We start from the raw sequence: 72,089 nt of genomic DNA, 5'->3' as shown, positions 1-72,089 counted from the left end.
ATCACATTTTATTGGGTAATGTTTTTGGTCCACGTTACATTATACTTGCCTTTTAATATGCACACATCGATTTGAAAAGTCTAGAGGAGAGTCTAGACGCTGGAGAAAAGATTGATTCATGGATTTAAAACGTCTGAATTATTAACCATGCAATGATGTTTAGTCAACATTGACTGAATTATTCTGGTGTGTTCGTAAAAAAAAAAATCCAAGCCTCTGGAAAATGGGCTTGAAAAAGAAAAAGAAATTCTCATACATACATTATCAAAGTGAAGTGTCTCAACAAGCATCTACAAAACTCTGAGTGAAAATAAACATTCATGATAATAAACCAGCTAATTTAGCAATTTAGATAATTTCTCAAGACTGTCTGGTATAGGTCACATTTTAATTGACATCTCCCTATCTCTGCCTATGTCAAACAATCTCTCGCAACAGTCACACACAGCAACGGCTACTTCTTCTGTCACATTCTCATTGTAAGAGTAAGATTTAAACTCGATTTTGTGCCTATAGACCAGATCAGATCAAACGTACAGGATGGTATTTCCGGATCCACATTATAAAACAAAGTTTCCAGAACATTATCTACAGTATGTCTAGTTTGTCAACCTGTGGATATTTAGCAATAACAATATCCTAAGTGTACCGTTGTTCCAGAAATAGGCTTAATGAATAATACTGCTCCAATGTGATGCTGCCAGCGTTATCTAGCCGGGCATACATTTTTGGTTGTGGGTGATGTAATGATGATTCGGTCTATATTCTACAGCCAGGCTCCTACCTGCCTGGCGTCTCTTTTAAGAGCCAATTCTAATGTACATGTACAGGCCTTCAGCCCTGCCCTGCTTCCAGCCAGCGGAAAGAGCGATAGAACTCCGTGTTTTAATGGATCTCAGGACCAAAACATTATTCCATCACTGGACTTTTTGGGCCCTTTCGCACATCTGGGAACTAATCTCAACTTCACTAGTACAAACTGTACTGTTACAATACACCACCACAGAAAGTAATGGTGGAAAGTAACTAAGTACACGTACTCAAGTAGGCTACTGTATTAAATTTGACTTGAGTATTTCCAATTTTCTATACTTTTACATCTACTGCACTATATCTCAGAGGCAAATATTGAACATTTTACTCTACTATTTGAAAGCTTTAGTTACAAAATAGTAGGTCAGGTAGGTTATTGTGGGCCAGCAATGTTCGGAATTAGCCAATCAGGATGGAATATGAAAAATCGGACGGAACCATCTTGATCACTTGACTAGAGATAATGCATGATGTTTGGACACAATTTGTATGAGTAATATAAAAAAAAAAAAGTGTTGCAAAAATGGACCTCCTGGTGGCGCTATAATAGGGCAATGTTAAAAGGGTGGCATTTGTTCCTCAACGTAGTGAGAATGTGCGTGCACATTTCACCGCAATCGGACGCTGCGTTCATGATTTGCGGCATTTTGTTCAAAACTTGCAAACTTTAGATGTCAATCTTAGCCAATCAGGATGGAATATGAAAAATCTAACAGATCCGTCTTGATCACATGACTATAGAGATCATGTGTACCGATTTGCATGAAATTTGGTTAAAATCTGAAGGCTTAATATAAAAAAAGTCGGCCTCCTGGTGGCGCTATAAAAGGCCTTGGCCTCTGGAGAGTGTGCAACTGTGCATACAAAGTGTTACACAGATCGGTGCAGTTACAGGTTAAAAAAAAGAATTGGCCTGCTATAGCGCCACCATGAGGCTGATTTGAACGTTTTCAAGTGGCATTTCTTCCTCTGCCTAATAGGAATGTGTGTGCAAAATTTCACAGAAATTGCATGCTGTGTTCATGATTTGAGGCATTTTGTTGAAAACAGAGTACTCCTGCAAACTTTGGAAGCCAATTTCAGCCAATCAGGATGGAATATGAAAAATCTGAAAGTTTTATTTTTGTTTTGTTTAATGACTATAGAGATACTGTGTACCGATTTGCGGGATTTTTGGACAAAATCTGTAGGAGTACTGTAAATTATTTTTTTTTGCACAAATCGGCCTCCTAGTGACGCTATAAAAGGCCCATGTGAAAAATGTGGGGCAGAGGTTCTCTTGTGGCATCCAGGGAGTGTGTGTGCACAGTTTCACTGCGATCAAGCCAACGGTGCCAGAGATTAGCTGTACACAGACAGAATGACGGAGGGACGGACGGACACACGACCGGACGGACAGGGGGTAAAACATACTCTCGCCATGCCTTTCGGCCTGGCGGAGACACGGAGACAATTATATTGCACATTTAGATTATTATTAAAAAATTAAGCTCTTAAGCCCTAGATGTTATACTTATTTTCTAAAAGGTTTGACACTGGTACTGTAAGTATATTTTGGTGCCAATACATTTTATTAACTTTAACTTTTATTGGCAAATTTTGATCACAGGCCTTTTTCTTATACTGTAGAACAGTCAGCCACTACAGTAGAACAGTCAACCTACAAGCTAACTATGCGTTGCGTTGCGACACATGGTGAGCTTGTAGATCGGCTATGTTTGGCAAATGTGCCCCCCAGAATATGGATGCTGGGGTTCAAGTGATTAAAGGACAGCATCTGCACACAGCTATTCCTCTGTGGTGCTGAAAGAACAGCGCCTCACCTCTACACAGAGCTGTAGTGCTGAAACGACAGCGCCTCGCCTGCACTGTGTCCAGTTGTTTTCTAACTTGCTCCTTGCCAAAAGAGCCGATCTACAGTACAAGCTCACAATGCGTGGCAACCATAGACTGTATAAATGAGATGGACAAACCCACTCCGCTGCTTTCTACAGACCGAAAATGAAGCCGATTGTTCCAAGACTAGGTCCGCCATCTTTCAATACGCGTCAGAATGAGACCAGAGCATTATTGGTTGGGTAGCTTGTCAATCAAGAGCGGGGGGGCGGGGAATGAATGCTATTGGTTGTGTAGCTTGTCAATCAAATCATCTCGCCCCTCCTAGAGAATAGCCTACTTTATCGTCAATTTTATAATAAATAGGACCATAATTTAGCAAAACGCATATCCTGATGATTGAAAGGAGACTTTAAACTAGCGACTGGAAGCATATAGAATTTATGACAATTTTTATTACAGTAAGAAAATCTAGTCTAAAGTTTGTCAAAAAACCCATTCACTTGCGTTAAAATAAATTCTTTCTGACACCGCAGGTCGGTGCAGGGTAAAACAGCGCCACTCTGGCCATTTACAAGCTTCCGTGTCGGCCTCATCGTAAATATCTAAGACTGGCCCCTTGGTGGCAACGCAACATATTGTTGTAGATTAGCTATTTTTGGCAAATGTTCTCATCAGAATATGGATGGTGGGGTTCAAGTGGTCAATATAATGTACACAAACTTGCATACAGTGAGCTTTTATCATTTTTCTGGGCGTCCTTTATTTTTCCTGGACATAAGGGACGCCCGGTGGGGTGTCCTTTATTTGAATTTTATGTAGTTGGCAACCCTATTTGTGTCCCATTCATGTCCTGACATCACCCAAATAGACACTCCTCCCCTCTCTCATGCTGCAATCATAAACCCTTCAAGCTCAATGACAGATTGCTGTTAGAATACTTCCTCCCTGTTCCCTGCCTGCCTAGAGATATGACTTTTCATTCCCAGAACCTCCACTGAGAGCATTGCTTTCACAAAACAGGTGGAAATTATACTGTCAACACCGCTTAAGGGCTACCTGGCAACAGGAAGCTTGTGCGCTTCTGGAGAACTCCGACACATTTTGACAAGTCCTTCCAGTAGAGAGATGCCTTGCACGTATACTCATACTAGTAGCCAGTCAGACATTTAATGGCATATCTGGGAGTATCCGCGGGCCCCCCTACTCCACTGATGAAAGGCCTCCCGGAGGGAGAGAGCTTCCACGTGTGACGAAAGAAAATACATGTGCTGTAATTACAACGGTGTCACCCTTCACTAGAGTAGACCTAGTCGTTTTCCAGGGCTTGTGCCCTGTGGCTTCAGGAGATATGGGGGGGGGGGGCTCGATTCCAATAGCTAGGATGGGCGAAGGTGTTGGTTTTGGTTGTAATTCCTTCAAGGTTAGCCGATGCCAAATGCTAACATCAATGAAATGAGGATGGGACCAAATCCAATTTTCCCTTTTCTCTCTCTCTCTCTCTCTCTCTCTCTCTCTCTCTCTCTCTGTAAGGAGAGGAGTAGAAAACAGCACAGCAGCTGACTGTTAAAATAAAGAGAATGGCTTCATGCTGACTTTATGAAAAATATTCTGTTTTTTTAGGAGGGTAAAGATAAAAATGTGCCCTGGTCGAATTCAATAAGCAAATCTTACAAACAAACAACGTGTGTGTTAGTGTGTGTTATGCAAACTACTCTGCTGACATACCATCACCGCCCTCCTGTATGTTGTGGAATTAAATTCTTTATTACCTGAGACAGTCACACTGTCAGAAGCCAGTGTGAGTTCTTTGTCTACTAGAGAAACAAGCAGTCTTTGTACAGAGATAACAGGGTTTGAGCTTCGAGGTTCCTGTGCTGTGACAATAAAGACACAGTTCATAATCTGCTCGTGGCCTCTAACAGACATGAATGTTAACATCATAAGCGTATGCAAATACCCCCAGAAAAGGTTAGCGGTGAAAATCAAACAATAACAATCAGCCAACAGTATTGTTACATTTAAAGACACTAAAAGAGTGCCATGGCTCCTCATGTAACTGCAGGCTTACAGTAGCTTCTAAATTTAGCCGTCTGCCTTGCAGCGATCTAACATGGTAGCTGACACTGGAAGGTATTGGAATTTCAGGGCTCGGCATAATGAGCTACGATTGTGCATAATCAAGACAAGATCCTTGTGTAGAAAATAAGGATGAGGAGGTAGACTTAGCATACAAGAGCTTAAAATGGCCCTGTGTCCCAACCTGGGCTCTTCTGTTAAATTACATTTTTGGTATATATATATTATCAGTAACAATTGTAATGTGTTTTGCCAAGTATTTGGGGGCCCACTTGCAATATCCCCACGGCCCACAGTGGGCCCCAGCCCACAGGTTGGGAATCACTGGAGTAGGCTAAACTACTATGAGATGGTAAAGAGCAAGACGGTTGGCAGTTGGCACAGGGCAGGGAGGCAGGAACTAAGTGTGCAGTACTGATATTTGTCAAGACAGAGGCCGTGTTCCAAATCGTAAATATTGCGCTTTCAGTTTGTATCTTTCATAGTGTTATTTGTAATTATCGAAGACTAAGTTTGTTGCTAATCGCTCCCATGCTAATGTTAGCTGTCACTGAACATAAACTAAACACTAAAACAACCACAATTCATGATATTACCCTCAGCTGTGTTTATCCATCACAAAAACGTCTGTCGTGAAAAGGGGCCACTGCAGCATAGCAGACACATGGGATAATGGGATCCTCTGCTATCTATCTGTGTTCCAAACACATTTGCCGACTCATTCATTTGGAATAGTTAACTGCATAGATTTGTGTTACTGCCTCTGTGAGTAGTGAATGAGAAAACAATTTGGAACCCAGCCTCAGATGGAAGATCATAGGTATAGTATGAGACTGCACCCATTCAGCATGAAGCAACAATTTACAAACCATTTTTGAGATAATGAACTTGTGGACACGGGTCCAAATTGGAGCAAACAATCCTGAAAACATGAGACAATGTGCCATTGTTTCAGAAAGAAAAACACCCACTTGACTGATGTGGTAGAAGGACTTGCTTCCAAATAATTCAAGGTGACACTGCAGCACTTCTAGCTACTGTACTCTATGTACTGTTGCTGCTTGTTGTCTGGCTGTGCTTGACTAGAGGTGGCTGGTGGAATTCAATTGAAAGTAGGCTCGGGTCGACGTCAAGCACCATCATCAGAAACAGCAGGGTAGGCCAGGTATGCTGGGCCCCCTGAAAACATAATGAGGCATGATGCTGTTGGTTGCTTAACTCTCATTTCTTATTCTTCCATCGGCAAAGGGACAACAATTTGCCTAAACAATACTGATGCCCCAGTCTTGCGACTTCCAGGACTACACGCATCGCATGGATGCAACTGGTCTGGAGGGGGAAAGGGTCAAGGCTGGCTGTTAATGCTTAATCACTAGACATATTGACAAATAGGATAAGACTAGGACAAAAAAAATTGAGAGAATTGGGAAATATAAAACACCATTGCATTATTAACCACTTATGCCCTCTATACTACTCCTACCATAGGTAACTTTGCAACTGCATTGTAGAGTGATACCACAGAATGTTGATACTTTTGTATGTGTATTGTTTGTTTACATTGATTGGTGTGCATATGATTGCATCAATTTTGCAACTTGCCGTGGTGAGTGCAGAACAGTAATGCGGCCTATTGTATTGCATTAATAGCCTATGTTGTTCACACATAGACTTAAGCCTTGGCTATGCATTTGCCATGCGCTATTCTGCTGTTAAAGAGCATTGCTTTGGTTATGTGTGATACTGTAGACTGTAAATCTATAGAGCTACAGTATAATTTGATTTGGAATTAGCCCAGACTGGGCCCAGTAGCCCTAGAACAAAGGCCTGCCCTTAAATGCTGTATTTTTATTATTTGACAACAGTAAATTGATATCCACAGAAAAGATTTATGGCCAAAAAGTTGTCGGCGCATTAATAAAGAAACACCAGTAAATATAAACACACCGACAAAATACGCCATCACCATCTTTCTCTCAGACACACAGATATATTATGTGCGTGCTGTACATTATATAGTACACATACTCCTTGAGCGCTGCTTTCTTGTTGCCATTGCATTAATGCAGAGCTGTCAATCACCAGGCACAAGCCGTCAACAAAAAGGCCCCTCCGGAGCTGTCCGACTGTGACCACACGCACACAACCATCAGTACCTCACACAGGCAAGCCCCCCGCCCCCTCACGAGTTTAAATCCTTGCCCTTTCATTTCAATCACCGTGCAGGCCTTACAGAAATGACGCGGATGACAAAACACAGGAGGTTCGTTGGAATGACAGAAACAGAAGCATAATAGATTCGCCAGACTCGACTCGAGCGGGGGGGGGGGGGGGGGGGGGGGGGGGGTTGAGAGAGAGAGAGAGAGAGAGAGGACGAGGTATGCGAGCCATGAGCTGGCGAGAGGGGCCCCAATGACAAAATGTTGCAGAATACATCTCTTTCCAATAACCCAAATTGTGTACCTGGGAGTGACACGTACTGTATATCTCAACAAATAGCCTACCCTGCATAATAAAACAGTGGTGTAGTGCAGCCATGGCCAAGGGGGGGGCGAATAAACCCTCATCTTCCATCTCAGACCGAGGGCTAAACGGCACCGAGGCGCTATCTGGTGCTGAAAATGATATATATGATCATGAATAACATGAAAAATTCAGAGGCTGGACAATGATGGTCTATGGGGCTCTGAATGGAGTAATAATATGGTACAGTAGCACCTTACATTATGAGCATCGCAGCTCTCCTCCAATCTCCTCGTCACAACTGTCTCGTGGTTATAAAAGTAAAGTGTCACGTTGTAAAGATGGCGACTAAACAGTGCGACATGATTTGTCCACAGATTTGTTAGGAAAGTCGATCCATTTTGTTGTCAACAGTTCTGCCTGGAGACAATGAGGCTACATTACGAGGGCTATCCTTTTTTAAAGATTAGGCATCAAGGAATGTGTTTTAAAATAATACAAAAATGTTGTTTTTAATTAAATAGTTACAATTAATTAAAATCTCACTTTTTCACGGTCACTTACGCCCTTTACGCCCCAAGACCTTGATTATGAAACGGGGATCTGCATGGTTCTCAAAGTGGCGTCCGGGGACCCGCAAGGATCCTTGAGGGGGTTTCAGGGTGTCCCCAGCTAAATGGACCTTCACGGGTCTGTAACTCAGACAGTGTACAAATAGAACCAAATGGACCCTTAACGGGTTCATTTGGTTCCATTTGTATACTCTCTGAGTTATAGAGATCAGCCTAATCCATACCAAACTAGGGTCCTTGAAATAAAAAAAAGTTTGAGAAATAACTTTAAGTTGATTTTGGAAATACATTATTGAATATTGATTACTACTAGATGCCTGTTGGGAACACACGTCCCTCGGTTATGCAATAGCCGCTGTGTCCGCTGTCAGAGTACTTAATGCAGTGCCTATTATCTTAGTCATGGAGGCCAGTCTATCATGTCAATAGTGATGACATCAGGGAAATAACGGGCTTAAAAGGGACACAGACAGGCAGATACAGAGATTTGTGGATTTACATTGGACAAACACCGATCCAACCGACTCAGGTTGTCTACGATACTAAGTTAGAAGTAAATTGTTTGCACGATTCTCGAGATATGCGGGGGGGGGGGGGGACAGACAAGCATGCACCTATAGATTCTGTGCATTTATAGATAGAAGAGATGAATATTCTTGGTTTACACAGGAAGTCTACGGCCTAACTCTGTCCTAACTCTCTCTCAGTGGTTTTGGCTGGTCCTAAACGGGTTGTCAGACCAAATGTGGGTCGTGGAAGCATGTACAGTAACTTCACAGTCATACTATACATGTTGTGAGCAGTGGTGGAAAACAAATGTTTTACTTTAGTAAAAGTATCAATACTGCAATGCAGAAATACTCTGTTACAAGTAAAAGTCCGGAATTCAAAATCTACTTGAGTAAAAGTACAAAACTATTGGTATCAAAATGTATTTAAAGTACCAAAAGTAAAAAGTTCTCATAATGCTTAATGTCCCATTTCACAACTTTTCAAATGTATAAAAATCTTTTGAAAATAGCAGATCTACAAGCTCACAATGCGTCGCATCGCGATGCATTGTGAGCTGGTAGATTTTTCGAAGAGCCAACGTTTAAATAGGGCTGAAGTGGTTAATGTATGTTTTGTGATAATAATCTAAATCTATAAAGTAACTAAAGTTTTAAAATAAAAGTAGAGGAGTAACAACTACAATATTTGTCTCTGAGATGTAGTGGAGTAGTAAAAGTATAGAAAATTGGAAATACTCCAGTAAAGTAAAAGTACCTCACAATTGTACTGAAGTAGCCTACAGTACTTGAGTATTTGTACTTACAGTAGTTACTTTCCACCACTGATCGTGAGTCTACAACTACAGATGAAAAGGCAACTAACTGTCAACTATTAGAAACAGACAACAATGACCGGAAGATCCAGGACAGCTTGAAGTGCGTCAATATATCAGCCAATGATGGGGGTAGGGTGACTCACCCTCCACAGCAGAGGTCCAGGTTAGATTCCCAGCAGATACAGTGCCTCAGGCTCGGCTGGCCAGTCCAAACAACACAATTCGCAGTTGGGCAGGGTTTTGTGTCCTTGTTGGAGAGAATGAAAGAACTGAATAAACAAAACCGTCCTGTCCTTCTGACTATCCTTTCTATTTTTGTAGGCAATTAAATTAAAGGGAGGAGGGGGGGGGGGGTGTTATGGTATTGTACTGTATGCTTAGAATGCATATCAATAATGCCCTGGGTACTTTAAAGCCACAGTTTGAACTAAATAAATGAAAATATTTATTGATTTCTGAAATAGGACATAATAATAATACTAATAATAATACTAATAGTAATAGAAAAGACAGAGTGGGACAGACAATATAGACAAATGGAATCAGAAAAGAGAGACAGAAGACTGACAGCAAAACAAGGACAAAGAGCCAGAAATAAACAGAAACAAGGACAGAGACAGAGGCAGAAGGGCAGACACGGAAACACACACACACAGCGCATGGCGGGTGACAGTACAAACGATCAGCAGTCCCACACAGAGATTTATTCAGTTGTTTCAAAGGACATCTGCTTGACTCACAACAAGCTCTGCAGTGTGGTTCACATTCACAAATAAGGAACGACTAAATAACGAATTCACAACATTCTAACTAGGCGGGTTTACTCAAAGTTTCAAAGTTTGTAAACATATTTTTTCTGTCTTTCTCACACGTACCATCCAATCCTGTTCTGTATACAAGTATAATTCATTACCTACACAAATTGAAAATAAATCAAAGCACTTCCCAACACTTTGTTCAAGATTCAAGAACATTGAAGACATTAAAAGACTTCTATACATACAAACATCTATAGTGAGAGCACACCAATCGATTGGTGAGGAGTGCTACTTTACGAATGCAGGTATCAAGGACATAAGACCAGAGAGAGAGAGAGAGAGAGAGAGAGAGAGAGAGGGGGGGGGGGGGGGGGGGGGGGAGGTTAGACATGGAGCGAGACCTAAAGGAGCTTAGCGCCTACGCAACTTAGTCTCCTTCAGGGCATATAAAAACAAGTGACAGGTCACAGATATAAGAAGGCTGGTATCCGCTGCCAGGCAATCAAGAGTAGCACTATATAATTGACAGATGCAGTTGGGAAAAGTGGGTGTGTACATAATAAGGTAAATGCTAGTCTCGATTGGCCAGCCGTCCAATCTCACTCCATTACGAATGGAGGTCTGGATAGAATAAGTGAGCAGCTCACTCACTGGGGTGTGGCTAAACTGTGATCGAGTGGTGACATGACCAGGGTCTGAACACTTTATATCTATCAGCAAAATTGAGAGAACGGTATTAAAACATTGCCTGAGGTACGTGTGCGCACTGCACAAAGACGACACGACACATATCAACAGCTTCTGTGGGTGTTAACAAACATGTCAGTCACCATGTTTGTTTCATTGACTAGTAGTTTAATGTGGACACTAGTGATGAGCGCACCTGGGCGATCTCGATTGATATCTCTGTCTTCATTGCCTTCATAACCAACTACAGCTAAATGTTGGAACTTGAATATAGTGATGAAATACTTATACTGTACCGTATGTGTGTGTGTGTGTGTGTGTGTGTGTGTGTGTGTGTGTGTGTGTGTGTGTGTGTGTGTGTGTGTGTGTGTGTGTGTGTGTGTGTGTGAGCGCGCGTGTGTGTGTTGATGGATTTGCTAACCTTAACAATATTGCCTTGTTAGACTCTACCTAATCATGTAGACATTACAAAATATTGATTGAATCTAGCCTCTATCTTCATTTGGTATAATTGCCATTGCCAAAGTGTTGCCATCAATTCTGTAATTCCCAGTTACTTTCCCACAGGTTTACATAGAGGTCTGTTTTGCGATACATTTGTAACTGATTTTATTTTTCTGTATGTCTGCCAACACGCTAGCCCCCCCCCCCCCCCCGCCCAACCACACCACCCCCCTAACACATGGCACTCAGTTTACACACACATTTGCACGCAAAGGACCACAATGAAGATAATAAGCTCACAAGTTTTTTGGGGGGGTGTATCCTTTAGACAGACAAGCCCTACTTTGTTGTGTGACAAAATAATAGCAATAATAGGCGAGCTTAGATAGGACTGCCAGTGCTAATGTGGTTAATGTGGTTACCATCTACAGTCATCTGTCGTTTTCATTGGCAGTTGTGTGCTAGCCTATGTGCTCCACTTCCATGGCAACGGATAAGAATGAGAAGCTTTCTTCCCAGCTTGCTCCTGACAACCAGGAAGCGTCCAATCCACATGCTCCCTGACACACACACACACACACATCCCCCCCTCCCCCATCTCCGTCTCCCTCTTGGTCTCCAGGAAAACCTGGCATCAAGGAGTCTTATTCGAATGGACTGGGAGAATCCTCTGAAGCAGGCCGGTATCTCTCTAACGTATAGGTGTGTTATCCTAATCCGGGTGTCACAGGACATATTTGAGAAGACGTCAGTTCTGAAGTGGAACATAAGAATTGTGACATTTGGGGAACTTGAGCTGAAGTGATATACAACGGAACCCATGATTAGTATGGTGATAGCTCTTGAGTTGACTGACAACCACCGACGCAGTCTTTCTCAAGCAGGGGAAGTCGCAAGATGTTGTGACAGCACCGTAGACAAAACACTAAAGCTCTGAAGAAGGAATAATATGTTATTAGAGTGTTAGGGTCCCGGCTTGCTGCAACGATCAATGTCAATCTGACACGCTCACACCTAGATCGGCTGTTTTTGAACATTTTTGAATAGGTCATAAGTGGTTGGATAAAATAAAGTTGTTTGTGCTTTGCTTTTTTTCTTGTTTTGTTTTTCAAAGATATTTGTGTTTATTTGTTTTTATTGTAAATCAACTCAAACTAGAAAATGTGCTCCTCGGAGCACAGGTCTCCGCCAGGCGAGGTGGTAAAAGAAAATACTGTTCCTGATTAATTCTGTCTTACCTATTTATATTACATATTGTGATGTCACGAGAAGCTTGACCAATGGTAGGTGTTCACAGACGGACGGACGGAGGGTAAAACATACTCTCCACCATGCCTTCGGCCTGGCGGAGACAATAAAAACTCAAACCAAATGTAAGTTTTGTTTTTAATGATTAGGCAATTTTGCACTGTGACAAAATATCAGTCAAAACATCGGTCTAGGACTCTCCGCATCGGACCTAAAAGTCTGGCATCGGTGGGACTCTACAAACCACAGCTCTGAAATAGGCATACTATGCTATTCGACATATAGGGTCCCAGCTTCAGTGGTCAGCCTGGTCGTCCCCGAGTGAAATGACACCGAGAAGCAACGTTCCAAAGCAGAGCTGTTCCAGCTGAGTGTTGTGTTTGCACTCAGAGGAGGACGGAGAGGCAGATAGCCTCCTTGTAGGAAAGTTCCATCCATCAAGCAGATCAGGTTATCAATCTGCGTCTGACACCGTTCCCTTTAGTATGGAGTGGCTGGTTCCACTTGCTTTGACACTTGTGGAGATGCCTGTTCAGGGCTGTGATGAATTGGCTCTGTTAGTTTACATCGCCTCCTCGTCTTTCCCTTGTTCAAACTAATCAGCAGACTTCTTCTTCTTTTTTTAAAAAGCCATTCCGCTTCGACGTGCTGACTTGCATTCGACACCGGGTATAGGCCACAGATTATATTTTAAAATATATATATATTTCCCGGTCAGCCGTCACTGAAAATGTTGTACACTGTGTACACGTCCATAGCTGCTTATAACCACTTTAAAATGTCAAAACACAACAAAAAAAAACAGCTAACATAGCAGATCTACAGGCTCACAACCTTGTATATTCGCCACATGACACCGTCGTATGACAAATTATGAAATAGGGCTGATTAATATTTGTTCGTTTAAATAGGAACACCATCCAACTCTAAAAGCATGAATAACAGAAAATAATCATGTTTTATGCATCTTCATTTCAAGGTTTATTTTTGATGGACTGCATGACTTATTTTATTTTGATTCCGTTTTAGCACCATTTAACTTTAATTTTCGCTTTACTTGTAGGCCTATTCTAGTCAGCAGTGCACTCACTCTGATCCACATTTTAAATTAGTAGGGGTCAAAAACATTTAAGAAAGAAATAAACAGTGTTTGAGAAAGCAGAATGAAAATGTCTTCATTTCATATTCCGCCTTATTCTCTGCTCTTCAGTGATAGAAGATGACTGTTGCGAGGTACACTACTAGCAACGGTGGTGGAAGAAGTACTCAGATTTTTTACTCAAGTAAAAGTACTGTAGTAGCCATAGACTGTAAAAAAAAATGGACGAACCGTCGCGTCACCCATTGGTTTCTACAAACCCGTTTTGAAGCCACTTTTTCAGCAAATTCAAATCCACCAATTTGGAATTTCCGGTCCCGAAATGTAACCGGAAAAAACACATTGCATTGCATCGCGACACATTGTGAGCTTAGATCAGCTATTTTCGAATAGATGATGTATATAAAAATAGGGCTTAATTAGTAAATACTGTATACTGTATGTTTTGTAATAATAATATGAATCTACAAAGTAACTTGTAACTAAAGTTTCCAAATAATAGTGGAGTACAATATGTGCCTCTGAGATGTAGTAGAAGTATCAAGTATTGAAAAATGGACGTACTCAAGTGAAGTAATTAAGTGCCTCAAACTTACGGTACTTGAATAAATGTACTTAGTTACTTTCCACCACTGACTAGCATACTCTGTCAGCAGTGAGAATTTGACAATTTCTCCTTCTCTCCCCATCTCCTTTTTGCCAAGCAATGGAAAGCAATAATTGGAGACCCCCTGGTACTGGTAATGGAGGTCTGCGACCCCAAGAAATCACTGAACCAACCGTCCTTCGCCATGGCAATCTGACCAGACACATTTAATTAATACCCGCAGCTCCGGGCTCTCATAGACTAGATTCAGGACTAAAAAGGCGAAAGGAGAGGAGCGATTGTAAATCAATGTAGACAATTGGGAGATGAGAAAGGGAGATGGACATATTTGCACACGGGGCGCGCCATACGAGATGAAAGCTTCAAGAGCAGATTGGTCTCACTTTCAGCTTCAACGCAAGTTTATCCAACTTTCCTCCAGATTTGTTTGAGGGGCTGATAAAGGTACGCCCCCCCTGAACAAACAGAAAGTAGGATTCCATTACCTGTTTCACGTCTAAAGCGCTCTTTGATTCTAAGAGAGCCTTTGCTTTGCTTTCAATCGCTCAACGTTTCTCTCATCGCTCTCTGGCTCTCTCCTTTAATTCAATCAATCACCAGCTGTGTGATCTATAGAACAGCACCTGGGGGGGAGACCCCTTCTACCTGCCTAATGAATCTATTCAGACTTGGCTGTAAACTCACCACTAATTTGTGAAGTGTCAATTACCCGGGCAGCACAGTGAGTGAAGTCAGACAGAGAGCAATTAAACAGGGGTCTGAGTGTCCAACGGCAACCCATGGCTCCAGTGGTCGGCTCGGGTTAGCCTTGGCCAGTGGCTATACGGGGCCTGTCAGATGGTGAAAATGTTTGAGACAGAGCGAGATGGAAGCCGAGAGGCAGCAGTGAGTGCAGTCATCAGGGGGGGCCCTATGTGTGTGTGTGTGGGTCTGAGGGAATGCCCGGGGAGCGGCAGACCCGTCCAGGCTGAAAACTCCCAGTGACAGCACCAGTTGAGAGCTGTCCCCATGCCGCCCTGAAGCACAGCACAGCACATGGCCGGACTGTTGCATGGGAATGCCACCCCTCTGCTGTCTAATGCAAAGTCCAGTGGTGTAATGTGACATACATGAAGTACATTCAAAGTACTGTACTTAAGTACAATGTTGAGGTATTTTTACTTTACTGTTTATTTACAGTTTTCAGTACTTTTACTTCTACTCCACTACATCTCAAAGGCAAATATTGTACTTTTACTCCGCTACAATTATTCAAAAACTTGACGTAGGCTACTAGTTACTTTGTAGATTTAGATTATTATTACAAAACATGCACTGACCACTTCAGCCCTATATACTTTGGCTATTTGAAAATAGACGATCCACAAGCTCACAACGCGTCGCAATGAGTACTTTTACTTTTGGTACTTTAAGTATATTTTGACCAATACTTTTGCACATTTACTGAAGTAAATTTTCAATACGACTTTTACTTGTAACAGAAATTCTACATTGTGGAATTGATACTTTTACCGTAGTAAACATTTGAGTACTTTCTCCACCACTGGCAAAGTCTACCTCAGATACTCCACTGTAAGTCAGGTGTTCTCAAAGCATCCAGGGACTCCCAGGGGTCCTTGAGGGGGTTCCAGGGGGTCCCCAGCTAAATCAGTCAATCAAAAATGGTATCTTTCAAACAACACAAATCTTGTATGCGGGTCCCTGACACAACCTATTTTCAGATGGGGGGTAAGTATGTCCGTGCTTCGTTCGTTTGTCTTATTGTTGGGGTGTCACAGCACTACTGGCTTGCTGTATTGTGTAACCAGATTGTATTTCCCTGTATACTTCCTAATACAGTACTTGGCATATTAAACCTAGCTGGCGTCCCTATTTTGGGTACATTTGCTATGCTCATTTTCACTCAGATTCTTCTGATTTCTGTATTTCTGTAAGGAGCAATTATATGCATTATGCAATTAGGAGTAATGACTAATTAGATTGTTTAAAAATGATTCAATATACCTTAGATACGCTTTACCAAGCCTTCTGCGGGGTGATATAATAACCTACACTGCATGACAAGAACAGGAATCCAGAGGCTAAATTGGAAAGATGTGCGTATAAACACAATGCTGATTACATCACACTCTAGACTGCTTATTCATTTGACTGAAAGAATAATTCATGACAAATCATCATCACGTTATGACATGTCACCATACATGAATGTGACAAAATCTGAGGCATTGCATGCACAAAAACATCTCGTAAACCATTATCAACAACATCTGTCAACATACTGCGTCAGGTGCATTATTACAAAGTAAGTAAGTGGGTCAAGAGTGGCTTTTTGTCGTATCGGCTGAGAATGAGGGTGTCTCTCCCCGTTTCAATGTGCTAGACCCCTGGGAGATGAATAGCTGAGGAGGAGCGCAACACCTACTGTACCATCAGCTCTCAGTACCTTAATACAGTGACTTAGTTACAGTACCCAAGCCATGCTACTCATATGCTAAGTTGGCAATGCCCGCGATCGAAGTGTTTCTGCGGCACTAATTACTACAGTACACCACATAAAACGTTCATCTTGACAAATTATTAGTCAAGTGTTGAGTCTAATCAAGAGATGCCATCTGCCAGAGAGAAGAGATGATAATTAAGCAGTAATTCTTAAGATAGTGACAATATTGCGACTTAAGGCAGATCTTCTCTGTCAGAACAGGGGACAACATGTGGAAATAAGTCGATGACTTCACTGTGATCCTCGATAGTCTTTTGTATGATGACTGAAAGCAATTAACATTACATCACATAACATAATACGACGTCTTGAAACCACTGGATTTGCATTTCAAATCAAATGAAATTATTATCCTAGAGGCAGATTTATTCCACATTAAGGAACAAATTAACAATTAACATTATTCAATGATTTGAAGCATGTGATTTAAATTAGATTTCTAGTGAATATGTTGCATGGGTGGTTCCAGGTGTTAAAATATAAACAAACTGTAATTGTTGAACCTCTGCACCAAGATGGACATTTTGCCTCTGAATCTTTTTTATAAAACCAATTTACATGAGCCATCTTTTTTTTTGTTTTTTTTTAAACTATACATTTTATTATCTCTTTAGCATCCTGTTCTCTAATAGGTCAGACATGAAGAAGAAAGAAAGAAAGAGACAGACAGACAGACAGACAGACAGACAGACAGACAGACAGACAGACAGGGCTACCTAGAGGGAGTACAGTAGATGGGGAACACTTGTGGTTGTGAAGCGATAGAGGACCCAGGGCACACTGACCCAGCAGTACCTGTCACATCCCATAACGTCTAAACAATTATCCCTGCCGCCCCTTCTCTGACGGGAGAGAGGGGGATACGCACAGGCCACATCTGGCAGCCAGCGTGCCTCCCCCTCGGGGGGGTGCAGGCCTGTTGTCGCACACCAGGCTGCCCACCAGAATAGAAACCCCCGCCACCGCCACCAACCCCCCCGCCCCACCTTGTTTACTCTGCCTTGACTGTCAGACAGGCCGCTCCCCAAACCCAATCAGAAAGTGTGTTATTGAAGGGGAGCAGTCCCTGCGGGAGCAATTACACGGCCAGTCCCATTTCATTTCATACAGTCGGGGCTGCCTCGGCTTGTACTGTGAGAGGGTGCCTGGTTGGGATTAGAGAGCAGAGAGAGAGCGAGCGAGGCCTGGCCAGGGTCAGAGAGTATGGGTAAGGAACCCGAAGAGGGCTTTTGTGTTAACCACTTAAAACCTCTATACTTACTGTAGCAACCTGGACATGAGATGCCTTTGTACTTAGTGCGCAATTTCCCCCCTCTACACCAAATGTTTTCGCCCAAAATTGGAAATAGCCAAGCTCACAATGCCAGAGCTTGTAGATCGGCTATGTTTTTAGCAAATGTTTTCCCGGAATAGTTAAATGGGTTAGGGTTAAATGGTTAAATTATGAGAATGATTCTAATATAGATAAACTGTATTGTTCAATGTGGTCTGTGTCAAGCTCTGAAGAGGACAATTTCAACACTTTGCGTTGGGGGGGGGGGGCTTGTACTTCGGCGTCGACTACTTGGCTCTGTCATTCCAGTGAACACAACTGGCCGTGTTCGCAGGCGGCAGGGGAGGCTGTGATCTCTGTGTCTGCACTAGCGACTCTTACAGGTTGTTCTTGGGTACCTGTTCAGCAGGGAGTGGAAATGACGCAAAGCCTGCAGAGCTAGTTCAGGCATGCAGACAACTCAAGGCAGCGCGCCAAACCCTGATCAGGTGACCAGTCACATGCACTCTTCAACTTATCAGGGCAGGCTATTTAAACTTCCTCGCCTACCTGATCATTTCTCGCTGCTCGCTGTGCTGCTGTCCTATGAAGTTTTGAGATCCCACAACCTCCCCAGCATCCACCTCTGGGCGCCGTTTCTATATTCCCCTTTGGGGTCTTAATTCATTCCCTGTAATTCTATTTGGCATATCACTTAATTATAAATCTTTCATGCTTACAGGGAATGAATAGAGGCAGAGCCCTGACGCCAAACTATGCTTCAGATAACTAAGCTCAAATCTTATGCTCAATAAAAATATTTAATTTAGTTGTCTGACTGAAATGGGAGAAATAACGTGTTCCGCCACACACTTTATGTCCTTCTGGTGAAACTCCTAACTGTCAGGTTAAAAGAAGCAATGAATGATGACTTGCGGTTACACCAGTGTTTCTCAAAGTGGGTGGCATGTCCAGGAGTGCCGCAGAATACTTTGATAATATTGTAATTGATTAATATCACTTACCAAGACCCTTTATACTTGTAAAACAGACCTGGGTTGCACTGTACTTGGTGCGTTCTTTTTCGATCAGCACCAAATCTAATGTTCCCCACAGAATAGGGATGTTGAGCTTCAAGCCATAATGTCTGACTCCTCCCACCCTTCCCACCATCTCTTTTAAACTCCTGCCATCTGGTAGGAGGTTCAAGAGCATCGGGGCAAGCACCAGCAGACTGTCCAACAGTTTCTTCCCCAAACCATCAGAACCCTGAACGCTCGCCATATACGTCCCCCAAAACCAACATCTTTAGATTAGAACTTTTGAATTGTACAAATCTGCACTTTGAATGGATCAGCACTTTGTATCCTCCAATGTTGTCTGCTCTCTCTCTCCTTTTTAATGCCGAGATACTCGTTCATGCCTTCATCACATCCAGACTCGACTGCAACAGCCTCCTATACGGTGTCACCACCGAAGGTTCTCAAGAAACTACAGTAGGCCCCTATGTACAAAACTCTGACCGCCTGCCTACTTACCAGAACCTGATCCAGGGACCACATCACACCAGTCCTCTGTGACCTCCACTGGCTCTCAGTCAAGCACAGAATAGATTTCAAACACAGTAAGCATTTGAAAATGTATGTTTCTTTGTCTGTGAGTGTTTTTCATCCCGGAAATCTCAAACATGGACTTCAGATAAGGCCATGGGTGTTCTTGGAGGTTTGTCAGGCTGATGCAGCTGCTGATCAGACTCAGCGCGTTCTTCTCCTGCTGCCGCCATTATCGTCTTTTGTTTTGAGTCAACACATGGTGGAAGAGGGATATCCTTCAGCCTTCCTAGAAATGTACTTCAGTAAAAGTAAACTATTTGTCTTGGAAATGTACTTGAGGAAAAGCAATATAAACTAGAAAAAGTGCTCCTCGGAGCACAACTCTCCGCCAGAAGACTTGTGTTGGTTCGAAGGTCGCGAAGGTCGCTATCCCTCTTGTATATGTAAGTGTCCTATCCATCCTGTCTGGGTAAGTGTCCTCTTCCGTTCATTCTGTGTAAGTGTCCTATCCCTCCTGTCCTATCCGTCCTGTCTATGTAAGTGTCATATCCCTCCTGTCTATATAAGTGTCCTATCTGTCCTATCTGTCCAATAAGACAGATAGGAACAATTGGACCGCGACTACTTGACTACTTCCGGTTCGAAGGTCTGGGAGTGAGCTAGTGGCCGGATTTTCGGTATTGGAATCTGGCTTATCACAGTGACACATGTATTTATAGGTCGCTATCCCTCTTGTATATGTAAGTGTCCTATCCAACCTGTCTGGGTAAGTGTCCTCTTCCGTTCTGTCTGTGTGAGTGTCCTATCCCTCCTGTCTGTATAAGTGTCCTATGTCATATCCCTCCTGTCTATATAAATGTCCTATCTGTCCTATCTGCCAATTATGTATCAGCCATGCAGCCATTTCATGGTTCCCGTCTTACCTCACTCTGACAGTGGCAGAGACACTGTCAGAGTGATGCCATGTATATATAGGCCCGGTGGCGTCACTAGCCAATCAGATCACAGTATTTCACGTGTCACGTGAGGCTTGACCAATCGGTGTGTCATGTTTAGAAAGTGAAAACGCAGTGATAACAATACTCTCCTGGCGGAGAGTAATTAAGTATATATACTCAAGTAAAGTACAGATACTCAAAATATGTACATAAGTACAGTACTCAAGTAAATTTACTCTGTTACTGGATACGGATATTCTCATGTTTTCCTTGTAACGTACTCTTACTGGGAAAGATGTACATATTTACGTACCGTAATATGACAAATGTAAGGTGCTATAAAGAATCACTGGTCAAAAATGAAATAACATTTGACCGCCAGCATTTCTTATACAATGAACTCCAAACCACCACATTTTGAAAGAGGCCTGTCAGCCCGTCAGACCTTGAAATGTTCCTAACTTTTTTGCCCCTAGCTGGTGCCAGCCCCCATTAAATATAAACAAAAAGCGTGAATGCACATTGGACCACTGGAGCACCTGCAATCCCAGAACTGTTGAAAGGGGATTTCAACATGAACAGGGTCGAAGGAGGACACTAAACTAATAAAACTAATAAAAAAGAGAAGCCGGAATTCAATTTGCCTGGCTCCTGTCCCCTAAGGGATTTGGGCTGGGGTCATTAGCAGTAAGATTGTGCAACGGATCTGATGTGGAAGTGACACAGAATACAAACTGTGGCTTTTGTTCTGTCTTCGATGCCAAGTGGGACAGGTCTACAAGCTCACTGTAAGCTTATAGATGTGCTATTTTTTGCATTTTGATGTTATCATTTTCTAGTTTTTTTTATCATCGATTACATCGATTAACCGTTGAACCACTTATATGACAGTTCAATGCAAACCTGCAGAACTATCACAGAAGTCATACAACATACTTTCACATGAAAATATGCAGCAGCCATTTGTCATAGGCCCATATCCCACTTGAAGCTAATGATATACTGCACATTTATCTACGCGCAAACAAACTGTGGCTAATCTTCTAGGATGCCAGAACATGAGTGATGTGTGCCTTAAGGCTTAGATAAGCCATGTACAAGTGCAAGGACCACAAAGGTAGCGAATCTGAATGCAATTTCACTTGTGGACAAAACATTTACATAATAAAATGAGATAAGACAGCACAAAGATTATATCAGTGAATAAAATGTACACTGAAAGCAAGGTGAAAATTCATAAAACTGTGATTTCTCTGTTTACCAGAGATTTTAGTACTTTTTAACCACTTAAAACCTACATCGTTGCTGGGGGTCCCCCAGGAGTCTACACATCTTATTTTCCTTCTACACCACATATCACAGAAAATAACCAATTCGATAAGCTGTTATATTTTTTTATATAATCGATTACCATACTAGGTGAAAATGGCAGGTCCACAAGCTTACAATGCATCGCGATGTGCGAGCTTGTAGATCTGCTTGCACTTTTTTGCGAAATTTGGTAACACCCAGCACCTCTTTCGGGGGAGCCTAGTGGAGCTCAAGTCCACTTCTGACGCCTTGTTTTAAATCAGGTTTTTTTTTTTCTCACAAAAAGTCATCCTAGGAGGCGCTGCCTCAACATGCCAAGTGACGCAACAGGGGAGTGCCGTCGGGTGACACAACAGGTGATTTGCCCCTGCTCATCACAATAGTACGACCTAAGAGTAAGAATATGTTGACAGACAAAATTTTATGTTAGCATGAGGTTAGGGCTAGGTTTAGTTCAAATGCGCGCCGTCAGACCAATGGTACTTCAGAGCAGAGGGCCGTCGAACTAATGGCAGTGGTATTGGGTAGTGAGCGGAAGCAAAGCAAAATGGAGGGTGCCCCCCTCCATTTTGTGTCGGACTGGAGTATGGGGATATACAGTAGTCGTCCTGTTTCTGTGGTTGTACTGTATACTGCACAGGTTGAGATAGTTTAACCACATGAACACTAGTAGGGTCCCTATTCTGGGCATGTAGGCAAACATAGCAGATCTACAATCTCACAACGCTATGCAACGATGCGTTGTGAGATTGGTGTAGAGGGAAAAAGGAGGGGGCTTAATGTAGTAGACCCCTGGCGGTCCCTGGTCAACAGAGTATATAGGATTTAAGAGTTTATGTTAAAAACCCAAATCCTAACATTAAGGCTGTTTGGTGGCTCTGTCTGGGAGTTGTGCTCATCGGTGTAGGCAGAAATGCATACCGACCCTCCCATAGACAGACGGACAGACCTCCATTCTCTGTCATCCATCAAATGCGTCAGGCCCATAGAGAATACAGTGACTCAGTGACCATTTTTGACGGATACAAAACCTCGGTGCCCCCCCTCACACTTCACTGAATGACAGCACAGTGTGAAATGATGTCTAGGTGAACAGACCGACAGACTGTTAGAGGACAGTGTGGTCCAGCTCTCACCGGTCAGTCGGTCACTGACAGCGTTCATCCCAAACTTCAGCCCCCTGCTGCAGAAACCAGCTCAATTTTGACAGTCCACGGGCTCTGCTCTTCAACTTACTGTATTTCATAGCAGTAAGTTGTATAAACTTGCAAAAAGTATATATACCAGTAGTTACGCTCCTCTGGACCAAGGGCCAAGGCTTGGATATTTACGATGAGCCCAACACGGAAGCTTATGAATGGCCAGAGTGTGGCACTGTTTTACCCTGCGCCGACCTGCGGTGTCAGAAAGAATTAATTTTAAAAGTGAATGGGTTTTTTGACAAACTTTAGACTAGATTTTCTTACCGTAATAAAAATTGTCATAAATTCTATATGCTTCCAGTCGCTAGTTTAAAGTCTCCTTTCAATCATCAGGATATGCGTTTTGCTAAATTATGGTCCCATTTATTCTAAAATTGACGATAAAGTAGGCTATGCTCCAGGAGGGGCGGGATGATTTGATTGACAACCTACACAACCAATAGCATTCATTCCCGCCCCTCTCTTGATTGACAAGCTACCCAACCAATAGCATTCTTTGGGGGTTGTTTTCCGGTTCCCTGGTCACATGTCTGTCTCAACCAATAGCGTTTGAGTTCCGGCGTGGCCAACTGTATATATTAAAGATGGGAGGATACACGTTCCTGAACTATCGGCTTCATTTTCTGTCTGTAGAAAGCAGGGGAGTGGCTTTGTCCATTCATTTTTTACAGTCTATGCTCTGGACCCCTGTTGCTGCTCATTTTCTATCCTGTCACATCTAACAAGTCCCTGATTAGACAGCTAGAAGAATAACAAACATTTTATTAATTCTAAACAGTTGGCAGGCCAAGTGCAGACAATCTTATGCGATGAGCACAAGAACTTACAGACAGAAGCCACCAAGACTAACGTTTTGAGTGCAACAGTCAATCAAACTAATCGATTTAATAGGGAGGATGATATTCAATAATTTAATAAAATAATTGATTACTAATCAATCCCTATTTTGGCCATGTAATAGGTGAAAAGTTTCAAGAAATATAAAATAGGAAAATAGCAAAAATAGACGATCTGCAAGCTCTCAAGTCACAACGCATCACATTGCAACACGTCGTGAGCTTGTAAATCTGCTATTTTCACAGTTTTGGCATGACATTGTTGTCCGGCAAAGTATAAAATAATACATAATTAGTTATATACAATTATATAGTTATATACAATTATTAGTTGATACAGTGTATACAAAAATACACCAGCTGACCGGTGAGTATGCACAGTACACAAAAAAACATGATTATTTGATCAATCAAAAACGTCATTCCATAGTTTCATTCATAGATTTGAGTCTATCTACAGTAGCCATCTATACAATTTAGCCATTTAGCAGACGCTCTTTATACTGAGCGACTTACAGTAAGCAAGGTAAACACATAATAGAGACAGTGTAGTGCCTCAGTAATCTAGGATCATATAAACCAAGAACCTAGCATCAGTCTAATAACAATCTGTACATCGAAACTAGAAAACTATAGGATGCCAGGTCAACAAATCAAGTCACTATACAGTATTAAAAAAACACATACTTCTGCTATTCAAAAATAGCTGCTTACAAGTTTGCAATGCAATGCGTTGTAAAATTGTAGATTTATCTTTTTTGAAAATGTTTTGAACATTTTGGAATCATTTTTTAATCTTTTAACACAAATCTTCTCTTCTGGGAGTGCCCAGCAGAAAACATTTTCAGATGGGGGTCTGCGACCGAATGCATATTAATGTGGGGGTCGTTGACATTAAAAAGTATGAGAACCACTGCAGTAGATGACATATTTGTATATTCTAAAGTAACAAATAACTAGGGGTGTATACATTTTAATAGCGATATGATACGCATCACGATACATGGTTGACGATACGATACGATACATGGTCATTATTGGTTCATTCATGGCGATACGATTCAACCATTTAAAAAAATAATCTGTGTGAAACGTGTGGAGAGCGCAGGTATTTTAAGGGAAACATTTATTATTATGGATATAAATAAGTAAACACAGTGATTCTCTGGCATATACAGTACATGGACATTGTATTTGAACACATATGGACAAACCCACACCTTGTCATGAGCACAGAGAATACACACATTTATCGATAAACCATGTGTAGCTACAGTATATGGAATGGAAAAGTAATTAAACCCCTCTTTTTCTTTTTTCTTCTTAAAATGGCTAAATACAACACACAAGTGCTTAGTAACGATACAATCGATTATTTGCATTGCAAAACGATTTGAAACCGATTATTTGCATTAAAAAAACGGTACGATACGATACAAAGTCAATCGATACGATATGTTGCCGTTTACATTTCGATAAAGTTTGATTGTTGAAATTAAAATCGATGCATCAATGCAGTTACTGTATCGTTACACCCCTATAAATAACAATCATGTGAAGTGTTCCCAGGGAACATCCAGTTATCATCATGTTGTCTGCAGTCCTGTTTAAATGTTAATTTACCGGCAATATATTCACAATTTTGAATTAGGACCTCCGGGCACACAATTTGGCTCCTGTAACCTGCAGGACCAAACCCAGACACTGAAAATCCCCCCTACTCCCTGCTGCACAGCTAAGCTTTGAATCAAAACAAGTCCTGTTCCTTCATTGAAAATCACAACATGCGCTTAATAGACCAAGGCAAACAGAAGCACAGAGCCACCAAAATAATTGGAAAATAGTTTTTCTTTTTTCTGTTTTCTTTTTTTCTCTTCTTGTTCTTTTCAGAAGACGAGGATAATCGATTCAAGGTGAGATGACTGGGGGAAAGGGGGCTGGGGGCGGTCGCTGTTTTATAAGCTGCACTGATCGCATTCTTGTTGATATTTTTGTGCAGAGCATAGCAGTGATCAGGGTTGATTAGGGGATAGATGTGCAATAACTGGAATGCTAGAGTCTGTGAAAAATGATTACAGATTTATGGTGACATAGCTTCTGTTTTTTACCTAGCTGATGCTTTCATCCAGGATTTAAATGAGAAAGCAAGAAGAGTTACTTTTCTTTCTCAAGGACACTTTGACAGGTCACATGGCTATTGATGGACACACTTTGATCACATTAGGATCTCCCTTAACCACTTTGCCCTATAGACCGAATCTTCATGACGTCACCACAACCAAAAATGTATTAATCGATAACACCGGCAGCGTCACACTGGAGCAGTATTATTCATTAACGTTATTTCTGGAAGAACAGGGCACAGTACAGTATGTCTACTCTACTGACAAGAATGTTTTATGATGACTGTACTAACACATTTAGGCTCAATCTTCCACACAAACAAATCCTTGTTTGTACTCGACAGAACTTCATTCTGAATGAGATTCTGCCTTATCTCATCAGTGTCTAAAAACTAAATGCAGTCATATCACATAGCTGCTGGTCTCTGATGGTCTCTGCTGGTCTTCTCAAAGTGGGGGTCCGGGGGGGGGGGGGGTCTAGGTGGTCCTCAGCAAAATGAGTTAATATGCAGTAGCATCAAAAGCAGTAGTATTTTATTTTATATCATGTCATACTTCAGCTATTTGAAAAGAGCCAATCTACATGCTCACAGTTTAAAGGTATAGTTCACCGGGGGAAAACATTTTTTTTTCTACTGTTAATCACCCACCAAACTTGGCACAAACACGGTTCAGGGGTCTGCCATGACAAAAGTCACACCAGGAGCCACGTGTGGCCCCCAGGGGCCATGTTGGAGGCCCCCGGGGACAACAGGCACAGTGTTGCTCCAATCTGCAACAAACTTGACACATACACTGTTTAGGCGTCTGCCATGACAATAGTCATACCAGGGGCCACTCAGGGTCCTCTTGGGGCCACAGGTAAACTGTGGCTCCAATCCACACCAAAATAAATGAATCCAAGCCAAAAAAAAGCTGATCTACAAACTCAAAGCACATAGCAATCGATATTTGTTTTTAATCGATTCAGTCAACTGTTGCAACCCCTAATTCCCTTATCTCTACTTTGAACGCGGGCCTCAACAACAACAACAACACGATTTACATAATTATGACTATTAATTTACCCCGGCCGTGCTGTGAAAGGGGATCAATAACGCAACGCAACGTGATTATACGAGCGTGAACTTCCCTCAGCCTTTGCCAGGGGCCTTTCGCATCACTCACATTCACATTATGCACAGACACTGACAGCCTGCCTCGCTTGGTGGCGGTGATTCATTCAGAGTATGGGGATGTCATATTTGGAGGACAAGCAGCTGGTCGAGCCTTTTAGCCTAATTTATACTTCGTCGGACCACGGCGCCGCAGGCCGGAAATAGCCCGATCTATAAGCTCACGACGCGGGACGTGTCGTGAGCTTTTAGATCGGGCTATTTCCGGCCCACGACACAGTCCCGTGACACCATCCCGCGACACCGTCCCACGACAAGTCCTTTTTCTCCCTGCTTGACAAAGAACGCAAAGAAGGACGCATCACTATGTCCCTCCCCAACCAACCCCCACCAGACACAGCTCTGTGCAAATTGCACGCTCTCCCCACGTCTGGATAAGCCACCCGCCGAGGCGTCAGAAAGGGAACGCCACCCCCCTGCTGTGACTCTGCTGTGTGACTGTGTGTCTCTCCTCACGCGTGTGTGTGTGCGCACTCATGCATGTGACAGACCGGATTTTCTTTTTTTGCTTTTTAATAATCACTTCCCTTCCAGCCATTGACACTAACGGTTGCATGGTTGGCTGGGGAAAGTAATGAAATATACTGTATATCTTATAAATAAAATCTGAATGGTCTAAAAAAATATTCGGTAGGCTATATTCTGGCATATGGAGTTTCATTTCTGGCTGCCCAAACTTTTTTGCTCCCTTTGTACCATTTGTTCACTATTCACATAATGTGACAGGACATGACACACAACGACCTCCCTCCCTCTCTCTCTCTCTCTATGGATCTTCACATTATTCTCTATCATTCATCTAACAAACTGAACTGAAATCTGTGTGTAAATATGAACATAATGCATATCCAAATCAAGTCATGTTCTTTCCTCCTGTCCATTATTTCACAGGCTCACCACTAATGTCAGCTGTTTGTGTGAAGTCTATCTTTCATTATGATAATCATTCAGTAATGCGACAAGATCAATCAATTGAACCTATGATCCCATAGTGTCAAGTCAAAATAATGATAAAATAAAATGTATGACAGCCAAATCAAGTTAGAACAATCCTAGTTTTAAAACTCTTAGAGTTCTGAAAAAAAATGAGTGGAAGTGAGATTTTCTAACTACAGTATGTCTAAAAGTTTTGCTGTGTAGCTGTGTACATTTTACGCATTTGTATTTGTTATAACCCAAAATAAATGTCTGACTTCTGTAGGGAGAAATGTATGGGGTCAAAGCAATGTTTTCCTCCCCCATACTTGTGGCCAGCTGTTGAGACCATGACCTGCCTGCTGCCTTTTCTCACCTTGTGCTCCAAGGTATTCAAAAGCAATGAATTCAGAGATAGGCGGCTGGCAAGAACAAAACATCTTTTGTTACATTTGATTGCTATTCTTGCTGTAAAGCAATAGGGAGTAGCAGCTGTTCACATTTCAAGGTTTCAGACTGATGAAGGATTGTCAAACATCCTCAGCATGCAAGTAATATATAATAATTATTATTTTTGGGGGGATAAAACGAACATGACGTTTTGGGCAGTGAACATGACTGATGGGCAAGTGCATTGGAGACCTACTGTATAGTGTCAACCTGTGACCTCCACCCCCAGAATCAATGGTGGAAAGTAACTACTGTAAGTACCTTTACTCAAGTACTGTACTTAAGTACAATTGTCAGCTACCTTTACTTTAATTGAGTAGGTCCATTTCTCAATACTTTATATTTCTACTCAACTACATCTCAGATGCAGATATTGTACTTTTTACTCGACTTACAAGTTTATTTACATAGATTATTACTGACATACATTAATCACTTAAGCCCTATATAACAATTTTTTAATAGACAACATATTATGTTGTCTATTAAAAAATAGTCGATCTGCAAGACACATTTCATAAGTATACTTTTTTTTGTGATAGGCCATTCTAAGTACGTTTACTATTCTTATCCCCTCTCCTTATCCCCAATCTCCTCCTGCTCTCTACTTTCATAACCCTCTGAGTCCACTCAACAGCGTTAAGTGAAAAGGCACATTGTGTGAAGAGGAGATGGAGCCAGACTTAGTCAGTGTAGCACCTCTAAGTGTCCGTGCAAGTCGGGCTCCAGCTTTAACTCTGCAAGATAAGAACACCGATTTATTCATTCCTAAGCCCAATAATGTTTTAACACTGTCCCCCACATTCAAAGGATATTGCTTGGAGATTGTGGGCAAGTTCATATAAACAATGCCACAGAGGCAATCAGCTAAGATCATAGATACTGTTGCATACTGCAGATCAACGATTCCCAACCGCTGGGCCAGGGTCCACTGGTGGGCCGTGCAAAACACTAAGCTTGGTATTGATAATAACATTAATGTAAAAAATATATAATTGTAGCGTAGCAGAATCTTGTATGAAAGTGGCTTGCTAGCTTAGAGGTAGCTACATCATTTGTAGAGGAGATAAAAATCAAAGATAAGAATTGGCTTGTTGTTACTCATTCCTAGTTTGCTTATCATACGAATTAGAACCTGTTAAAACATTTGATTTACATCTGAGAGATGTCAAGCCCAACAGAGGGAATAACAACAACAAAAAAAGCCCAACCCATGCCAGAGTTTTGGGTCTGATGCCGATTGCATTTGGAGAGTCCTAGACCACCGAGCGATTACCCATGTTTTGACCTAAATATATTCAAAGAGGTTGAACATCTGGACATTGCCTGCATAGCTGCCGCTATCGATGTTGTCAAAAATGGCAAACAATGGCCGAGATATCGGCCAGACCGATACACCGGTCGGGCCCTACAAAGAACCCACACACACTTCTGCAACAAAAGAGTGTGGCTCTTCATGTTTATTCATGCCGTTCCTCAACCCAGCACCTGTGCATATTTTCTCCTCAAGAGCTATCTGTGGGGCCAGGTGTCCTTTCAGTGGTAATGAACACTATGCAGCCTGCTGCAGTGTCTACACATTACAATCCTCAGTGTTAAATCATGCATTTGTCACTGTGTACAAATGTTACCAACAGGGCACTCTCAGAATTCAAGCTGCAATCCAGAACTTTTTGGGAGGAATACAACTTTATTTTGACCAATCTGTATAGAGTATGTTAACTCATTCACTGATTCACAGTAAATACATGGATAAATCACCTACTGCCAGCAATGTTTCATTTTCCTTACCTTTTAAACTAGTCGTAGTCACAGAATATTTATATCCAGTATGATCGATCTCCCGATAGTTGCTAAACATGGAGGGTTTCACTGTGCTTCCGTGGAAAAAGATAATGTCATCTGCTTCTTAGCTCACTGGTAGGAATTGAATCTCCCGTAGAGTTCAAATTCCAGGAAAGAGATAAGAGATAAATCGTATGGATTTACACTGTGCATTGCCAGGTAAATGATAACGAGGAGAGCGGACCACAGATTAAAGATGTTTTGACCCATATTATGTCAAAAACTTCTAAATGTATTCTATATCATATTTGATTAAAGTAAAAAAGAAATCATAGAAAGGTCAAAATAGCCAATCTATAATGCTTTGCAATGCGACACTTTGCCAGCTATCGACTATTTTTGAAACTCTTTTAGTTTTTCACACTTTTAGAGCATATCCGTGGTAATCATTTGGGCATGCCTAACAATAGATGCCAAAAAAAAACAATCTTAATTACTTCCTGTAAATGAAAACGTAGCCTACTGCCTGATGACATAGATCAACTCTTGTGAATATAAATTAATCTTGATTTTGTTCACCTGTGTGATGAATCGTGATTTTGTTCACCTGTGTGATTCCCATTGCTGCACGTTCCTTAAAACACACCTGAATTTAATTACAGAGCTACTCCATTTTGAATCTCATTCAAGATGACATTCAGACGGTGTATTACTCATTTTAAACTTAATCAGCACACTAAAATATGTATCTGAAAACATTATAGGTTAGAAATAAGCAAACATGCTTAGCTGGCCGTCTCTCTCTCTCCCTTTTAAACAAACACTAGCTCTGCTGCACACGGCTGTAGTGAATCAGATTCCAGCATCCCATAGCCTGAAGTGATGTGACCTTCTGTTTGGTTGAGAGCAGGTTGAGACAACGTTTCAGACTGAAACTTTAAAATAAAATGACCGAAAAAGCCATTGCACCGACCTTTAAGAATTTATTTTTTTTAAGAAAAATTCACTTCATGACCAAAATAGGGACACCGGGTGGAAAGTGGTAAAAAATAAATCTGGACAAATTGACTGCATAATTGCAGATAATGTTGAAAAGGAATTCAAATAATGATCAATATATCGGCTAAACCAATAATCGTTCTGGCTCTAGAAGGAAGAGCAACCAAATTATGCAAGCAGTTTAATCTCAACTGGTGTTGCCATTTCAGATCTGTTCTACTTGTTTACAATATTCCACTAACTTATTTGTTGTGATTCAGTTACAAAATAAATACAAATCCCATGACCCCATGTGTCGGTGGTGACCCGTAGACCTCCAGATGTAAAGAATAGATAATGCAGAGTTTAACAAACACAAGCAGGTGTCAAAAAAATGTTGCACTGACTCTGCAGCTCCAATGACACAGAAAGTTTCAAAACTCCAACTTTACAATAGCCGTTTTTCATTCTTTCCAGTTGCTGCATTTTCTCTCCTTATGGGAGAAGGGGGAGGGGGAGGGTACCGTATGAAAAATTTAACCAAATTCAATTGTGTGCTCTCTGAGCCAGACACAAAAACAAATAATAACGGTACAATACCATCACGGATCGCAACGGGAGGCGAAAACGCTCAGTATGTAGAACGATGTATCTGATTTCACGTCAAGGAAATGGGAAGTCCCGGGCGAGACAATGTTTAGGAGGTGAAATTGAATGAAAGGCTGAGATGTTGTAGAGGCATGTGAATAAGAGACAGATTAAGAGGTGTGTGTGTGTGTGTGTGTGTGTGTGTGTGTGTGTGTCAGTGATGTGCGTGTCACCTCATTACTCTGATGGCTTTCACATTATTGGTGTCACAACCATGCTGGGGGGGGGGGGGGGTTGCAAATCATTTTTGTCACCTTGGACTCTAGAGATTACGTCCCTCTATCAACACTGGTGTGAGAGTGGGTGGTCATCACACACACACACACACACACACACACACACACACACACACACACACACACACACACACACACACACACACACACACACACACACACACACACACACACACACACACACACACACACACACACACACACACACACACACACACACACACACACACACACACACACACGCACACACGTCAAATGGAAGCAGGGCTGTCTCTAGAAACAATTTCTGCTTGTACAATCAATAATATCTTTCAACTTGGCTTTTGCCCTTATTCAGGGATCGTGTTGCATAGCATACATTATTCCAATAGGCTAATTGCTACAAACTATAAAATGTCCAAAACGTAGTGGCCTATTTGGAAGGTCCTACAATACAGTAACTAGACAATATATTTAGAGTGGCCAGAATACATTTTCAAATAATGTTTTGTCCACTTGTAGTTAAACATAATGTGAAGTATTTCTTTGCAGGCTGCAAGATCCAGTGTCTGTCCGTCACAAGTAATGTTATAAAGACATGCATTGAACAATGACCGTCTCCCACTTGGCTGGCAGGAAACTACTCCTGCCTTGCCAGGTTTCTGCTGCCTTGGCAGTGAGGAATTTGTTCCCTGCGATGAAGAATCACACACCCAGGAGAGAATTATACTGTGTGAATGTTGTCAGTCAGTTTAGTGTACTGTGAAGCGGTACAACTCGCCTCTTTGTGAAAAGGGATATAATGAGCAGGTTAGGAGTATGCTTCAATTAAAACTGACTATGGAGTGCTGCTAAGAAAGGTCATTCCAACATCTTCACTTGTTTTTTTTAACGTACTGTAGACCAGTGTCTAAGAACATAAAATCCATCATAAGCACAAAACAGTTGCGCTTCTTGGGGAAGATATCATTACGCATGGCACTACCCGCTATAATATTTCATAGCGCATGACATGGAAGACAGGGCCAGTGGTGCATTGGTCATGGGATGCGGTAACACGCCGTCCCACCAGTTTTTTGAGCAGGAGCACACGCACACGCATTGATTAAACAACCCTTAAGTTCACACCTCAACAAAGTCACACCAGGTGAATTAACATAGGAATGAGCCTAGATGCATATTATCAATTGTCTATTGTGTGACCTGTAGTGTAGGTTCCATTTTAGAGGCAAATCTTTCCAGTGATAAAATGAGAAAAACAAACACGAGTAATCAAAAAAGTCAACCAAAGAACACGTTTTTTTGTATAGGATCTCCTCTCTGGTCAGTAAGAATACTTTGAGGGCTCTAACAGGAGCACTCGTCCAAGGTTACTTTGACTATGCATGCACCTCATGGTACCACAACACCACTAAGGCCTTGAAAATATGGCTCCAGACGTCCCAGAACAAACTGGTAAGGCTACTTCTTGGCCTTAAACGACTCATCTAACCCCAGCTCACTTTGCTAGGGTCGGATGGCTCAGGGTTGAGGACAGAGTACAACAACTTGCAATGGGCCTGGTCTACAAGATACACTATACCACAAAGACACCATGTACCTGTCAACGTACTTCAAAAATGTAAATGAAGTCCACAATCATAACAGAGGTAGCTCCACTGATCACGTTCAACCCAGATTTGGCACCAACATGCATTTGAATTTGTTCTCCTGCTATGCCACAAAAATGTAGCCTAGTAAACCCCCCTCAGAAAGTAAACCACCACAGAAAAGAGACAAAAGAAATGAGGTCCCTTCTGTGACTTCAAGCCTCTCATCCCAGACACAGCACTCCCTCTATTTGTTTTGTGTTGTTATTGAACCTGGAAGTGATTTCAATAGCGGCTTCAACAGAACACAGCCGCCGGATTGATTCAATCCATGCCCCAGTGCATTCTGGTACTGTATATCATTTATAGACCTTTGGGGTGAGCCACTGCCTTGTTGTCATGCCATAATGCTAAAAAAAAAAATAAGGGGAAAAAGTAAATTGACTATGATTCAACGACTTATTGATTCCTCGTTCCCGTCTCTTGATGAATGTGCAAGTTGCCTTTGCTCTCTCTGAGCACATTCTAATCAGCAAGCCATCAATAGCATTTGTTATTATAATTGAGTTATTGATGGTATTATCAGCAGAGCGCTCCCGACAACATGATCCTGATTAGATAGCAGGGGTGAAAAGTAACTAAGTAAATTTACTGAAGTATTCTACTTAAAGGGTTAGTTCAGATTTTTTGAGTATTTTCTGTAGGAAATACTTACCATTAATGTAGTGGTTGCAAAGGTATGAATTGATTGCCCGAGTCCCGTGGTCAGAGTTATGGTCCGGTTCTGATAAATATGAAGTAATTCCGGTAGATTAGTAGATTTGGTGGGGGCCGCTCATTAAAAATAAATAAATTAAAAAAACTATCATCATTTGTATTGTTGACCTATTTCTACCACATAGAGCAAGTTTCGTTCAATTTCGACCCCTCTGTCACATGGTACTATTTTTTGTGTCATATATTTTGTGTGTGAGTAGGCTGCCGCGGCGCAGTGATTCTGGACACAAACATTAGTACCATGTGACAGAGGGGTTGAAATTGAACGAAACTTGCTCTATATGGTAGAAATAGGTCAACAATACAAATGATGCTAGTTTTTTAAATTAATTTATTTTTAATGAGCGGCCCCCACCAAATCTACTAATCTACCGGAACTACTTCATATTTATCAGAACCGGACCATAATCTGAACTAACCCTTTAAGTACAATTGCGAGGTACATTTACCGTACTTAAGTATTACATTTTTTTAATACTTTAAACTTCCACATCCTATAGGCTACATATCAGAGGCAAATATTGTACTTTTTACTCCACTACAATGATTTGACAGCTTTAGTAACTAGTTGCAGTAACTTTGCAGATGTAGATTATTATGACATTACATACGTTAACCAATTAAGCCCCATTTTATAGACCAAATCATCACCACAACCAAAAATGTTTTTGCGGGTGGATAACGCCGGGAGCGTCACATTGGAGCAGTATTTGTGGAAGAACAGGACACCTAAGAAATATATAATTTTGTTCTAAATATCCACAGGTACAAAAATAACTAGACTGGTGGTGGAGGCATGTTTCGTCATGATAGCGGTAGATCTTGGAAAAGGCACCCCTACCCAGGGGGCAAAGGGGGGTATGCTGCATTTGCTCTGCTATAAAAGGTTGGCCACCAGAAATAATATCTATGACCCCGTAGGATCACAACCTATATGGACAACCCTGTCAATTTTTTGCTGGAAATCCAATATGGCCGCCTCAATATTGGCCCCTATCAGTACCCAGGGGCAAAGGGGGGTATGCTGCATTTGCCCTGCCATAAAAGGTTGGCCACCAGAAATAATATCTATGACCCAGTAGGATCACTACCTATATGGACAACCCGGTCAACTTGCTGCTGGAAATCCAATATGGCCGCCTCGATATTGGCCCCTATCAGAAAATAGCTTTGGCAATAACTTTTGAACCAGATGGGCTAGAAATAAAAACTTGGTGTCTATTTCATGGTTTCAGAGCATGAGAAACTCAATGGAATACTTATCTTTATGATTGGGTGTGTCTGGACCTTTAATTTGCATATTTCCAAGATGGACGCCACGCGAAAATTAGTTTTACTATGACTTTTAGAGTGACAGCTTACTGTTATGGCAAAAAGTCTGCTTTTTAAGCAATATGAATACATTTGGTCAGTTTGAGCTTTCATTTCTATTTTGTCAATATGGCTGCAGTCATAAATAATGTATGGTATTACATTTTCCGCCAGATTTATTGATTTATAGATCTATAGTTGTGGGGATGATTGCAGAGAAAAATCTGAGAAAAACCCCACAATGTATCTTATGTATCATTTTAATAAACTAAATACAATATAAACATACACATGCACACTCCAAGACTTGCCAAAAACTTCAACTTTAGGGCTATACAAATTAACATAGTGGTATGCATTCAAGTAACATAACAGAATATAGACTACTTAGTGACAAATAGAGTAAAGGCGGAGTTGAGGTTGCCTACAAAAGGTTCATTTTGACCTCTATGGTGCTGTCTTGCCTGCTTCTAGCCAATGATACTATGGTACAATGCTATTCACTGTCACTGTTGTCATGTGTTGCACTGATCCTGCTGCATCGTGTCTCCAGTACCTGGCAACGGCATCCTAAGTAGCATGGAATTGCCTTCTTTGCACAGGAACAGAGGCATGATATTGCCTTGTTCATTGACAAAGGCAAGGCTGGCTCGGTAAATGCAAGGGGGACTGCATTGCTAGCACTGAGAGACCATCCATACTCTGTGAAAGAAGGAATATCCGGCTTGGCGATATGTGCACATTTATCTATTATGGTTGCTAGAGCAGCTCTTCTCAGGTGCAGGTCAAATGCATTCTCTGTCGGGGGCAGCAGCTTTAAGAGGGTTGATCTATTATTGAGGAACTTGTACACTCTAAGCTTACTCAGGTCAAAATCCTCCGGGTGGTCCGCTTTGGATGTATATACAGCAATTGTGAGGTCTCGTGCCTGATTGATGACGTCATATGAGAGGGAATCAGAAGAGTTTTCACCAAACTCCTCAAGTGCAGGGAGATCCAGACGCATGCTGGCCTTGAACCATGCCTTCTTCCCAGTGTAGAAGGGATAGCTGGTGGTATCTCTGCCACTTAAACTATGGATAAAGGGCAGGGCACGACACTGTGCAAGCCCCAGCGCTGATACCATTTGATGGATAGGAAGGTATGAATTTTGCTCTGTTCTCACCCACAGCTCTGGAAGGCATCTGAGATGGGTTGCTGCATAGTAAAGGCACATGATGATGATGTCTGTGTCATTGGCATGGATGACAACTCTGTCAACTTTGTCATTCTGGACACTATACAGGGTGTGGAGTATTATTCTCGTATCAGCTTCCTGTTGTGTGGATTCTAGTGCAGGGACATCTTCAATAGACCCCTCCTTGATCACCACACTCCTTGTCTCTTCTTTAAACCACCCACCCAGGTAAAGATGTGCTGGACCAAGGGCCGACTTAAGTTTCTCATTTTCACACCATTCGTCACAGAGGAAACTCAATAGGTTTACCTTGTTAGCTGACACAGCAAAAAACTCCTGAGGATCTGGAGCTGTGTAACGCATACTGACTTCATATTCTTTGGTAGGTTTTGGTCGAGCTTATCTGTGTTCTTGCTCAGCTGTCTTAAGACTAGGTCCACTGTACCGTTCACAACAGAAGTGAATGATCTCTGTGCCAGCAGGCACATCATTCAACAGCAGACGTTGGTATCGTTCAGCGATTGTTCCTAATGCTTCACCTTTCAGGAACGACCAATGGCGTATGGCATACATGGCATCAATAACTACTGCTGTCTTCTGTAGGCAGGTCAGGGATGCATGCAACTTTGGTCTCCTCTTTCAGAACCTTCACAAGGCTTGCCTTGGTACCTGTTCTCATCCTGCCATCTTCCTGGAAGAGGGAAGGGGGGAAGCCACTGCACTCGTGGTTGCCTATAAAGTCAACAAGGTTGAGTTCTCCACCACTGGCTATGATTTGGGTCATGCGCAGGAGGGCAGTAATTTCATTGCTCTTGCCAGGTGCTGAGGTTTTCCCTTTAGATTTTTTAGATTTTGTGTTTTGAGTGTGGGAAGTGTTAAGCTTCATTATACTTGTCTTCTTCTGTTCACTGGACAGTGACTCACACAGTGCCTTCAGACCCAGTTCTTTCACACTCATCAAGTGGTCCTTGACTGTGGAATCAGCACACTGTCCTGTAGATATGTTGATCGTGGATGATGTGCTCACTGTAAATGGGTTAGTCTCCACTGATGCCATGACCTTGACTACCATTTCTGCATCCCGGATTACACGACTCTGACCAGACTCATGGTGTGGGTTGGAGGAGTGAAGGTGGAGCATAGACTTGAGCTCTGCAGAGACAGCTGCAGTGAGTGGTTTTGTGTAGACCCATTTTGTCCTGGCAGCAGGGCTGAGTGTAATGCCATCCAGACTGCTTGCTTCCTTGGCATCGGCATTATAGGTCTGCTCCAGTAGCATGTCAAGAGAAACACTGTTGTGGCTGCCATCTGCTCGTCTGCCAACAAATACACCTGCCATCAGTGCTTCATGTACCTCTGAAGCTGTTTCTGGTAGTTTCTTCATCTCAGCCAAATACAGAGGTAAAGATTGCTGCCCGTACTTGTAGTGGCCTGCTGCAGTGAGGTAGGGTAGCATTCTTGCTGATTCACAGAGATGTCCTGTCCAGTCACCTTCCCGATCGTAGTAGATAAACCTTTGGAGAATATCTGACATCTCCAGGAAGGTTGCCCAGAGGACTGCAGTTGGTTGCTCAATGATTCCTGAAAAAGCAGCAGCTGCTCTCTTAGGACTGCCATCTCTGGACTGCCATCTCTGTTGCCATAACAGTCAGCTGTCACTGTAAAAGTCATAGTAAAACTCAGTTTCGCGTGGCGTCCATCTTGGAAATATGCAAATTAAAGGTCCAGACACACCCAATCATAAAGATAAGTATTCCATTGAGTTTCTCATGCTCTGAAACCATAAAATAGACACCAAGTTTTTATTTCTAGCCCATCTGGTTCAAAAGTTATTGCCAAAGCTATTTTCTGATAGGGGCCAATATTGAGGCGGCCATATTGGATTTCCAGCAGCAAGTTGACCGGGTTGTCCATATAGGTAGTGATCCTACTGGGTCATAGATATTATTTCTGTTGGCCAACCTTTTATGGCAGGGCAAATGCAGCATACCCCCCTTTGCCCCTGGGTACTGATAGGGGCCAATATTGAGGCGGCCATATTGGATTTCCAGCAAAAAAAATGACCGGGTTGTCCATATAGGTTGTGATCCTACGGGGTCATAGATATTATTTCTGGTGGCCAACCTTTTATAGCAGGGCAAATGCAGCATTCCAAAAAAAAGGGGGTTTTGCCCCCTGGGTACCCCATTAAACAGTTAACAACAGCAAGGTGACATTGTGGGAGCTGAAACTGGATCAGGAGTGCATATATACGCACACACACACGCACACAAGAGAGAACCCTTGCCCCTGTCCTCCACAACCCCACAATCTTGTCAGTCCAACTGCAATTTCCACAGTACAAAATAAATAGAGGGAGCAAGACAGAGAGAGACAGTCAGAGAGAGAGAGAGTGCGAGACAGACAGACCAAGAGAGAGAGTCGATCCCCTCCCCTCCCCGGTGGGGGGCACAGTAAATCATTGTGAGTGAAATGAAGTGAAAACTCTAAATGATTTATTCTGAGAATCAATAACTTTCCACCGGCATGTTGTGCAAAATTCCTCTTCATCTTTTCATGCTTTTTTTCATTACATGCAGCTTTTTATCAGTGTACATTATGTTGACACTCTTGACATGCTATTGTCATCTCGCTACCACTCTCATCCCCAAGTCTACGCCCGCTGTCAAGTTTAACCACTTTCAGCTTGGTGTCGCTATTTTGGGCATGTCATTAATTAATAGCAGTAGATCTACAAGCTCACAACGTGTTGCATTCAAAAACACAATAGTTACTCTCAATTATTTGTATGATAATTAATACTAATTTATCATCTCTTTTTATCTTTAATCTAACAATGTGTTGGTTAGCTTAAAGACCAGTGTTTTTCCCTCAAGCAACACCGAAAAGAGAAAAGGATTGTTAATGCCTGACAGAGAGTCCACGGTTTGATTACCGGCCGGTCTGATCATCTGATTCCTGTCTCTCAGTCCACACTGTATACACATCAAAAAAAGGCTTTGAAAAAGCACCCAAAAATTGCAGAACAAAAAACTAAAAAATAAGAGCGTGCATAATACTGAATGGCCATGTTCAATCCTATGCCACCACAAGCAACATAGAGGTGTGCTCTCTTAGCTGAGCTGTGAAATGCCAATTTACATCATGGTCTTACATCATCCAGGAGATGTACTGCAGGGAAGTGAAATTGCTTGTGGCAAGCTTTCAAATGCAATCAGTCTCATCCTTCTTACCATGAATAGTTCTTCAGCTACGCACCATCAATACTTGACCGGCTTGACATTGACATTTGACCAATAAAATATCTAATGTAGAGTATGAAATGTCCACGGCCTTGTATTGTGGTTTGATGTCGATACATCAAACCACAACACATTGAGGCCTTATTGACACACATGCATTGGGGGTGCATGAGCTTTTGAACGCTGCAGCTGGCTGTATCACTGTATCACTAATGGACATGTCCAATGCTTCCTTAAAATAATAATGATTCTCAACAAGGTGGGCCGCAAGGGTATTTATTGCCAGTGGGCCCCCAAATAATTGGCAAAACACTAAGATTTAATGATAATATAACATTAATTTAGATAGATGCCTACTTAGGTTTGTCGTCTACTTATTCTAGTTTACTTTGTTGCACATCATCGCTGTCGGGCAGAAACATGTCCAAAACTGCTACTTTTAAGGAAATGGAAAAATAGAAGAACCTGTGTTCCAATCGATTCAGTAGTTATTATGTAGTCACAAGCTTTTGTTTTGGGCATGTCATTATACATGAAAGATTTCAAACAATACAAAACTGTAATATGACAAAGTATTTTAAAACAAATACAAAGGTGAAGGATGGAGACACAAGGTTTCTGCCCAACAGCAACAGTAGGCTACTTGTTTTGCTAGCCCTCTAACCATGACCACTTAGTGTACCATGTTTGTAAACAAAGGTTCATGGCACACGAAGGGCATCAGGACATCAGATTTTGGATGGGTAAAAAACGTCCTTCTGTTAAGAGAAAGACGGAGGTTGTCATAATATTTGGTCCCTGTGATTCCATCAGAGAGTTAGCTAACAATCTAGGAATGTCCTCAAATGTAAAGTAAATACAAAAGTATTGTACACATGCAAAAACACCTTGAAGTACTCTTTGATTTGGACCTAAAACTCAACTGCACCATTGTGGGAGGTAGCTTCTTCCAACTTAGTGCTAAATTAAAAAAATAGTTTTTAGCTTAGAATCGTTTAAGGTTGTGAAGATTGAAAACATGTAGAACATGCCTTAATTTCCTCCCATATCGATTACTACAATTCCCTTTACATTGGGAAACCAGTGAGTGATCCTTGTTTTGGCTGCAGTTCCATAATTCCAGCTCCAGCTGCTAGGCTCCTAACTGACACCGTTTCTCCTCTACTGCCCTCTCTCCACTGGATACCTGTTATAAGCCTATTGTTCAGACAAAAGATTCACGATGACACAACATTTTAAAGCCAGATTAATACTTTGTTGTATGATGTGTTGCGTGCCCAAAACACAGATCTACAGTATAAGCTTTTCACAGGCTATTCTCACGCTATTTTCAGCATTAGAACGTTGTGGGGGGAAATCACAGCAGTCTGGAAGACAAAATAAAACCTTGAAGACAGTTCTCTAACTCAAACACATGTGTTTTGGCAACATGCACAGTCGGCCTATTCTGTATTTCCGACCTCTGCCCCTATTTTACCTCCAAGCCTGATTGTGTGACCATTAGCCCTTGTGCATACAGCTGCAGTGCCTGGTTTCCAGAAGTTGGCATACCCGTTTCCTGTTTAGTTTCCCATTGTTTGATTGGCTCATAGAGCACCGAAGTCTGAGGTAATTTACACATCCTACCTGGTTTGCGGTTAACCACCCCCGTTCTGAATCCCCATAGACGTCTTTAATATCGAGTCAAATAAGAACTGTGTTGCAAAAATATACAAATGATCCCGGCGGTTTGACTCTTATGGATATGAAGCATCAACTTACGGTGAGAAAACGATAATGTTACTTCCACCGAATTAGTTACATTTTCGCCAGAAACAGACTGTATCAAATATAAGTGACTGACAATTATAAACGATACAGAACCTCCTCCCTGACAATATCGCTGAGACAGTTTGTTTATTTTTGGACCACAATTCTTATGAGACGATTCTAAGATGACCTAATGTTATTCTCCATAGAGAAATTACTTTAAGAACCAGGGGATGAACGAGTGATGTCAGGACTTCTGTACTCTATAGGAGCATATTTTAACCGGAAACACGTGAAGGTTAATATTTGTTTCAGAGTAAAATCTGCTTCTGAGCTAATCAAACAAAGTTATGGGAAACTGACCCGCAACAGGAAACGGGTATGCCACCTTCTAGAAACCCAGGACTACAGTTATGCACAGAGCCTATTACTCTTGTCTACTCTTCAGTCCTGGTTAACCCATTAAGACCTGAGGCCGATTAAAAAAATCGGCCTTTTCTAAATCGTGCGTTTTTTTGTTTTGTTTTTTATATATATAAAAAAATAAAAAGTTTTGTTCCAGGGACCCCCAGAAGCAAATATTTGAGTCTCAAATGTTCACTTTAAAAAATAAATATTCAAAGATTTGCACAAATGTTTTTAAAAAAATAGCAGATCTACAAGCTCATAGCGCGGCACTCGGTGCCACGCTATGAGCTTGTATATCTGCTATTATATCTGCTATTACACAGATGCGTTCCTGGTCTTAATGGGTTAAAGTCTAAGGGTGATTGTGCCTCTCTCTACCGCTGCCCCGAGGCTGTGGAATAGTTTACCATTTTCAATTACGTCCTTCCTTTCCATTGACTCTTTTAAACTTTTTTTGAAGTATGCATGAGATTTGTAGGTGAGCATGAGTTGTTTTTAAATGTGCTTTATGAATAAACTGTCTCAACTTACTCTGACCTTGCACTTGCAGTTTGTAAGTCACTCTGGATAAGAGTGTCTACTAAATGCCTAGATTTGTATTATGTGTATCCGTTTGACCGCTACATTTCATTTAACAATTGCAGGGACCAGTGACGGGTATGTAGAGTAGTATAGTATCTATACCAGCTCAGTGGCCTTGTGGTTAGTGTCCACCCAGAGATCGGGTTCAATTCACCGGCTGGGTCATACCAAAGACTAAATGGGACCCAATGCCTCCCTGCTTGGCACTCAGCATCAAGGGTTGGACTGGAGGTAAGTATTTGTAACATACTAGCGTCACGTCCAGGGGGTGTACTTGTACATAATGACTGGGGGGCGTACTTGTACATCTCTCAACTTTTGTTTTATTCCCTGGCCTTCTGTAGCCTTTTTAACTTTTTATTCTCTGTATTTTCTTATTAAAGTTGTTTTGTTTTGATTGTGTTCTACTTAGTTTAGCCTTGTAAAGCGACTTTGAGTACTCAGAAAAGCGCTATATAAATTCCAGGTATTATTATTATTATTACTACATCGAGCCGCTTCACGCTACAGATACAGGAGACTGCCCAATGAGCCACATGGCTCGACAATGCTTCTACTTACTATAGTATCACTATCTACTATCTATACTGAAAGAAGTGGTGACATTTTTATCTGAATACATTTCCAAAATGTCAGCAACTAGGAAAACAGTAGCAACCATATCCTTTACTTATCCTTTCAGATTACAGATGGGGTTTACAGTCATGGTTATTATTTTGGACCAAGGCCAGAGCTAACTGCTGATGTATGTGATCGTTATGAGTGTCTTCTAAAAAGGTCAGCCTTTTGGTTTATCCCCAAGTTAAACTACTGCTTACTTTATATGGCAGTTCATCATTGATAAAGTGCCATAAAAGTAAGCATTAGTTTAACTCAGTAAGCTGTAGTTTAACTCGGAAGCCTGTTTACTTTTTACTCCACTAGGCATCTACAGTATGTACTGGCAAGTATTTATGGAATTAACACTCCAATGTACCACACTCATCAAGCGGTAAATTACTTCACAGGAAAAGTGAAATTGTGTGTGTAATGCAATCAATTAAGCGATGCAGTTTTTTTTTTAACCGGAGTGAAAATGACTCATGTTCCACAAGGACTCTGGGCTGTCAAGCTTTTCTTTCTGCCTTCGACGTTTCCTTTATTTTCTGCCTCTGCCAAGAAAAAACGTCTGTTATCTTCCGCCAGTGAAAAGAGGTTTGCTATCATTTGGTTGAAAAGAGAACACGCTTCACAGTGGGAGCCATGTGAATAGAATACGACAACCTATTTGAAAAAAGGAATTAATCAAGAGGCCATTCTTTCTGTGTGCGGTCCTACGTGACACCTGGCTGACAGGATTAGTGAATTATTACTGGATTCTGTGGTCCAAGTAGTGCCCCTGTATAATCTCAATGGACAGAAGTCCCGCAGCCTGCTTGGCTCTGGGTTCTGAGAATGTGTACTGGTCAGTGGTTGCCAGTGGTGGAAAAAGTACTAACATTTTTTAGCAAAAGTTGAAGTATCAATACTGCAATGTAGAAATACTCTGTTACAAGTAAGAGTCCGGAATTCAAAATCTACTTGAGTAAAAGTACAAAGGTATTGGTTTCAAAATGTACTTAAAGTACCAAAAGTAGAAAGTACTCATTATGCAGAATATCCCATTTCACAAGTTTTCAAATGTATAAAAATCATTTGAAAATAGCAGATCTACATGCTCACAATGCGTTGTGATGCGATGCATTGTGAGCTTGTAGATCAGCTATTTTCAAATGGCTGAAATATATAGAGCTTAAGTGTTTAATGTACATGTTTTGTAATAATAATCAAAATCTACAAAGTAACTAGTAAGTTTTCAAATAATTGTAGTGGAGTAAAAGTACAATATTTGCCTCTGAGATGTTCTGGAGTAGAAGTAAATGTACTGAAAATTGGAAGTACTCTTGTAAAGTAAAAATACCTCAAAAATGTACTTAAGTACAGTACTTGAGTAAATGTACTTAGTTACTCTACACAACTGGTGGTACAGTAGCTATAGGGATGCCAACCGTCCCTTGAAATAAGGAATCGTTCCTCATTTGGAAAATAAAAGACGTGTCCCTTGTTGAACTGATAAGGGACATACTTTGGGAAATCTATCAATGACACATCTTACAAGTTCAAACAGCTCATATTCGTACATAATACTATAATACGGGTTGTTAAATAACCACTTAAACCATCTAGACTTAGTAAACTGGACGCGAGTTGTCCGCTTTTTTCTGTCTACACCAAATCTCTTTGGTAAAAATAGCCAATGTACAAGCTTGTAGATTGGCTATTTTTGGCTAATGTTCCCCCCAGAATATGGATTCTGGGGTTCAAGTGGATAATAATACACAAAAAACTGTACATATAATGTATACTGTAAACCGTTATGTTTTTCTGGGTTTCCCTTATTTTTCCTGGAAATAAGGGCTGTGTGTCCCTTATTTGAATTTCAGGTACACTGCAGATGCCAACCCTATGCCCCTGTATAATCCCAATAGACAGAAGTCCTGCAGCCACTTGGCTCTGGCTTCAGAGAATGTGTCCCGGTCAGTGCTAGCAGTGGATTCATCCAAGGCTGTCCAGGCAGCATGCAGACTACAGTACTTCTGGTCCACGGAGCTTGGCAGCCATTGCAGTGCAGTGGCACATATGCAAATCGAGGTCACAGGCGGTGGAGTCCGTGGTGGATTTAACCCATTAAGACCGGGAACGCATCTCTGTGTAATTTTTAGATGTCTTTGGCTATTCAAAAATAGCAGATATACAAGCTCATAATAGTAGATCTGCTATTTTTGGAAAACAATCGTGAAAATGTGTGCAAATCTTTGAATATATACATTTTTAACTAAAATCTTTGCTTCTGGGGGTCCCTGGAACAAAATATTTTGAGATGGGGGTCCGCGGCCAAATACATATCATTTCGGGGGTCCTTGACATGAAAAAGTTTGAGCACCAATAATATTATATATCCATATACGTTTTTTTCAAAAAACTGTTAGGATTTAGAAGACATTTTGTAGAATCCCCCAGAAGCAAAGATTTGAGTTAAAAATTTTGAAAAAAAACAATAATTTTCACAAATTTTCAAAAATAAGTTGCAGATCTACAAGCTCATAGTGCGGCACTCGGTGCCACCCTATGAGCATGTATATCTGCTATTTTTGAATAGCCAAAGAAATCTTAAAATGACGGACAGATGCGTTCCCGTTCTTAATGGGTTAAGCCTCGGTCAAACGGCGTGACTCATCTGTAATCACACACAAGGCTGGAGCTGTGCTTTTATCATACAGGGATACACGCCACTACACATCCCACTGTATAGAGGCTATAGCCTACTGTACGCGCACTGTCACAATCATGATCTTTTAGTTGACGATTAACTGTCATAAAGATAATTGTGATTAAAGGTGCGGTAAGTACTGTACCTCCCTGTCTCTCAAGCTCTTTAGTAAACAGAAAATACATTTTCAGGTCGGGATACCAATTTATTCCAATCAGGGGAGAGAGCACATACAGAAGGATAGACTGCAAACAGGTGACATTGGAAGTGAAAACACAAAGAAATGAGCAGACAAAATTGGAATTGGAAGACTGAAATTTTGACTGATGAATGGGCACTCTCTCCTGATCAAATATATAGTATGTGTTTATTGTTTTATCTATCAAGAAGTTCTTTGTTTATTTTTTATCGATTTTTGTATACAGTACTTTTAATAGAACTTAATAAGCACTCTCCAAAATTGGGATCGGCCGCAAAATTGGGATCCGGCATCGCCCTAGTTAACATAAGGCTCATAGTACAATCAGAAGGGAAAAAACACCTGGGGGAATGTTCCGTAAAGCTTTTGCTACAGTATGCCTATGCTTTTCCACATGAAGCCAAATGAAATCAGATTTAGTTGAGTCGTGCGGGAGGTGTAGGCAGACTTTTCATACAGCTCTGCACTGAATAAATGACCGACATGACGAATGTCGTGTTTACATCCCGGAGTGCCGTTGCGCGGCCAAATAAATGCCTGCCCGAGTTCTTCTACAGTGTTTCCCCTCATTCCTCAGTGCATATTTATGCTCCCACATGCATTATTTGTCCAGCAGCATGGAATGCCATACATTAGATAAGTGCGCATTAGTATTCCATTTCCGGCGTGCATGGGAGATCATTCTCGAGCAGAATGTCAGCGTGGCTTGTTGTATAATCCTCCTAATGACCTAATTAGTCCAATTTCACTCCAGTCAGTCCAGACCACCCGACAAGGAGCATCCTCCTCCAACTACTACTGATGTTTTGGGTCCAATAAGGAGGTAAATTGGTCTTATGTTCGCATTAGTTATGGTGACTTATAGGAATATTGCGGAGTAATGGCTGTAGAAGCATGTCATGCTTGTCTACAGTAAATGAAGTTAGATTGATGTGCTTTGTGCGTGCATGCATGTGTGTGCGTGCACACGTGCGTAAGTGCATGTGTGTGATTTGGTTCAACTCATTTTCAATTCATTAAAGTATAAAAAAAATAAACTATCTTGTAATAAATTATTATTGCCGTCACTCTGCGTTTTTCCACTCCAGGTAACATTATAGGATAAAAGGGCTGAATTCCATACAGGCTTTATGGTGGAAATATACCGTCTCTCGCTCCGCTCCAACATCTCCCACGGGAGCGATGGTTTCCATCGTTTTCTTACATCCCAGAGCCCTGCCATTAACACACACACACACACACACACACACACACACACACAGTGGTGGAAAAAGTACTCAAATGTTTTACTTAAGTACAAGTATCAATACTGCAATGTAGAAGTACTCCGTTACAAGTAAAAGTCCGGAATTCAACATTTACTTGAGTAAAAGTACAAAAGTATCGGTATCAAAATGTAGGCTACTTAAAAGTACCAAAAGTAAAAGGACTAAAATGTTTGAAAATAGCAGATCTACAAGCTCACAACGCTCACGTCGCGATGAGTAAATGTACTTAGTTACTTTACACGACTGCACACACAGCAAGTGTTTAACTCTGACAGTGTCAAATTGTTGCACTCAGTGTATTGTTGCTGTCGGGCAGAAACCTTGTAATCTCCATATTTAATTGTGTGTGTGTGTGTGTGTGCCCTGTTTTATACTTTGTTGTATGCCAGTGTCGCGCAAAAGCAGTGAAAATAGCAGATGTATAAGCTATTTTTTCAACATTTTGAAAAATAAGTAACCGTTTCGGACATACAAGGGACGATGTGATGCTGTTCAACAGCGTTTAACATTTCAACTCGGGGAGCTAATGTTCACAGGGAGAAGATGCCCCTCGGCCCTCATCACAGAGCTGCCATGAAAATTTGCCTGATTTTCATTATTTACACAGTAACTAACGACTATTATAGCCTACTTGGGTAAAAGCACCTGTCTTCAATATACCTCATTGTACCCCTAATTTACCAATATGTGTTTTTATTTCTCCTAGCGTGATAGTTAACTCTGATAGTTAAATTCTCTTTTTGAATTGGTTGAAATGACAGAAAACATAAGCGATCGTGTGGATGTGAGATCCACATGGAAACGGCATCAATAATCTATGACGTCGGTCCAGGCGCCACTCTATGATGACTCCAAATTTGGGCCAGTTTTTTTCTTTATAATTGACCAAATCAATTAGTCTGATTAACCACTTGAACCTGATGTTATACTGTACTCGTTGTACAACAGTGTCATATAGAAATAGAGAAAACTGCCGATGTACAAGCTCTGAGCTTGTAGATCGGCTATTTTCTATAGGCCGATGCCTACAGGTAACAATGCCCGATGGGAACGTATGCCCCTGTTGTCAGAGTACCTGCTGTAACCACCTGTCTGCGTCCCTTTTATGCCCATATATAGAGATCTCTATCCGTCTGCCTGGCTGTGTCCCTCAGTCCAGGCCAGTCTATGACGTCAGCACTATTGATGACATCAGGGAACTCCATATAAAGAGATTTAAGGATGTATCGATGCTTCCCACTTGGCCCATAAGTCCCTCAGTTCCTCTGCGATTCCAAGTTTAAAGTCGATCGGTCAGGCGGTTCCTGAAATACGTGGGCGACACATGGACAGACTCACTCACTCACAATCACGCAGAGATTTGCATAATTAATGGAAAGACTTTTGAAAATCAATTATTTGAACTGTTAACTGTTAGTGCTATTAACGGTTGCATCCCTTTTGGTTATGCATGCCTACATTTCTGTGTGCCTATATTAGGTGCTACTCTCATCAGATGCATGATGGGATGCATTCTGTTTGTTTCCAGTGAGTCAACCCCCCCCCCACACACACACACACCACCGCCCCCATACCCACTCCCACGGCGACAGCGTATGACTGTTTGACGTGATCCGCCCGTTTCCCACCACGCGCCTCATTTAGCCGGGCCCTGCTGGATGATTAAAGGGACGTCATTCCGCGTCGGCTCTTACTCGCGTTTCCTTCTCTCCAAAGGATTTAGAGCGGAGCCGAGCTTTGAGAGATTTAGGGCGAAGCTTTCGAGCGTCTCTCCCATGTGCTCTGCCCCAGTCTTTCACGCCAAACAGCAGTGCAGGCTTTCCAAATCCCATCCTCCTTCCCTGTACTTTAATGAAAAAAAAATATTTATCCCGCCCCCCTATCAAGTCATGATCAGTCCTTTGAGACTACGCCTAAAACCATTTACACATCGGTGCTGTCGGGCAGAAACCTTGTATCTCATATTTCATCTTTTTTTAATGTTACATTAATGTCCTACTTTGTGATGCAAGAGTGTCGATCTACAAGCTCTCAAAACGTTGCATCGTGTTGGGAGCTCATAGATCTGGCAACTTTTCAGTATTAACAAGGCCTTGTGACAAAATAATAACTACATTGGAACACAGATTATTTATTTTGTTTGTTTCCAGAAAAGTAACGTTTATGGAGATACAAGGTTTTCAGCCGACATCGATGGTCAAACGTTGCCCAGGCAAGGGGGAATCCGTGGACAGATGGCAGACTGATTGAAAGGATTAGTACAAATTAGAGAGAGGCTGTTACCTATAAGTGGCCAAAAATACATCAAACAATGGGAAACGGGTTAAAGAGACAGGTAGCGGGAAGCTGTGTTTGTCTGTGCGTGTGTGTGCGTGTGTGTGTGTGCGTGTGTGTGCGTGTGCGTGTGTGTGTGTGTGTGCGCTCACAGCTGTTGCGGCAAACAAGGTGAGGACGGGCGCGGGTCACCGGATGGCGGATGATGTATCGAGTCAAACAGGAAATGCATCTGTTCTCTACAGCGGCGGCAGCCTCCCAAACACTCCTCGCCGGCACAAAGAAGTGAATGCACCATCTGCCAGTTTCCGTCCTAAATCATGGCTGGAAATTGAATCGGAGGAAATAATGTGCCCCCAAAAATGACAGCGACACAGCCACCCCGAGGAAAGGCTGATATATACCGCACAACAGAGAACTGTCTGGAAAGTCTGGGCCCCCATCGCCACGTACCACAGGAGATGCGTTTAAAAGTGTATGGATTTTAACCACTTAGAGGAGGATGAAAGCCTATAGCCTGATTTTGTAGTTTGTTTTCCCAGTTCAGGTTAGAAAGTACAGCAGGGTAAAAACAGGCTTGCATAAGGCTGACCTGTACACCGTAACGTAAGCGACACAGCTGCAGCTAATAAGATTAATCATGTGGGTGTGTTAGATTTCGGTGTGTTAGATTTAGGTGCATTGACTAGTAGCACACCCATGGCTGTTGACACTTAAATCTAACACCTCCATTATTCAGTTTTATTAGCTGCAGCTGTGTTGCGTACATGGTGTAATATAAGGTCAGCCATGTCGTTTTTAGCCGGAAGTTCAAAAGCAGTGTACGGTTTCATGCCCCTTTAAGCGCTGTTTAATGCTTTGGATATTCGAAAATTGCGGATCTACTCGATCAAAGTGCATCGCAGAGCAACACGTTGTGAGCTTGCACATCTGCTATTTTCGAAACATTTCGGAAAACTTTTCGCCTATAAGGTCATGGCCAAATGCAGATGCCAAAGTTAAAGAATTAAAATCTATCAATCATGCATGCATGCACCTTTCAATCACCACTCTGATGGCCCCTGGCTAGGGGCCCACGTATTCTCAACTTTTGCTCCCCATTTGCCACTAGACCTTTTATGTATTCATAACGCCATTCAGCATCGTGAACTTTAAACATTATCTGTGTTGTCTCCGTGACATGCAAGCATGTGCACTGACTGATTTATGGACTAATCAGCCAGTGATAAAGCGTGAACTGCACCATTTATGAACCTATTCCACCTGGACACACATCATTTCAAGGTCCGAGGGCTGATTTATTGGCCGAAACGTTGCCGAACAAGCCTCTTAACCACCAACCAATCACGAAACCTTATCCTCTTAGGAAGGATTCACACACATCAACAACATCTCTTGTTTCTTCGGGACACACCGTAATCTGAATTCCGATAACATGGAAGCATGAGCGAATCATTGTCATTCTTCTACCGTTTCAACAACTACCTGGCATAAAATATGTAAATTAGTTTCACTGCGTTGATCTCACAGTAATATTCCTTTTCCTCCGAGCTTTCCACTCCTACAAAACCATGGTTTCTTACAGCACGAATACTACAAAGGAAATTACATGGCACACAGTACGTGTCGCTTTTAGTTCATGTTGTCAAAAAGCGCCACAAGGTCCGCACCGTAGGTCCATGTCGCTCCATTAGCACTGGGAATAGGGATGTGATCTAAAAGTATAAGTTCCAGCAGCATACGTTTGCCCGTAGTACCTTCTTAATAATAAATAGATGCCTCAGCGATGGGGCCAGCTCACCAGGAAAGTTATGAATAAATATGTTTCCGTTCCTGCAAGGCTTTTTGTGGAATTGGAATTGAATGGTGGGTAACTGGTAGACCAGGGGGCATAATGGCAGGCGAGGAACTCAATGCAGTAGAATGAACGTGAGTGGAGCTAACAGCCTAGCGTTGAACAACTCACTGTGTGTGTGTGTGTGTGTGTGTGTGTGTGTGTGTGTGTGTGTGTGTGTGTGTGTGTGTGTGTGTGTGTGTGTGTGTGTGTGTGTGTGTGTGTGTAAACAGTACATCTACAAGCTCACAACGCACGTTGTACGCTTGTAGATCGGCTATTTTCAAATAGCCGAAATAAATATAGAGCTTAAGTGGTTAATGTATGTTTAGTAATAAAAATCCAAATCTAAAAAGTAACTAGTAACTAAAGTTTTCAAATAATTGTAGTGGCGTAAAAGTACAACATTTTCCTCAGAGATGTAGTGGAGTTGAAGTAAAAGTATTGACATTTTTAAACACTGAAGAAAGTAAAAATACCTAAAAATGTTACTTAAGTACAGTACTTGAGTACATCATGTACTTAGTTACTTTCCACCACTGGTCTACACAAGTATATCATCGCTGCGACGCTGCCTGTCAGGCAGGCAGAAACCAGAATGCCCTATTTTATACTAGTCGTGTGACATTATCACGCACAAGTAGCACAAATAGTGATCCACAAGCCCCAACTTTATTGGATCCACTAAATCTTTCCATTTCCTGAACAGTAGCAGTTTGGGATATATTATACAAGGTTTCCCAACCGTCAGTGACGATATCAGAGAAGGCCTGTATAAATCATCCATGTGAAGCAAGTGGCACAAAACTCTGTTCTCGTATTTAGACGGCCACTCTGTTTAACCCATTAAGACCTGGCTGGAACCGTGTCATTTTTAGATTTGAGCTAAAAAGCATTATTTTACACTTTGGGCTATTCAAAAATAGCAGATATACAAGCTCATAGCGCGGCACCGAGTGCCGCGCTATGAGCTTGTAGATCTGCTATTTTTGAAAAATCGTGAAAATGTGTGCAAATCTTTGAATATATATATTTTTAAAGCAAACATTTTTAACTCAAATCTTTGCTTCTGGGGGTCCCTGGAACAAAATGTTTTGATGGGGGTCTGCGGCCAAATACATATAATTTTGGGGGTCCTTGACATGAAAAAAAAAGAGCACCACTGATATAGAAACATAGGTTATTCAGAATGCTGTTGAGATTTAGGAGACATGTAGAATCGGCTTCAGGTCTCAATGGGTTGTTAAAGGCATTGCATGTAACTTGGCTTGCGTTTACATAACAAAACAAATAGGCCTACTTTTTTTGGGGCAATCATTTCCTTCTATACCAGCAGTCATCAGTCACTGGAGTAGTGTGGTGGTGTTTACCTGCAGAAACACATTGCCCTCTCGCTGTATTTTGGTGTTTTACACTGTTTGTTTTGTTAGTCGGGGAAGTTTTTGGGCAAACCCGTTTGTTTTCACTGAAAACACCAAAATACAGCGAGAGGGTTTCTGCATTGGTAAACACCACTACTCCAGTGGCTGATAACTACTGGTGTAGAGGGAAATGATGGGTAAACAAAAAGAAGATTGATTTGTCATGTAAACACATGGGCATCATTACATACTATGCCTTTAACTTCCAGTGTCACTGTGGCATGTCCTTTGATACGAACACCCACCCACATAACCTTTTCACTGCAGTGTAGGCATTCACTGCCGCCTCTCAAGTAGAGCACATCAATAATACTGCGAAGCCATAAATTGCGTGAGACTACAGTACAGTGTGTGCCGCTGGGTGAACAAAGCAGCTCTTTAGAGCAGTGCGACTCAAACATATTCAGGTCAAGGAAGCCCAAATTGCATTGTAAACGTATTAAGCCATGGACACCCATCTGAAAAGTTTTGTGCCAATCGTTTGGTTTCAACCTGGCATCCCTATTTTGGGCATGTCATCATAGGTGAACATTTTCAAAAATGTAAATAAAAACCCTTTTATTTTTCGTGTTCAAACGTTTTTCAAAAAGTTGAAATGTGTCGCATTGCGACATGTTGTGAGCTTGTAGATAGGCAATTTTCGAACATTTTGAATGGGGCTTAAGTGGTTAAAAATATGATCTAAATAGTCATTCTTATGCATTCTGTTCCTCATTTTGCTGGGGACCCCCCAGAGCCCCCTCGGGGGTCCCTGGTCCGCACTTTGAGAACCACCTCTTTAGAGGACATTTGCGTTGATTCGCCTCGTCTCTCCCTTTTATTAGGGATCGTCCACTCTCCATTTCCAAGATTGATTGTTTTTTGTTTTTTTTCCACTACTCCGATGGCCCTTCAGCAGAGCATTATAATCTCTAGAGCTGTCATCTTGTATGTTATTGTCTGTGATTTGGCTTCGTCGGTCAAGAGCCTGGTCATTTGAAATCCCATCAAAAAACAGTCACTCAAGCGGTCCTGCTTCCCAGGTCGTCTTAAACGAAGTGGACGGGTCAGGCTCTGTGTGAGGAGACACGAGCGTTCCGATCGACTCTTTAAAGTGTGATAATTGATATTCTAACACTTGAGCTTCAACAGGAGCGACATGCTTTTAGATCAATGGTTCTCAAACCTGTGGGCCGGGGCCCAGTGATGGGTCGTGAGGATATTGCAGGTGGGCCCCCAAACAATTCGGCAAAACACTCAAATTTGTATTATATTAGGACAGTAAAATTACAACATTTATGTATATTCTTCGAGATTCTCAATTGAGCCCCGAAAAAGGTTGAGAACCACAGTTTTACATCAATGGTTCTCAAAGTGGAGACCTTGGGGAGGGGGGGGGGGGTCTTCCAGGGGGTCCCGAGCTAAATGATTGATAGTTAGGAACCAACTGGACCTTAATAGCTCTGTAACTCTGAGAGTTATGGTATCCGTGGCTTTAATGCATAGCCTACCAGACTGGGGGGTCCTTGACATTTAAAAAGTTTGAGAACCACTGCTGTAGATTACTTGGAGAAAAGTGCCAAGATAAATGAGAAATGAGGCACGCGGTGGGGGTGGGAGGGACAGACATGGGAAATATGTCAATATTGAAGTATTATGCAATCTTGCCGATGCTGAACTTGTTTTTTCTTAAACCCTAAATATACTTAATTGACCGGGGTCACCCACGGGTCTGTACTTGGTCCCCTGTGGTTAAATCCAGCCCCGGATTAGGAACAGCGGGGAGCTGCTTAGTGCAGAGCGGAGGTCATGTCGGGGTGGCAGTGGAGGGCAGAATGAACCCGCTTTGGAGTCAGGAGGCCAGCACATGCGGAGCTTCCGCTGGTCTTATCCCAGCTTGTCTGTCTCGGGGCGGGGGACTCGGCCGGGCACGGCGGACAAATCCGATCTACAAGCTCACCATGTCGTGAGCTTGTGGATCTGCTATTTTTGCGAAATGTTTGCCTGTATGACGTGCACAGAATAGGGAGTAGGGACGCTCGGGTTCATCTATAAATGCATGACATCTCTATGTACAGTATACGTAGTTCCCCCCCGTATATCTCGAGAACCGTCCGACCAATCGACTAATCTCTGAGGACTCGAGGGAGTGATGAACCTAGTGGAAATCTGTTGCTCAAACTGTTCCTAAACACTAAAACTGTTTCTGTCTCAGAATGATTTTTAAATGAATGATCTGTGGTCAATTTAAAAGGTGCGGTAAGTGATATTTTCTGGTTAAAACAAATAAAAAAACTCTATATTCTGATAGCAATCATTGCTATAGTCTGTTTGTCTCTCCAACTCTTTTGTAAACAGAAAATAGACTACCCATCTATTTATCAGCTTACATTTTTTTTACTGTTCTAATTCCAATTTTGTCTGCTCCCCCCCCCCCCATGACTGATTTCACTTGTTTATTATGTATCCTGTATGACTTCTCTCCCCCGATTGAATCCCAAACAAAAAGCATAGTTGTTGTAGCTGAAGAGATGGGGACACCCCTGTTAGTGAACACTCTATGCCAAAGATTACTTTCAGAATATATAAGAAAGTTAAACCAAGGTTATCACTTCGACTCCCCTTTAAGCGCTGCTGTGACCTGGCAAATGATCCGATGGCCAATGTGCCGATTCAGAGTAGAAAAAAAACTCAGATCTTAAGCACAATATTGTCCCTGATCACCACTCACACCCTGCCAGCGGCTGCGGCCCAACCCAGGATTTGGAACAGCAGGGAGCTCCTTAGTGCAGAGCGGATGTGATGTCGGGGTCGCGGTGGAGGGTAGAAGGAACCCGCTTTGGGGTTCAGAGGCCAGCAGATGTGAAGCTTCTCCTGGGCTTATCCCAGCCTGTCTCGGGGCCCGGGGGATTTGGCCGGAGCCGTTAACAAGGTATCCCCCAGTGACACTGAAAGTTTAACGTTGTCACGGCCAGCCGGGCTCGCCTCATCCCTTTGCCCCTTTATCTCGTGTGGGTCCACCATTAGGCCTAGTGGTTTCTTTCTTCTTACTCGAGTAAAAGTAGTAATACCACAATGTATTTGCTGTGGCACTTTGTTGCAAGTAAAAGTCCGGTCCTGTGTTCAAAATGTTACTTGATTTTATATACAGCATATGTACCAAAAGTACTGATGCAGAATGTCCCATTTTAAAAGTCTTGACCATTTTGTGAAATGACTCGTAGATCTGCTATTTTTGAATTGACAAAGTATAAAATAGGGCTTAATTGGTTAATGGATGTCTATCTAAATCTACAAAGTTACTTGTAACTAAAGTATTCAAATAATTGTGATGGAGTAAGAAGTACAATATTTGCCTCTGAGATGTAGTGGAGCAGTAGTATTAAGCATTGTAAAATGGACATACTCAGGTAAAGTAAAAGTACTCTGAAATTTTACTTAGTAACTTTCCACCGCTGGCCGTTAACAAGGTATCCCCCAGTGACACAGAAAGTTTAAAGTTGTCACGGCCAGGCGGGCTCGCTTCATCCCTTTCCCCCTTCCCCCCTTTATCTCGTGTGGGTTCACTAGGCCTGGATCTCACCTCTTGTGTTTTCAGCTGTGGAAGTTTCCTCCTCTATTCAAAGTAGTGTTGTCGGGAGTTGGAAGGGCTGTCTGTGTTAGTTGTCAGCGCCTGACAGTGCGATCGACAGGAGCTTGTCCGCTCCAGTTTCGACAGACTGAGGGGGGAACATAGAGAAAATAGACAGCGGAACAATTACATCATAAATCACTGAAACTCATTTAAGCGGAACGCAACCCTTTTGCCCGGTTTGCAGCGGTTGGAACGCAGTCACCAGTGGAGAGAACTCAAAGAAGTAGGCCTACTCTAATTTGTTTAGCTTAAAGGATCAGTTAGCCCATTTTCAACCTATCTTTATTTGAATTGGTCCATACTAATGCTCATTATAAGATGGCACCATTTCTGTGTACTTGGGGCTGGGGACAGTTCCGAAACCTGCCTACCAGTGACATCATCAGTAAGCAGGTTTGGTCAATTCAAACAAGATTTCAACAAGATTTTTTTTAAATCATTATTATTAATGCAAGAACACTGGCTTCTACTGTATTTACAGCATTGTAACTTTCCAGGAAGAAACAGGCTGTAGTTTATATTATGGATTACCCATTGATGATGTCATTGGTAGGCAGGTTTCTGAACTGTCCACAGCCCACCAATGAGATGCAGAGTGAGTTGACCAAAATGTGGCATCTTATAATGAGCATTAATGAGGACTAATTATATGAAGATAAGGTTGTAAATTGGTGAAGTGCTCCAAAGTAGCAGTACCACAATGTACTAAGTCCTGTATACAAGTAAAAGTCCTGTATACAAGTTCTTTCAAATGTTTTCAAAATGTGTCAAAAAATGTGTAGATCTTCTACCCCTAAGGGACCCATAAGGGATCTACCCATGATCTACCCATAAGGGAGCTACCCGTAAGGGATGGGCTGTGAAAGGCAGGCAGACACGAAAGTACAATTATTCATTCATTCATACAAGTTTCCCACCCGACAGCAACGATATGCACATGCTTAAAGAAGCACAGAGTACACACATGCAGGTGACACACAGGGCACACGCACGTACACACACACACACACACACACACACACACACACACACACACACACGCGCACACGCACACGCCATATGGGCAGAATGACAGACATTTAATTTTGTTCTCTCCGCTTGTGTGGAGTCAGGCATTAAAAGGAGTTGGAGTGTGAACAGTGTTGTCTTAGGAGGAAAGAATTAACCATTACGGCACAGGATTCACTTACATGTTTGCATAACTCATCTCCACTGTTAATACAATATGTATAGCCTGTGTGACAATTACAGTTATGAAAATACTGTACAAGGTTGTGTCCATGCATTGTAAGTGCATTTATAATGCATTATAATTTGCTTATAAGGCATTATAACACTTGTTATAAGTGTTTATAATCATGTATGACAACTTATAACAAGGTTTATGACATATTATAAGTGATAGAATAATGCATAATTTATAAACTCAGTGGAACAGCATATTATTTGTTATAAGTTGTTATGCGTGATTATAAACATTTAGAGTGAGTGTTGTGAAGCCTTAGAAGTGCATTATAATGCATTATAAATGTGATTATAATACATCATAGACCCAACCTTTACCTGATTATAATGTGGTGTTCCGCTGAGCTTAATGCATTATGACCAGCACTTACATAATACTTCCTTGTTAAAAGTAATGCATGATTATAAACATTTATGACGAGTGTATAAATGAATTATAGACCCAAACTTATACAGTCTTACCAAATAAGAATTATCAGTAATACATACGTTAATAAATGCAAGGACGTTTATTTATCGGAGCATTACGACGTTTCATATTTTTACAGTTAAACTTGAAACCTATTCTGGGGCAAATGTTCTGCGAAAATATTTGATGCGAGCCTAGTATAGAGCCCTGAGTGGCCCCGGTCCACTAAGTAAATAGGGTCTATATCCACTTGTACCAATGCCTTCTCTTTGTTGTATTTTTTGTCCAAGGCCAAGGACCACGATGGAAATAAGTCTTTGTCTTTATCGTATCTTTATCCATGACGTGTTATTTTTGGTGAAAAGCATGTAACCTTCAATTCTATCCAGTACACTTAGTGCTTTTCTTTTAACGTGTCGTCTAAATCAGTGATTCTCAACGGGTCTTGAGGACATTGCAAGTGGGCCCCCAAATAATTGGCAGAACACAATTGTTTTGATGATCATAACATTAATATGATAAAAATACATATGTTTTTAAAAATTGGCACAGTATTTATTTCTTTAAAACCTTGAATAATTAGTTTTCCTTGTGATACCGATTAATAGGAATACTATGTTGGTTCCGTTGATTGAGGCCAGAACACAATGAACTGATTGATACTTTAAATAAATATGCTCTGGAAATGCATGCAGTACTCCCATCTTTAGTAGTCAGATGGGTGGGCCGCAATCGCTTTTGAGTGGCCCACCCTGATCCAGAAAAGGTTGAGAACCACTGGTTTAATATAAATAAAATAAAATCTAATATATATTTTTTTTACATGAATATCTCATAAACACTCAATGCGATGCGCTGTGAGCTTGTAGATTGACTATATTTGACAATGATATTTGTTATCGATGGAAAAAAGGAGCGGACTTGCCATTATACAGTATAAACACCTAAACATTTGAAGTGCAATGTTTCAGAGTATACTTCAACCTATCTGACACTAAGCAGAGCCAAATGCCTTCTTGGCTTGACATGTCTGATAGAGTGACAGTGGTGAATAAAGATTATACTCAAATAAACACTAAAGTATTCACAAATAATACTTTGCTGTATTGACATGTAAAGAGCCCCTTCCTAGAAATGCCAAAAAGTATAACATGTCTATTTTAAAATGTAGCAGAGTGAAAGCTTGTAAGGAAAATAAATAGGCTACAAAAATGTACAGTATTAAGGTAAATGTACAATAGTTACTACTGTCCAGCACTGCTGATAGTCCTGTACTGTACTTTACTGTACTGTATGTAAGAATGTATGTATCCATACATGTCATTTGGGTGTGATGTGACAGCTCCCTCTACTGGTCAGACTGGCAAGCATGTCATCAACATTCAATTCTATTCAGTACACTTAGTAAAACGGACCTAACTTGAAATGTACTTCTAGGCCTACATCAACTCTCTTCACCAAAAAGAGCAGATCTACAAGCTCACAACGCGTCTCAAGGCGACGCGTTGTGGGCTTGTAGATCGGCTATTTTTGGCGAATGTTCCCCCCAGAATAGGGATGCTTGGGTTCAAGTAGTTCTAGCCTACAGTTATTTTCAATCTGCACTAATGGAAACGGATATTCTCTCAAGTTTTCCTCATGACCTATTGTATCTTCGGGGGAAAGATTTATATAATATGTACCGTATGACATAAACGTAAGGTGCTGTAAAGTAACAATGTAATTAAGGGGTGCCGTGGATGAAAACCTTTTTTTTTTACAGTGGTGCCCTAAGTCAAAAATGTTTGAAAACCACTGCTGTGAGCAAAGTAAAACAATTGCCCAGAGTGCCAGCGATTTTTCATTTATCTTACCTAGTCACAGTCACAAATATTTATCTTTTGTATGATTGATGGTTGATAATCACGGTGGCTTTCACTGAGCTTCCATGGAAAAAAAAAAATGTCATGCAACTTGCCTTTCACTTTCACATTGAAAACCCTGTATCCTATATTAAAATTGCCGGCGGGTGGACGGTGGACATCACAAATGTAACATGCGGACCTGCGAGGCACACAGTTGCTCCGATCCGCACCAAACTTGGCACCAACACTGGTCAGGGGTCTGCCATCAGAATAGCCACACCAGGGGCCACGTGCGGCACCATTACCCCGCCCCCTCTGTGTTCCTATTGGCTGGGGTTTAAACAGCCATAACTACAGTTCTCAGCATGCTACAGGCTCGAAACTTGGTGGGTGGTCTTATGTGACAGCCTGCAATTGCTTAATTGCTTAAGCCCCGCCCCCTCTGTGTTCCTATTGGCTGGGCTTTAAACATCCATAACTCCAGTTCCCAGCATGCTAAAGGCTTCCAATTTGGTAGATGGTCTTATGGGACGGGCTGTAATTGCTGAAGCCCCGCCCCCTCTGTGTTCCTATTTGCTGGGGTTTCAACAGGCAATACTCTAGTTCCCTGCATGCTACAGTCTCCAAACTGGTGGGTGGTCCCAATAACTTCCAATTTAATTAAAAGTGACCACTCCGGTTATTCCTTCCTACTACCGGTTTGTCGGATTGACTGTGTGTGGCAAGGGGTATCCACGAGTTCCCAGCGTCCCATGAGCCCTTGTGTGAATTATGGGCATCACTTGTTGTCAGTCATTCAATTCATTCAAGTGATCCGTGTCAGTCAATAATAATGTGGGAACACTACAGTACCTGACAGGAATAAAAAATTGTTATATTAGTCTGCCTACTTCCCTACAACATCTCTCTCGACACAGATGATTCAAATTAATGATCAGTGGCTCTTGACACATGCTCTTAGCAGTAGCCCAACTCCTTTCCTGTGTTTCATTCTTACTGGCTGCTGTTGCTGCTGAATCTCTGCATGGAATGGTGCTTTTTAAGTGATTTAAATCAGCTGTGTGGGAGGGTAAGTAAGTAGGCAGACTAATATGACCCTTTTTGATTTATGTCAGGTTGTGTTCCCACAATATTGTCGACTAATTTGATCCCTCAAATGAATTGAATGACTGACAACAGGAAGTAAGCTCCCAGTGTGCCGTCTGTTGGTGGGGTTGCAGGTCTGGCTCTACCTGTAGCACATTGTGTAGGTTAAGATATTTTGTGACTTTTCGGTTCCTGGAAACCGTTGGTCCGTTTGAATTTCCATTCGGCTCTGCACACCTCGGGGTCATATGAGACACACTCCAAGTTTGAGACAGAACGGTCGGAAGCTGTCCGAGTTACACCAAGGACACACACATTCCGTGAATTATAGTATAGATAGACTAGAGATATTGTTGTAGGGAGGTGGGGTGGGGTGGTCCTTGAGGATTGCTAGAAATATGCCAGTGGTCCAGAGCTCAGAAAAGGTTGACAATCATTGGCCTACAATGCAGGTCCAGAGCCACATTTAAGCACAGGATATCACAACTGCCATACCGTATGTCTGTGCCTTGAGGCATGCACACTTCCTGGTTGAGTGACCACCAGTGTACCGGCTATTGCCCGGCTTTAAAGTCCACCACTTCAATGGTTTCTATACCCTTGAGACTCCAGAGAAGTCTTCCTATTCCTTCCAGTGTATGGAAGAAGCAGATTTTTTACTTAAGTAAAAGGAGCAATACCACAATATGAACATACAAGTGAAAGGCCTGTATTCTAAATTTGACTTGAGTAAAAAGACAAAACTTAAGTATTGGCATCAAAATACACTTACAGTAACAAAGTAAAAATACAACAAAAGAAATTATATTTTTAGAAAATAGCTGATCTACAAGCTTTCTTGCGCAATACGTTGTGATCTTGTGGATGATCTATTTTTGAATAGCAAAAGTATAAAATGGGGCTTAAGTGGTTATTGCATGTTCTGAATCTGCAAAGTTTGTGGAGTTAACGTACATACAATATCATATTTAGTTGACCTCTGAGATGTAGTGGAGTTTAAAGTATGAAAAAGTATGGAAATACTCAAGTAAAGTAAAATGTACATGAAACATATCATAGGCCTACTTGAGTAACTGTACTTAGTTACTTCCTGCCACTGCTTCCTCTTCAATTAGCACTGCTATAATACAGTTGTTTCATCTCTTAATAAAAATAACATTGATTTGAACGCTTAAATCAGTGTTTTTCAACCTTTTGTGGATCAGGGCCCATTTGAAAATCTCAAAAGTGTTTGCGGCCCACCCATCTGACCACTGCTAAGTGCATGGTCAGATGGGTGGTCCACGTGCATTTTCAGAGCAAATTATTTTAACGATCAATCAATCAATCGATTGTGTTCCGGCTTGGATCAAGGTATTTATCGGAATTTATCGACGAAAAACTTTTCAACGTTTTAGAGAAAGCAAATAAAATATTTTTTTCCCCCATTATTATTAGTATTTTGTTTAAATAAATAAGAAAAAGAGGTTGCACATCAACAATGGGTTTTCTCAGTGGAGTGCTAGACCCAAAGTCCAGTATACACATCAAAATAAGTAATTACAAAAATCATGAATGCTCTGAGGAAGGCTCATAGCGGAAACGCGTAAGCGTTCATTTATTGGTGTGTCCAATACAGGAAGTGGAAATGTGAGTACTTTGTCCTCCATTTAATTGAAACTTTGGATGTGCTACCCTTTTTGGGATTTTTTAAATTCCTTATTTTGATGTGTATTTTGTTTAAATCTTAGCTATTTGGGGGGGACCCAATTAAGGGTTAAGAATCGCTGGCCTAAAATGACGCCTAAATGACAAAACACTTTAGAGACAATCAATGGACGGCCCTGTCCGATTTGATGGCCCTGTCTGATAGATTAGCCGATTCATTTATCTAATCAGCTCAATCTGAGGCTGATCCTAATTGGACGATAGAGACATCAGTGCTGTTGTTTAATGATAAGCGCTTGTTGTCCTTCTCATCACTGCTCAGAGTTGCCAGTGGCTTTCCGTAGGCCTAATTAAAATGACAACAAGCTGCGGTGAGATATTAACATCTTGTTTACAAGTTTGTCTGCTGCTGCACTCGGTTATTTGAGCGGAGCAACCTCTTTGATAGATCAAATAGTTCAGCGCTTGTTCAGCGCTTCAACCGGCATAGTGTGTAACTTTGCCCTGTGTTTACAAAAAAAACAATATACAGTTTATTTTATCCATCATTTCCCTCTATACCATTGGTTCTCAAAGTGGGGTCCGAGGACCCCCAGGGGTCCTTGAGGGAGTTCCAGGGGGTCCCCAGCTAAATGATAGATTAGGCACCAAATGGACCCATGTGACTTTAACTCTGAGAGTGTACAAATGGAACCAAATGGACCCGTTAGGGTCCATTTGGTTCCATTTGTACACTCTCAGAGTTAAATTGACATGGATTTTACAATATAAATTGTGGTCCAAGTGATAGAAATGCCATTAAATGGGGGTCTGAAGCCCTAATGCATGTCAAACTGGGGGTCCTTGAAATTAAAATAGTTGAGAATCACTGCTAGAGCCGTAAAAAATCTTCTCTTATGGGGGTCCCTGGCATATATTTTCAAATGGGGGTCCGCGGGCTAATGAGTGTCAATTTGGGGGTCCTTGACATGAAAAAGTTTGAAAACCACTGCTCTATACCAGTAGTTATGAGCCACTGGAGTAGTGCGTGGTGTTTACCTGCAGAAGCACATTGCCTTGTTGCTGTATTTTGGTGTTTGTTTTGTGAGACAGGGGTGTTTTGGGCAACCAAAACAAACAGTGAAAACACTGAAATACAGTGAAAGGGCAGTGTGTTTCTACAGGTAAACACCACCGCACTACTCCAGTGGCTGATAACTATTGATATAGAGGGAAATGATGGGTAAACAAAACAATGTATTTGTTATTTTTAAATGCATTTAATTTGAAAGTTAAATTGAAGATGGGGGTGTTATTGTGTGTACATTGATGCCCGAGATTCCCTGTGTACTGTACAAAAGAATAGCCTGCTACTGTACGGCATTCACGACAATAACGCTCGATGGGAACCTGCACTTAAATGAGGAGCTATGCTAAACTGTCCATTTTAGTACAGTCAGGCAAAGGGTAAAAGTGTGTGTTGACACAAACTGACAGGTATCCTTTCACCAATAGATCACATCAGTCACAAGGCAGATTTGTCACCTTTTAAAATCACACTGAATCATCTCTCCCTGTCCTGTCCTGGCCTGGGTGCTTGGTATGGGAGAGAGGGGCACGGGCCCAGCCAGGTAACAACACCACCGAATCAGTATGGAACAGACGCAGCTGAATTGAGTGGACTGCGGTGGTTCTGTAATGCCTAATTTATACTTATATCATGCTTTTTATACTTTAAAGTAGACCTCGAGAGTCTACTGACATGCTGCATGTCAATGTGGTGTGTGTGTGTGTGTGTGTGTGTGTGTGTGTGTGTGTGTGTGTGTGTGTGTGTGTGTGTGTGTGTGTGTGTGTGTGTGTGTGTGTGTGTGTGTGTGTGTAGGCAGGAAAGAAAGCGCTCCAGAGAGTGATAAACAGCAGAGAGAATCATAGGCTGCCAAGCACTGCCCTCCCTGGAGGACATTTCCAGAGGCAAAGACATTTTATAAAAAAGCTCTACGAGCTCACAACACATCGCAATGTGATTCGTTGTGAGCTTGAAGATCGGCAATCTTTGCTATTTTTGAAAAAAGGAAAAATATATATATGTTGAATTATGTTTGCCTGTAATGACATGCCAGAATAGGGAGGCCAGTTTTAAAATGGCCTGCAAGAGCATCTATCAGGAAACTACAAGTGGAGCTAGATATTAATTCCCATTGAAATGAGGAGTCCACTGCCCTCTGGCAGGCCCTCTGGCAGGTTTTTATTTACAGGTTTTTATTTACAGGTTAGCCAAGAACACACCAGTCCAGATTCAGAGATGGTTTCAATTCTTTCCCAAAGATATTTGCATACAACATGGAAAAAGAAGTCTGAGAGACAGCACTTATTCATACTGATATCCACATTGCAATACTGATTTCTTTTAATTTAAGGACTTCCCCCATATGCAATAGGCCACGGACCCCCCATAACTCGGAGAGTGTACAAATGGAACCAATGGAACCGTAACCCGTAGGGGTCCATTAGGGTTCCATTTGAACACTCTCGGAGTTACAGGCTTGTAAGCGTCCATTTAGGTTCCTAATCCTAACCATCAAACATTCATCTGGAGACCCCCTCAAGTAGGCTACCCCTGGGGGTCCCTGGCCGGACCCCACTTTGAGAGCCACAGATTTACCTTGACATTTAGCTTTGTATGGGTATTCCCATTTTATTATGCAATTATATTATCAAGCTGCAAAGCATTACTTGTGAGCTTGATAATATCGTTTGATTATGTGTCACGTGGCACCTCATTGTTCATAAATTGCACTGTTGTACATAATAAAGATATGCATTTTTTTTTTCAAAAGTAGAAATTAAACTGAACTGAACTGAACTGAGCTTATAGACGGGCTATTTTCGGTGTGCAACATCGACGCGTAACTAAGTAAAGCTCAGGCTTAAGATGACACGACGCGTGTTTGCTTTGAAGTGGGTCATTACTGCGGCGGGACTTGTGAACGTGATGCTTTCGTTTCTTCCTCTGCACAGCTAGTGCCTGCGCTGCCGCTTGTTATCTGTTTGAGCGTCTGGAAAAGTAATTAATGGCGGTCTCCCAGGACAAGGGCCTACAACAAGCGCCAAGCAAAGTGATTAGGTGCATAATGTAATGTAATGTAGCTTAAATGATGAATGTTCAGCGGGGATTGAGACCAGGGTGGTGGGCTGTCATCCCCGACGCTATAAGTCCTTTCTGACCGACTCGATGAAAAGAGAAATGTGGAGAAGTTTACAGCTGGTATACGGTTAGCTGGTGTTAGCAGGCCCCCCCCCCCCCCGTGTAACTCTGGTCCACAGCTTTAGCAAGTTCTCTCTAACCCTCTGTTGGGAGAAACTTCCACTACCGTGCAAGGTCTCCAACTGTAGTAGAAATAAAGAAAACTATTTCGTTGCTCATCGAAACAAAGGCTGTTTTGTGGTGTTGAAGGACTATTCTCTGTGGTGGGAAACGTCTCAGGGCCGCACCTTAATGATTGATACACTTTTTTGGCAGAAAATAAAATATGTCCGCCAGACAGAAATTATTATTATTTACTCCACTGTGCCCTCTACAGATCTGGTCAATATAAATGACCATTGACCAGATCTGTCAATCTGTCAGAAGTTTCGGTCCATGGGAATAGCACCTCTCCTAAAAGATTATTAGAGAGAACTCGCTAACGCTCTGATTGGACGAGAGCTACAGTAGCATCCGTGTAGGAATTGAACCACTGTCTCCACGGTGGTGGGCAGGAACTTTAAAACCTGCACTGCCAGATTTATAGAACCTATGGTTGCTTTCAGGAGATACCCCTTATCTCGATATTTAACTTTTTTTTCCTCATAAATGAATGCCCTATTTCATCAAAATACAGTGTCACACAAAGGTAGCAACAAATAGCCGATCTACAAGCTCGAAACCTTTTGAACTCATAGACCTGCTATTTTTTGCTATTTTTGAATTTGAATCCTGAAAAGAAACGTGTTTTTTTTTACATATTCGAGCTTCCAACCGACAGCAACGAAATACAGTTATTCACCATAATCCACATAATATGGGGTCAACTGAAGTAGAAAAACCTGTAACCTCACTTTTACATTGATAGATTGTATGCTGGATATAACTCCCAATCTAGGCCTACAGATCATCTTGGCTGGCCTTGGACTACTACTGATTTTGCCTGTGAGAGTTACCACTCTGTGTGAGCCTGTCACGAGGCTGGCCATGAACTTTTCCATTTCCTTGTGTTTTTTCTTTCACCATGTGGATTGTATTGTGGACTATTTGTTTTAAATCTGACACTCTTCGCACATTAATCCCATGTACAAGGCGCTGACATTCTTTTTGCACGTTAATATCTAGTAGCCTATCATGTACAGTATATTCTCGCTATTGTATGTTGATGCACCTATCAGTCTAACCTCATGTAGGCTACATACTGTACCGGATGGATATGCTATGTGTTTATACACAAGTAGATATCTTTTGCTGATATGTCTTCCCCCCGACCCTTGCCCCCCCCCCCTCTTCATCTCTTTCTCTTTTCTGAAAATAAATGTAAATAATTATGGAGATTGCACGAAAACATGACAATAAAGCGTTTCTGATTCTGATTCCGATCATCTGTAAGACGAGTAAGCATGTCTCGTGACTTTTGACGTCTCTATGATATATTCCTCCACGTTGTTTTATGCTTAAAAATATATCAAACTCGGAACGAGCGAGTCCCTTGGTGACAAAATGACTTGGTAAGTGTCCTCCGAGCGGTTTGTCATTTAGGCTGTGCTGCAAATCAAATCCTTTACAGTCAGCTGGTCTTTGGCCTCTGTGATGGATAGCACAGCGGCTCGCCTCACCTCCACTGCTTGACTGATGGCGTGGTGGAGGGCTGCAGCAGTCAATAGAACTAATCGATTTAATTGATTATACTTTTTTATTGATAATAAAAAAGAAGTAAATCGATTAATAATCAATCCTTATTTTGGGCATGTGATAGGCATGAATTAAAAAAAGAAGTGAACATAGCTGATCTACAATCTCATCTGCACGACACTGTTGTGTTACAAAATATGAAATAATGCATGATAACTGATTTATTGATATATAAAATGTTTTTTAAAAACCCTGCAGAAGTCGCTCAGAAATGAATCAATACTTGCAGGCCTAGTGTGGTGTCGAATTTGAAAGAGGATACCTTCCCTCTCCTCTCCTGCCTGGCCGCTATACAGGAACTCTAGTCTAGGGGCTGGCCGATATGACTTCAAATATTTCAAACTTTTGCCTCCATTACAATTAATCAACGATTATATCTTTCTTAAATAGTAGATCTACAAACTCACAATGTGTCACAGTGTGATGCCTTGTGAGCTTGTAAATCAGCTATTCAATTATCAAAATATAGCTGCAAGCAGCGATAATACAGGGCCAGTGAATGCAGAAAGAAAAAAGAAAGAAGCAATTGAGTGCTATAGCGCCACCATTTGACGAATGAGTGTGAGAATTATTTCTCGATCGTTTTTCATGACCATCTACCATATGGCCGAGTTTCGTAAAAAGCGTATGCACGGTTAAGCCAGAACTGGCAAAAACGGCAGAAGAAGAAGAAACAGAATGATGCCAATAACAAAACGGAGCCTTGCTCTGCAGAGCCTGGCCCCATAAAAACAACGCCTGCTCCATTATTCAATGAGCCCACATGAGCAAGATTTACTCAAGTACTGTACTTAAGTACAATTTTGAGGTATGTTTACATTACTGGAGTATATTTCCCATTTTCAGTTTACTTTTAACTCCACTACATCTCAGGGACAAATGTTGTACTTTTACTCCACTTCAATTATTTGAGAACTTTAGTTTAATACCAGTTACTTTGTAGATTTGCATTATTATTACAAAACATACATTTACCACTTCAGCCTTATATCTATTTCGGCCATTTGAAAATAGCTGATCTACAAGCTCACAATGTGTTGCGATGCGTCGGGATGCATTTTATACATTTGAAAACTTGTGAAATAAGATATTCTCCATAATGAGTACTTTCTACTTTAAGTACATTTTGATACCAACACTTTTATACTATTACTCAAGCACATTTTTAATTCCAGACTTTTACTTGTAACAGAGTATTTATGCAAAAATACTGCTCTATTTTTTTTTACACTTTTACTTAAGTGAAAAATGTGAGCACTTTTTCCACCACTGCTATAGTGGTGGCACCTGGGCTCCACATCAGTCCCATCCCAATCCGGGAACCCATCACCAAATAAAAAAGGAAAAACAGCGCCCTCTGCTGTTTTTTACTCTCTCACTTGGCTCTGGGAGAGGGTATATGGTGGACCCGTGTGCAAGGAAACCGGGGTTTTGGTCTGCCTTCAGCCTTTCACTCGGTGGTGCGACTATGTTTTCATTCCCACTAACAATATTTCTACAGGGACACTAACATCACTTCTCCCAGAGAACATGGATCGTTTTGGTTATAAGCCCACTTGTTTCTATGATGAAAGAGCAAGTTAAAATGTGAATATCTTTCCGTGGTTGTCTGCTCCGAGGACCCTATTGTTAAATGAGTTTCGGTTTTGTTTTTAGTGGGAAGCAGAGCACAGACAGTCAATCCCGCCCACTACATTTGATTGGGTAAAGCGCGGCCTGCTTCCTGATCTGAAGGCACGCCCACTTGTAGGTCAGTGCGTACACGTTATGACGAACCACCCCGACAGATTCAAGCGGAGAGCAGAATCTGTTCTTGAGAGATTAGTCCCATACTGGTGGGAGTCCAACAACAGCCAATCCACTCACCGCCTCCACCATAATAAAACAATTGGCAGTATTATCTGCCAGAGCCACAAAGGCTAAAACTGTTACAGAAGAGCTCCTGTGTGGTTTCTTTTACGCGGACTTGTGCTCTGCGGTTACCCTAGTAACAGGAGCACTGTTTACTCTGTCTGCTGCACTTTAAAAAAATAAAGAAAATTGTCCATTGTGTTACAGATACCATAAGTTAAAGTATGCTGCCATGAATGTGTCTAAATGACGCTAATTACTGTGTTTATGCTGCCTCTAGTAGCTGTGACAATAGTGTAATTATTGAGAGCATGTCAGATGCGCTGAGATGGGGCAGAAAGCATTCCATCCCCATCATCCCCACTACTTAGACATCATTATTGAATCAGTTTCCCAGCACCTTTTCTCTCCCTGTACATCATTATGGAGGTCTAATAGTCAGTGGTGGAAAAAGTACTCACATGTTTTACTTAAGTAAAAGTATCAATACTGCAATGTAGAAATACTCTGTTACAAGTAAACGTCCGGAATTCAAATTATATTTGTCACTGCACGTACTCCTACGGGTGGCACTTGTGACTTGTCAACAGGGAATGTTGGGCGGGAGGAGTAGGATGGAGGCTCTACGACGTCCTCCCGGTGGGGGCTCCTCACCGGCAGGTGAGCCAGTAGGATACAGCAGTGACAACACAGAAATGTGTGTGGAGAGGAATTAAGTGGCATAACAACTAAATTGGGGAGAAAAGGGGATAAAGAAACGTCCCTTACTTAGAAATTAAAAGACACATGTTCCTCAAATTATTTGTCCACATTTTTGGGGAATCAATCAATCTTACAAGTTCAAACTGATTATATACATATACTATAATAAAGGTTATTGACCTAAACTCTCTAGACTTAGTCAATTGGACCCGAGTTGTCTCTGTACTTGGAGCGCTCACAACACGAGAACACGTCACAATGAGATCTGCTATTGTTGTGTGTTTGTTAGTTTTTTCATCTTGTGTACATAAGAGTAAAACTTTGAAGGTGCAGTAGCTTGTTGCTGTCGGGTGGAAACCTCATTATGTCCAAAACTGTTACTTTTCAGGATTCAAATGTAAAATTAATAGCAAAAATAGCAGATCTACAAGCTCAAAACCGTTGCATTGCGGCACATAGATTTTGAATATGGAGATAAGAGTTTTCTGCCCGACAGCAATAGTACAGTAAAGAAAAAAGAGGAAGAGACAAAAACAAGAACAGAAAAAGCAGAGTCAAATAAGATGATAAAATAGGTCAGCATAATGTACAATGTGAATGCGCAGCATATTATATACAACATCAGCATTTATCAGAAGCATGCCACAGTACGCTTCAGTTTAGGTAGGAACAGTCAAGCATTTTAAAGGTGTAAAAAGACGAATGATTAAGTACACTTAGTTATTCTGTGAACATATTGCACAGTCTCTGGTGTAACACTAGTGTACTGAACAATATCCATAAGCGGATTATGAAACAATGGGCCCCTGGCACAAACTTGTAAAAGCCCCCCCACCCCCTGGCAGGTAAACTGACTTGCAGTAACAATAACTATTTTCAACATGCACAGGCTACACAGAACACCAACACCATATAACACACCTCTTAACAGGATTTAGAGCTTCCAGTGCTGTTTTGCACTTGCTTTTTGCATGTCCCTGCAAATTTTCATAGATAAACTGGCAGGATAATCGTACACTTAAAAAGGCATTATGATGGTTTTCTTTCATCTACAAAGTTAAGGTTTAGGCTACTCCTTCAGCACTTTTGGGGCCCTGTTATTGACATGAATGATTAAGCCCAAGAAATGGAAAGTTAACTAGAAAAAGTGCTCCTCGAAGCACAGGTCTCCGCCAGGTCAGGTACGTTATTGTGGCCTCCTGGTGGCGCTATAATAGGCCAATGTGAAAAGGGTGCCATTTCTTCTTAGGCCTTTCACGGCAATCGGACACTGCTTTCATGATTTGAGGCATTTTGTTCCAAAAATGTGTTTTGCTAAATTAGACCTGCTGGTGGCGCTATAACAGGCCAATGTGAAATGGGTGGCATTTCTTCCTCTGCCTACTGGGAATGTGCGTGTGAAATTCACGGAAATTGCAAGCTGTGTTCATGATTTGAGGCATTTTGTTCAAAACGGACCAATCCTGCAAAGTTTGGAAGCCAACCTTAGCCAATCAGGATGGAATATGGGAAATCGGACAGATCCGGGTTGATCACATGACTATAGAGATACTGTGTACCAATTTGCATGACATGTTAACAGAACTTAGCAACTACTGTAGTTGGGGGACAAGACACATTGAACTTGGGTTTATGACAGAACATTCATTAATATGGATTCAGTCTTTGTCACCTTTTAGTAGTTTGTTAGGCTATTACAGCAGTGTGACACATTATATTCCTTAATGACATCTATACTAGTGTAATAGTGTGACTTTGGGTGACAAATAAATTATATTCAAAGCAAAATGAATACTGCAGTGTAAAGTGTTCTGACAGGGCAGGGCGATACGACTTC

Source organism: Gymnoscopelus microlampas, assembly GCF_963454915.1.
Source record: "Gymnoscopelus microlampas genome assembly, chromosome: 23".
Lineage (NCBI taxonomy): Eukaryota > Metazoa > Chordata > Actinopteri > Myctophiformes > Myctophidae > Gymnoscopelus > Gymnoscopelus microlampas.
Note: the sequence above shows the minus strand (reverse complement) of the source record.